This window comes from Nicotiana sylvestris, chromosome 8, assembly GCF_000393655.2.
Source record: "Nicotiana sylvestris chromosome 8, ASM39365v2, whole genome shotgun sequence".
In the NCBI taxonomy this organism is placed as follows: domain Eukaryota; kingdom Viridiplantae; phylum Streptophyta; class Magnoliopsida; order Solanales; family Solanaceae; genus Nicotiana; species Nicotiana sylvestris.
In genome coordinates, this window is record NC_091064.1 from 154,912,477 (window position 1) to 154,984,565 (window position 72,089).

The following is a 72,089-nucleotide window of genomic DNA, read 5'->3' on the forward strand; positions in this document are numbered from 1 at the left end:
AATGATAACGATAGTATCGTTTCTCTTATTGTAGACTAAGGAGTTTTGACAATTGCATAGCTTGAGATTGGGGAAGTATATACAAGGTATGTGAGGCTATCCCTTTCCTTCTTTTGCACGACTCTGATTGTACATAATGTAATGAACGAGCTTCCAAGATACTCTACTCTTAGAAGCTAGCAGTACTTACATTGTTTTCCCTCTTATGGAACGATTGATGTTAATGTTGCTTCTCTTATTCTTATGTTATCAATGTTGTTGGTACTTCCTGATTCTTATAAGGTTCATAGTGAAGAGTTAGTCCTAATAACGTGTACAGAGGATACCGACCTTACGTCACTCCGAAAGGTTTAGAATGTGATTCCATGAGTCGAGCATGCATTATATATATGTATCTATTTTACTCTACCGAGCCACGCTATAGTTGGCCGGGTACGGCACCTATTGTGCAACCACTGATCAGTTGGGTTTTACCGAGCTCCACGTGGCCGGGTACGATTCTACCGAGCCTTATGATGGCCGGGTACGTTTTTTTACCGAGCCTATTATGGCCGGGTACGATATGATGATGATGATGCCCACAGAGGCAAATGTTTTAAAGGTTTATGTATTTATACATATGTATCATGCATTTCATGTCAGTAGCCCTCAGAGGTACTAAGATGTTACAGGTTGTATATTCTCTATCCTTGCTTACATTACTGATCGTATTTATGGTTCCCTGCCTTACATACTCAGTACTTTATTCGTACTGACGTCCTTTTATTTGTGGACACTGCATGTCGTGCTGCAGGCCCTGATAGACAGGCAGGTGCAGCTCCCCCACCACAGTAGGCTGTCCAGTTCAGCGGTGATTGGCGAGATCCCTTCTCCGGACTTGCCTTGGTCTTGGTATGCATTTTTGTTATAGACATTATGGGTATGTCGGGGCCCTGTTCCGGCTATGTTGCAGCACTTATGTTCCTTTAGAGGCTCATAGACAGGTGTCGACTCATGTATAGTTTGGTATGCCTTGTCGGCTAGTTTTTGTTGTATAGTCTTTCATGGTAGCGTGGTAGCTCATACCTTATATATAGTTTCTTGATTGTCTGGTCATCCCATATTATATATGTTCATGCCATCAGTTTTTATTGTTGGTTGTCCATGATCCATGTCTACCATTTATATTGATCTCGTCAGCCGTAAAAGATAATAAAGAAGGTTAGATAAAATGTACGTTGGTGCTCGGCAAGTATGGTCGGGTGCTAGTCATGGCCCTCCAGTTTGGGTCGTGACAGAATACATTTCAAGTTCAGCAATCAGGAGCCCGCCTGGATAGCAGGGAATACATTTCAAGTTTAGCAGTCAGGAGCCCGCCTGGAAAGAAGGGAATACATCTCAAGTCAGCAGTCAGGAGCCCGCCTGGAGAGCAGGGAATACATTTCAAATCAGCAATCAGGAGCCCACCTGGAGAACAAGGGAGTATAACTCAAATTTTAGCTTTCAAGTTCTTATTGATATTTGGTAATGTGGTTCGTTTTACACCTACATACGCGTCCAGATACCCAAACTGGGGAAGAAAATTTTTCTTTGTCTTGTCTATTTTGTTGAAGTCAGGAGCCCGCCTGGAAAGCAGGGAATACATTCAAGTTTAGCAAACAGAAACCCGCCTAGAGAGCAGGGAATACATTTCAAGTTAGAAGTCAGGAGCCCGCCTGGAGAGCAGGGAATACATTCAAGTTTACCAAACAGGAGCCCGCCTGGAGAGCAGGGAATAAATTTCAAGTTAGAAGTCAGGAGCCCGCATGGAGATCAGGGAATATAGTTCAAGTTGAAGTCAGGAGACTGCCTGGAAAGCAGGGAATACATTTCAAGTTAGAAGTCAGGAGCCCGCCTGGAGAGCAGGGAATACATTTCAAGTTCAGCAATCAGGAGCCCGCCTGGAGAGCAGGGAATACATTCAAGTTTAGCAAACAGAAACCCGCCTAGAGAGCAGGGAATACATTTCAAGTTAGAAGTCAGGAGCCCGCCTGGAGAGCAGGGAATACATTCAAGTTTACCAAACAGGAGCCCGCCTGGAGAGCAGGGAATAAATTTCAAGTTAGAAGTCAGGAGCCCGCATGGAGAGCAGGGAATATAGTTCAAGTTGAAGTCAGGAGCCCGCCTGGAGAGCAGGGAATACATTTCAAGTTCAGCAATCAGGAGCCCGCCTGGAGAGCAGGGAATACATTCAAGTTCAGCAATCAAGTGTCCACTCAAAGAAAGGAAAAAACACCTCAAAGTGTAGTTGGCAGTCAGACATCCACCTGGAGAAGCAGAAAACATCACAGATTACAATTCAAAGAGGCAACAAGGGGATTTCACCGGGAGAGTACAAGTCAACAAGGCAACAAGAACCACAAGAGCAAGTCTGAAGTAACAGATAGGATTTTGTAATATATAGATCATAGCATAGTCTAGCTACATTTTATTTTTGGTGTAATAAGGGGATGCAGCAAGCTGTAGCAGCAGCAGTAGCAACAGTGAAATCACAGCTTCATGGTAGTCCCAGCTACCAAACATTCCTGAACTATACTGACCTGATTCCTTTTTAGCCAAGGATATGTAGGCAACCTCGAAAGCATGGCACAGTCAAATCTTTCAAAAATGCTTCCCACGGAGTATTCAAACGGGCAAAAATCGCTCGTATCCGCTCACTTTATCTTTGCACGAAAACTCTTCGTATTTCCGGGCAAAAAGGGGAAGCTGTGAGCACGTGATTTTTGCCCTATATGAATTATTCCCACAAATTCAAAATAAAATAAATTTTTCCGTTGTTTGCAATTTCGTGGATTTTTGTGGCATTTTTCGTTAATTGTTTGCATTTGTCTGTGCATGTTAATTTTGTTTAACTAATGAAAAATACAAAAATACGTGGCATTTGCATTTAAGATTTAATTCTATATTTTAGGATTAATCAGTAAATTAGTTATTTTATAAAAATGGAAAAAATTACAAAAATTGGCTTACTTTTGCATTTTTAGCCTTTTAGCTTTAAATTAGTAATTTTCTCTTTTAATTTAGGAGTAATTAATTTTTGTAAATATTATAGTAGATAATTAGCCTAATTTTAAAGATTAGATCAATTTAGGAGTTAATTTGGGATTTCAATTAATTATAGAAAAAAAAAAAGAGGAATAATAGAATAAAAGAAAAGAGAAGGGAATTTGTTCTTAAAGATCTGTTGGGACAAATCCAATTAAGAACCGCAGGCCCAATTGTTAAGTACCGAAACCCGGCCCAAACCTGCGTCTCAACCCGGTCCGGTCACCCCTTCATCCGAAATGACGTCGTTTTGTTATCCTTTGATCTCGACCGTCGAGGTTAGTTGATCTGACGGTTCAGAAGTGGGGAGGTCTTAATATATATATGTCCAAACACTACCCTACCCCCCCTCATCTCCCCTCTTTCAACTCCCACCTCAGAGACCCCTCGGAAACCCTACCCGCCGCCCCTATTTTCCACCATCATAAACCTGGCGGCGCCACCACCAAACCAGTCCAAGCTAACACCCTGAAACCCTCACACCCCCTTCTTCCCCAATCTCTATTCTATTTCCTTTGAATCACCCTAGATTCCTTCGAATCTTGATTCGAAGGGATGAGCCCTAAAATCCCAAATTGCTTTACCCTCGATTCTGCGGCATGCATCAGCCTACACTCCCGATTTTCACGTTTTGAAATTTGATTCAACGTAAATCGATGCTGTTTATTTGTTCTTGACAAAGAACAAATGGTTAGCATCAATTTCGTTAAATTGAAGGTTCCAGTGTTGGCTTCGAGTTTTACTTGGTGAGTCTTCCTTCGTTTTCTGTCTGTTATTGCTCATTTCATCTCTTGTTCTTCTTCTTTCCTTCTACGTCTGTTTGAGTGACTTATCCTTCGTCTGAAATTGATCAAAGAGTTTCAAACCTAGTCTGTCCCTTAATATTAATTTAGTGTACGTTTTGTCAGTTTTTCAGTTTTTCTTTTTTCAAACTTCTACTTGTTCTTCGTCTTCTTAATTTTATGTTAAGTTATGGCGTTTTCTGTTAATTAGCAGGAATTGGGTTTTATTAATTTGATTAATTTAGTTTAATTCCGGTCAGGGGTTTAGCTTAACAGAAAATCAATTGTTAGCGCATATTTTGGGTTTTTGTGGTTACTTCTCACTCGGATTGATCATTTGGGGTTCTGACCTCTTGGTTTGGGCTTTGGGTGCAAGGTTGACTCATCCATTTGGGTCTGAACCATTGGTTCAAATTGACCCATAGTTGGTTTTTAGGCTGAAAAAGAAAATTTCAGGGGTGAGGGGGGTAGTCTGGGTAATCAGCATAGGGGATATTTTTGTAACAGAACAGGAAGCTTTTAGGAAGCTGGGGAGGGGGGCTGTTTTGAATTTTGATTTTTAACTAAGGGTATCTAAGCTATAATGAAAATTTCAAAAGGTCCTAATTGCAAAACTGATACTTGGAAGCTTCCCTAAATGCCTTGCCTATAAAGGTTCTCTAACTTGGCATTCAAGGTAGAGAAATAGAGATAAAAATCCAAGAAAATACCAAATGGCTGAATTTTACTATTTCATTGATTTCCTTCTCTGATTTTTTTTTTAAATTTCCAACCTGCTAAAGCAATATTTGATTCATTGAGTGTTTGAGATGGATCGAATTTGGTTTTAAGCTTGGTTTGAATTATGCTGAGTTACCACTCGACTGAAACTGTTTTTCTGGACTGATGCACTTCCTTCTTGGTTTTGAGTTTGGTTTTGTTGGAGTCTTGGTTGCTGGATTCTGTTGCTTTGCTGCTTGGCTACTGACTTCCTTTTGTTTTCTTTCATTTCACCTTCCAGGTATTCACCTCACCTTTTAATGTATGAGAATGGATGAACATGAAGTTAGCTTAGTCAAGCCGAGATTTGTAATTGAGTAGTTGGTTAAATGATGTTTCTGCACATTCAAAATTAGTTAATTTGTGTATTTAGCTTAGTTTCCACTATGGGTAGACATTTAATTTTCTTTTTCTCGTTGTTCAATTCCCTTTGAGTGCCTAAAAGTTTTGAGTAGCATTTGATTTAGATGATCTGTATTAAAGGACATGAAAACTGTTTGGACATAGGACATTCTGTTTGTAGTATCTATGGGTACTGAAGAGGCTGATGTGAGCCTCGGGAATTTTATTTTTGTTGCTTGCTTGGCAATTCCCTTGTGGATCTTAATAATCAAAAGGGGATGATGATAGATTAGAGTATCCTGAAGCATATTCATTAGGTGTTTAGTTTTAGCCATAGTTGAATATAATTCTGATTCTCCATATTGTTATATTTTGCATTTCATTTTATGCTGAAACTCCTAGTCTGGGATTAAAAGGAGAAGCATGTTCTTATGTTTCCATTTCAAAAGCAGTTTCTTGTTAGGCGTAAGCTTGAAATGATTGCTTGTGATCTGCATGGCCTTAAATTTGGGGATTGAATGACAAGTAAGTTGCCTACAAACTGCTCTTGACCATCAGATTGTTCTGAATCCGCACATGACTGCAAGTATTTGAGCCAAAATTGGTAAAACTAATGATGAAACGTTAGGTCTGGGCCTCTAGCGTTGGCCTAATCGTGCCCAAACTCCCTTTCCCCTCTCTTGCACTCTTAATTCATGATATGGGAAGCATTATGAGCCCAATATTGCTCATGTGGGCTAGGTTTTGGGCTCTTGACAATTGGGACATCAGGCCCAGCTAGGCTTTGGGACAAAAATGGTGCAAATTTCGCATGGTCGTTTCTTATTGATTAAGTGGTTTAAGTTTAAACTTTAGATCAAAGTAATTATAATCTCATTAAGTTTTTTCCTTAGTTATTTAATTAACTCTTTTTTTAAGCAGACTGGAGGTATGCCATTTTAAATATAAATAGTCCATGACCCTCCAAATATAATTTGAATACCCTTTTAAATTAGAATTGAGGTGCGCCATGCCAAACAAAAATGACAAATGTGTGGCCCTCATTTAATTTTCTTTTAAATCCTTAGAATCTGAGGCGCACCATTTAGCAAATTTTTCATGGCCCTCGCAAAGTTAAAACGCGTAGTTGTTGTAGGCGCGTTATTTTAATAACATTACCTTCCTAAACTCGGGTGTGCATTTTATGTGACCCAAATCAAAATCTTAAAACGTTGACCAAAAATGTGTTTAGGATTGCGGGCGCATTTCATGTGGCGCGATCCAAAGGCACGTTTTAAGCGGCATTCAATCTTCTTTAATAATTAATTAAAAGCGGTTAGAAGTTTTTTTTTAAATGGCATCATAGGTTAAAACGTGTTTCTAAAATCAGATAGTTAAGCCAAATATAACAGTTGAGCGACCGTGCTAGAACCACGGAACTCGGGAATGCCTAACACCTTCTCCCGGGTTAATAGAATTCCTTACTCGGATTTCTGGTTTGCGGACTGTTAAACAGAGTCAGGCTTTTCCTCGATTCGGGATTCAACTGGTGACTTGGGACACCATAAATCTCCCAAGTGGTGACTCTAAATCTTTTAACAATAAATCCTGTTTCGATTGTTCTTTAATTAGAAACACTCCTAATATACATCTTTCCCGGGGTGTAGGTAAAAAAGGAGGTGTGACAACAAGCATGTGTATTCTGTATCGGATCGGATTTGTTTGTTCTTGCGCAGTTGTTACCACGTGTATATCATCGGGCGGAATGGATGTTATTCACGCCTTGATTTATGTTATATGTCTCTCTCTCTTATACTATGACGGGTTGTGAGGGCTACATGATTCTTCACACGCATATTGTGATTCAGTTTAGGCCTCATGGCATTATGGGCGAGATAGCCTTTGTGATATTGATTTGCTTATTGCAGCATAGTTGTGCTTGTCTTTCTCAGTATTGTTTGTTCCTAATGATTTTCCCTACAGTTATATTTTGTGCACTCTATTGTGCTTGATGTTGACTCACATGTGATTAGTGAGCCCGAGTATTATTGCTTGAGGGGTACCTTATGTAGATTGATATGATGGGATCGGGTTGCACGCCATAATGGTACAGTGTTGAAATGTAACTCCTTATTCCTATTTCGTGTATTTTGCTTTCACCTTGTTGGAAATAGTTCATAGTAAAATGCTAAAATTGCCCTGCCTGTTTAGCTTGCTTAGTAGTCTTCTTATTTAGTTTTCTTATTGTTATCTGTCATGTCTGAATTATTACTTATTGGTGTATCGAACTGGTTTGTGCGAGGCTCCATATAATTATTTTTGATACGTGTTGATGGCGCTACTTGTATTGGTTGATATGAGGTTTTTAGACCTGAGGTTTGCACTATTGTATTGGGATGAGGAAAGTTTGGAAGAATAATACTATATTTTGTTGAGAATTTGGACAATGGCCCTGGTCGGATGAGTGAGTTTTTTGGCTTATTGATCAGATGAGTGATTAAGCGGTTATGCTTGTTTCTTTCATCATCGGTAGGGTATGAAGGTTTTGAACGAAGTTTTAATCGATATTAGGTTTGCTACCGACATCAGATTGGTTTTTGGGCAGTAATGGTGGTCATCAGTTCCTACTATGAGTGTCGAAGTGATAAGGTATATCATGTGATTTCATCTTGGGTTATGGTTGTGACTTGATACAGCTTGTTCAAACTTATACAGTGTGTAGATGTGGGATTCGAGTCTTGTAATGAATTCTGGATGATAGAGATTGGTTTCTAAGGTTTAAGGACTGATCGACTCCAACCGTACACCATTATATAATGGCAACGAGTGGTCGATGCAGCTTTTACCCGAAGGGTCGGGATCGATTTCCACAGGGAGTTAATATTGGTTGGGATTTGGGTTTCTATCTAATCTAGTTATGCGTGTTGCTTTTAATTACACTCCTAACCATGCTTAGATTGTTTCTATACTACTTTTAATGCTACTGATTGCTGAAAATAATCTAAGTACAATTTTTTTTGTAAGATTTTTCTCAATTGATAAAAAGCACAAGGGAAGTGACTTACACCTAGGCGAGTATCTAATGGGATCTAAAATTTAGGACAAGCTTGTTATATTTGGGGTCGTGATATAACCTTTACACAAAATTACTCACTCTATACCTCTCGGTAGTTTGAGTGACTTTTCCCTAATTGGTTTTCTCAAGCCCAATTGGGTGTTCAAACAATGCAAGTAAAATTGGCTCAAGTCGGGGATTACTATCTCTAGGTTTAACCCTTTAATTGGCGTTATCAATCTCTTGAATGCACCCCAATTCCTTGTTAGCCTAATTTCCTAGACTTAGTCCTTCTTTCTCATGAAGAGTCTAAGTCATAAAGGCACGAATCAGTGTTTGCAACTACTAATTCTATAATTAAAGCATGAATCAAGCTAAATATGACTAATCCATAAACAATTAAGCCCTAAAGTTGAAGACCCATTAAATACCCACCCTAGGGTTGGGTCACGACCCTAGCTAATGGGTTTAGCTACTCATAATTAAGGTAGAAATCAAAGATGAAGATGAAATATAAGCCATAATAGTTGATTACAAGAATAAAATCTAGGAATAATAGCTAAAATTGTTCTTAAATTACTCTAAATAGAAACGTACGCCTGTTCATGAGCTCCCTAATACAAAAGATAACATAAAAATGTGAAAAAGATCTATTTATACACAGCTAAAATTACTGGACAAAAATACCCCTACGGAGGTTCTGCTGTCAGCAAAATAATGGGCGCTTTAGCACATTGACTTTCGCGGCCGCGCAAAAGCAGACGTGGACCGTGTTTCTTCTCTTTTTGTGCTTGGTCTGGACTTGATTTTGCGGGGAGCATAAAAAGTGCCGCCTCAGCATTAGCATCAACCGTGGCCGTGCAATTTAGACATGGACTGCGCTCCTCAGTTAGGTTCACTTTTCAGGGTCTCTGAACCTTGATCGATACTCTCAGCGGAATTTGCACCGCGGCCGCATCAGGTATTCCGCTGCCGCACTATTTCACTGCGGTCGGCGTCTCTATCTGCATCCAAAACACCTTCTCTGAATCTCAATTCCGCGGACCGTGTAATTGTGGCCGCTTCAGCGGTGGACCTTCCGTGACCATGCTTTTTTCTTCGTTGTCAGCGCTTTTATCTCAGCTTTGAACTTGTGCAAATTTAACTCCTTCATGAGTTGGTTATGGATTTCTTGCCTCATTTTGACCAAACCCAGCAAACAAGCACAATAAGTCAAGTTTCGGGAATACTTTTACACATTTTTTATCCAAAACCTAAGAAAAAGAGAGCATAAGATAGGCTAGAATATGTAGTTATCAACTCCCGCAAACTTAAGCTTTTGCTTGTCCTCAAGAAAACAAAGTAATTCCCACCTTCACAAAATAAAAGAAATAAGAATTTTAGCTATTCTAAGATGACTTCATCAACCATCAATTGGGACTAACGATTACCGTCAACACAAATGTATTATCAACAACACACAACCTTTTTAGCACCATGGCTCTAGTGCGACACAAGAGCATCAAGAGTTAACTTAACTCATCAAGAAAGCTCGCTCTACTACGTAGGTCGTTGTGGAACCCAAAATCTTTCTCCTCCACTCTCCTTAAGAAAAATCTCACTTAAAAATTAAAGCACTCAAAAAAGGATTATAAAGAAGTACACTCGTCTCTCACAAGGGAATGTCACAAGTCCGGCTCTAAGTACCATAAACTTGCTCCTCATATGAATTACCACTAGTGTAAGCTCACTCAACTCAAAATCATAGGGCTTTTGCGGGGATGTAATAAAGGCTTTTGGTTCAAGGTAGGATATATCGGTCTATGAAGGTTTCATCTTCCCTTAAGCACTTCATTTTCTCATTTCGGCTCACACTTTCTTGACTCTTTGAGCCATTTTTTCTTCCTTCGGGGACTAGAGAGATACATTGTCACTCTTTCTTGTTCATGACAATCATTTTTCTCCTTTCTAATCATTCCAAGCCTTTCATCATTGCTTTTATTGAATCCCTTCATTTTTCTATATTGTTCACTTTCTTTTCTTCTTTTTTTTGTTGACTTTTTGCTTTTCTTTCTCTTTATTTTGCCTTCCCTTTTCTTCATTTTGTACTTTATATCACTTTTGCATTCCTTGTCTCTCCCCCCAAACTTATGCTTTTGCCAAGTGTGCTAAGGAAAGATCGGGTGCCAAGAGAGGGTCATTTTAGAACGGATAAAGGCTTGTATCATGGTTATTGAAAGAACAAAGGTTTCGGCTCAATGGGGATGACTAGGGATATCATATTTGGTGGGCTATGGAAGCTTTCAATTTTCAATTTGGATCAAGTAGAGCCTATAATCATTTCTCAAGTCGAGCTACACTTAGAATTTCGCCTAGACAAACATTCAGGGCAAGTTCTAGATTTATTAACACAGAACTTGGACTTGCAAATCAATACCTCACCTCACAAGCTATTGGATTTCTAAAGAGAACAGAGTCGAGGGCCCACAACAACCTTAGTTAAGATTGAACAACACAAATAGCTCCTAAAAACCACTCGATGATTGTTTAGTCAATACAAGAGTCAAAATGTCACAACTAACACCATTCTTTGCAAAGCAATCTATTTCTAACCATAAGGTCAAAGGTAAATGTGTTAGGCACAAGTGAAGTTTTGTGTGAAACGCTTTTATTCATTACTACTACTTACACAAAAACATAAAGAAAATAGACTCAAACCCTTAAGAAGGTTGTCATGTCATCCATCATCAGGAAGAGCCACCCAGTTCACACAAATTCCACATTTGAAAAGAACTGTGGCATTAAGAAAACCAAAGGCTTATTGATCACAAAAACTTGTAAAAGTAAGAAGTTACAAATTGAAAAAAAGAAACTACTAAATGAAATAAGAAGCTATGCTATTAAGGAAAATTTCAAAAAAAGTTATAAAATAAAATACAGAAAGTAAGTCGAATATGTACAATAGAGGATTAAGACGAATATACATAAAAAGGGAATGAATATATACATGGAAAGGTAACTTTATATACATACCAAAAGTACGAAAATAAAGTACGATAAGTAAAAAATAAAGAAAAAAAATAGTATCAAAGTTATTACAGACCAATATCTGAATCATCATCAAAATCAAATTAAGGCCACCCCCCCCCCCAAATAAAAAGTAGCATTGTCCTCAATGTTATCAACAAAAATAGAATAGGGGAAGGGTAGAGAGTAAAGAAAAACTTCCTATGATGCCTCTATTTGCATAGGGTCACTAGCTGGGTCCTGTGGCTGGCCTGAGTCACCTCCCTCTGGGTCCTCCAACTCAATCTCCAGATCCTCAGTCTGGGGGATCACCCCTCTCCTCATGGGCTCTATGTCAGCCTCTTGCTCTGGTGCATGTGCTGCCAGAACTGGATCCTCCAAGAGTAGGTCTAATGGGATGTCTCCAGCTAATCTAATCTTTTCAACCTCCTTCGTTAGCAGCTTTACTGACTCATTTGAGGCCCGAGTCTTCTTCATTTTCTTCATTTGTTTTCTCAAGTCCGTGATTGCTTTTCCCTGTGCTTCCAAAGTGGCCATGATCAACTTCTGGTTCTCCAGGAGCTTCTTCTGATTGTCTAGAAGCTCTTTTAGTGATTCCTCCACTGAAGCAGGCAATTGAGGTTGTGCCGGAGCTGACTGAGCTGCCACTGTGCTGGATAGGACAAACAACTTTGATGTAGCTGCCTACATCCAGTTGTTGATGCTAGAAAGAATCTGGTTAACCCTCAATGCAGTCAAAGGGTATACTGATGAAGAAGGCACCGAATAAGGCATAGAAGTAGATGGTCCGGAGGGAGGATGTGGCATGGCAGTAGAAGGCTCGAAACCAGTGGCCACCGCCCCTGACTCTTCAGACAGTCCAGTGGAAGTGGTGGCTTTTCCCTTGGACTTGGGGTTGTCTGGATCCTGAAGGCTGTACCAGGAGAAAGGCCTCTTTGGTTTCACTTTAGTGTCAAAGTCCCTTCCCTCCACTTCCTGATCCTCTAGGTACATGGTGAGGAAGTTCGGGAAAGGGTATGAGCTCTCATCTTTTCCAACCACTCTGGTGATCACCTTGGCCATAATATTCCCGACATTAATCGGGTACCCCGTCATGATAGCCCCTACAATTAGGGTCTAACTGGATGCACACAAAAGTTTCCCAACCCTTTGCCTCGAAACACAAAGTGTTCCTGTAGATCGGGACCCCAGGTGTCAGCCAAGCTGGAGTAGTCTCCAGAAGAGAAATCATTGATGCAAGCCACGGGTAGGCTAACTCATCCATATCCACCTTCTCCAGATACAAGGACTCATCCTCGTCATTGAGCCCAGCCTAATCATTCAAAGTCTTGCCATCAAACTTAATCTTCTTGTTCCAGACTTTGGTCAAAATTATGACCTTTTTGTGTGAGCGACATTAACGTAAAAGTCTCTGACCAAATGTTCATTGGCATTTGGTAAGTTGTTGGTGAAGAACTGCCACCCCACTCTCTCATTGAATGGCCTCCTGACATTTGGGTTGTGAGGTAGCAGATCCCGCTCAATGAAGACCCTCTCATGTGTAAGTGACCTCTAAGGACACCACTCCCGAAACTTGTGTTAGGCTTTCTCACTCACAAAACATTCTTACTATACCACTGGGTTCCTTGATCTCTCCAACCCTCCTATCTAGGTGTCACCACTCCTTCCGTCGTCAGGGATCTCAGCATCTACATCAATAGGGTCTGCTGGTGAGGCCAAAGGTGTAGCAGGAGGAGAAGCTGATGCTGAAGATTCAATACTTTCCTCTGAGCCATCAGACGACTCAGAAGAAGTAGGAGAAACAGGGGGTGTAGGTTCATCTCTTAATTAGAATTTCCCTTGGAAGTCTGCGGGAATATGGGTTGGTGATAATAGGCTATATAGTTGTTATTTACACCATAATTGTCCATGCTTTGTTGTTGTTTTATAATGTAAGTTGCCAATAAAATGCTTTAATAAATGCTATTTGGTTTCGCAGGGAATATAAGATGTGAGGAAGCAACATGAAGTGTTTAGAGGCAATAACGTGAAGAAAACACCCACTCAAGAAGTACCCAAACACAAAAGAGCAAAAAGAGAAGGAACGCGAAGACAAAAAGGCCCAGCACATGCACCGCGGTTGGAGGCAGTGTTCTCCGCAGTCAGCGCCGCGGTCGACGCCGCGGCCGCGGCGGCATGTTCACAGCCCAGAATTTAAGGGGCCAAAGTGTCAAGTTGGGAAAACTTTTGTAAAACCCTTATAAGATGTAGGAAACTTGCCCGAGAAGAGAGAGCCTATTTTGAGATTATTTTTGCAAGAAGAACAAGTGTGAGAGATCACCCAAAACATCATAGTTCTTATTCTCTTCTAATTTTCTTGCAATTTTTCCATTATGAATATTTTCGTAGTTTATTCTTACGTTGTCATGAGTAGCTAAATACTTTAATCTAAGGTTTTGGTGAAACCCGTTGGGGATGACTTGGTTGTTATATTAATATAGTTTGAATTGGTTGTTAATCTCAATTTGTTCATCTACGTTTTGATTGTGGTTAGTTGAAAGGGCCATCAATTATCCGTTCCTATTTATTATGTATCTTCTTGAGAGAGAATGCATATTTAGGTAGTCGTTTGAACAACATCACTCTTGGAGTATAGACGAGAGTCATAACCGAGGGTTTAGAGATTGGATTAGAGATAACGATATCTCGGATGCAATCTAAAAGAATGGTAATGTGAATCTAGCTAGCGTAGCTTGAGACAGTGCGTCTAGTAAATTATCATAATTGCTTGAGAGAGATTTATGATAGCCGGAGAGTTCTTGATTGATAGAGACAACTAAGGCATCGCTATAAGAAACGTACAACCAAGGAAATCACCAACGGGAGAAACCATTACCTTAGACCTTATTCCAACTGTTTACACATCAAGCATAGTTAATTTTCAGCTGTTAATTATTTTCGGACTTTAGTTGTTAGAAATATCATCAATTGTGAATTACAAAGTTTGGGGAAAATTGATTCTGTGAATTTAGTAAATCAGTCAAAAGTAATTGATATGTTAATTCTCTATGGTTCGACTCTGGGCAGAATTACTCAGATTATATTTGCTACGTCCTTGTGTGTCTTTGTATAAGGCATAGTTTGGCATTATCAAATTTTGGCGCCGTTGCCAGGGAATTAACGGTGTTATCAATTACAATTGAGAGAAGTACAAAAATTTTAAGCGTAGTCAGTTTTCTCTATACCCAATCGTTTCATTGAAATTCTAACATTTGAACTCTTGTGGAAAGCAGGTGTATGCCTAGATGTTCTTCGAGGATTGGAGAACTGCTAGAAGGACTATCAGACCTCGAGAAAACATTCAGGGCATTGAACCGTGCCAACAAAAGACTTCAACAATCTCAACAATCACACCAACTCGAATTTGACATGGGTGACGTAGATAACATCAACGGAAATGTCAGGAATGAGCCAGCTGATTTAAATGTCAGAAGGGTGGGACCTCTTGTGCCCGAAGCTGCACTTTATGACTGGGCACAACCCACAGCTGATAATCTGGCCACTGCCATAGCTGTGCCCACAATTCAAGTGGAGACATTCCAGATCACCAACAACATGTTGCATCTGCTGCAGAATAAAGGACTGTTCTCCGGGTCACACATTGAAGACCCGCAACAACGCTTGAAGAATTTTCTGTCAATTTGTATGACTCAAAGGCAGCCAAATGCAACTCCGGAAGCTATCAAGCTGCTACTGTTTCCATTCTCGGTAATTGGGGAAGCTCGGACTTGGCTAAATTCGCTCCCTATCAACTCTATCACCACCAGGGAGGAATTAGTCAAGCAGTTCCTGAACAAGTTCTGTCCGCCTAACAAGACTGCAAAACAGATTGATGACATATTGCAGTATAGGCAGCAACCCTCTGAGTCCTTGCAAGAAACTTGGGAAAGGTTTAAAGGGATGTTAGTGAAGTGTCCTCACCATGGCATTCCAGACCAGATGCTCGGTCAGAGATTATACATGGGGCTAGCTGACAATTTGAAAGCAAATGTGGATGCGTCAGCTGGAGGTGCATTTTAAGTAAAACATTCACTGAGTGCAAAATCCTTCTCAATAAGATGTCACAAAATTCGGAGTGGATGACTAGAGGTACAACACTAGAACCCATAGTGCATTCAGTTCCTCTTGACCCAAATAATCCGCATGCAGAGAACATGGCCACACTCATGACCCAGATGAGCATATTGACAAAGAAGATTGATGAGATGGGTACAAAAAAGGTGCACATTGTTGATACAACAAATGGGGGACTGTGTACACCTTCTATTAATCAGTCTTATATGTGTTCATGGAGCGGAAAAGGTGAAAATCAAGGGGCAAGGGAAGATATGAATTATGTCAACAACTATGGGGGTCAGAGGCAAGGAGCACAGCAGGGAAGACCGCAGCAAAATCAGCAGTACAGGCCTAATATGCAGCAGCCTAGGGGTATGCACCCTCAAAACCAATTGTTGTCAGTACCATATCAGAAACCACAAGGCTATCCACAGCAAAATCAGCAACAATTAACATACCAACCACCCCCCTCAGTAGCAAGATAACAACATGGTGGAAATCAGGGGTATGCTTCAGCAACTCATTGGGACAAATAATAAAGTGCAGGAAAAATTGGCAGTGCATGATTCAGCAATAAAGAATATTGAAACGCAGTTGGGTCAGCTGTCCATGGCTTTGAACAACCGTCCTCAGGGAACTTTGCCTGTAGACACAAACATAAACCCCAAGGACCAAAACCCGAATCAGCTGATGGCAGTAAGTCTCCAAAATGGGAGAGATTTAGACAGAGAGCAGGAAATTGCACAAGCCATCAAGGACACTACACTAACCACTCCAGTTCAATTAGAGGTAGATAAGCCAATAGAACTTACTGAAGTGGTGGTTGAGCAGAGTCAGGAGGAAAAAGGCAAAGATAAGATGAATGAGCAAGTTGCAGAACAGGTGGCACCTCTTGTGCCAGAAAATTCTAACAGAGAGAAGCCAGCAAGCAATGCACAAAGGGTGATACCTGCACCCTTCCCTCAGAGACTGGTCAAACAAAAGAAGGCAGACCAATATAAGAAGTTCATGGAGATGTTACGTCAAATTCAGTTGAATATTCCTTTGATGGATGCCTTGAGGGAGATGCTCGGCTATGCTAAGATGATGAAAGATCTAATGTCACGGAAGTTTGATTTTCAGGATCTATCCACTATAACTTTAACACAGACCTGCAGCGCAGTGATGGCAAAACCGATGGCTCAAAAGATATCGGACCCAGGTAGCTTCACTATTCCATGCACAATTGGAAGTTATGCATTTGCAAAGGCGTTGTGTGATTTGGGAGCCAGCATAAATCTGATGCCGCAGGCTGTGTACACTAAACTGGGCATTGGTAGAGCTAGGCCAACTTCAATATTGCTACAGCTGGCTGACCGCACAGTGAAAAGGCCCACTGGTATTTTTGATGATGTGTTGGTACAAGTGGGGAAGTTTGTGTTCCCTGCAGACTTTGTTATCTTGGATTGTCAGGTGGATGAGGAGATACCCCTTATTTTAGGGAGACCATTTTTAGCCACGGGGAAAGTACTGATCGATTGTGAAACTGGGGAATTAAAAATGAGATTGAACGATGAAGAATTCATATTCAATGTTTAACAATCTATGAGGAGACCTAGTGAATATGCTAATTGCTCTCTAGTTGAAGCAGTGGATGTAATCCTGCAAGAAGATGATATGACCCTAACTGTAAAAGATCCATTGGAGGCATGTCTGACGAATTTAGAAGAAATGGATGGTGAAGGGTTAGCTGAATGGGTCATGGCACTGGAAGGCCGAGGATTTTGGTCAAGGGAACCTCAGTTCGAGTCCCTTGACCTAGAAAAAAGGGCCACTCCTCCAGCAAAGCCATCAATAGAGAAACCATCCAAGTTGGAACTAAAGCCACTCCCAGATCACCTCAGGTATGTGTTCTTAGGCCCTGATTCGACCTTGCATGTTATGATATCATCCGGTTTGTTAGATGTGCAGGTAGAACGGCTCGTACAGGTACTGCAGGAAAACAAGACTGCCATTGGCTGGACCATGGCAGACATAAAAGGTATCAGCCCAGCCTTCTATATGCATAAGATTCTCCTGGAATAGGGGCACAGACCTTCCAGGGAACACCAGCGAAGGCTGAACCCAAACATGAAAGAGGTTGTAAATAAAGAAGTAATCAAATGGTTAGATGCGGGAATCATCTTCCCTATCTCTGATAGTAATTGGGTCAGCCCTGTCCAATGTATGCCGAAAAAGGGGGGGATGACTGTTGTAAAAAATGAGAACAATGAGTTGATCTCAACTCGTACAGTCACAAGGTGGCGTATCTGCATGGATTACAGGAAATTGAACACAGCCACCCAGAAGGACCATTTCCCCTACCTTTTATTGACCAAATGTTGGACAGGCTGGCTAGGCGATCGCACTTCTGTTTCTTGGATGGATATTCGGGGTACAATCAGATATCAATATCCCCCGAAGATAGAGAGAAAATGTCTTTCACCTGTCCGTATGGCATCTTTGCCTTTCGGAGAATGCCTTTTGGCTTGCAATGCACCCGTGATTTTTCAACGGTGCATGTTAGCCATCTTCACACACATGGTGGAGGATATTATGGAGGTCTTTATGGATGATTTCTCTGTGGTGGGAGATTCATTCGAAGACTGTCTTCACAACTTAAGGAGAGTGCTTAAAAGATGTGTGGAGACAAACTTAGTTCTAAACGGGGAGAAGTGTCATTTTATGGTACAAGAAGGTATAGTCTTGGGGCATCGAGTGTCCAGTAAAGGAATTAAGGTCGACCATGCTAAGGTTGACGTGATTGAGAAGTTACCAACGCCCACTTCAGTCAAGGCGGTGAGAAGTTTTCTTGGACACGCTGGATTCTACCGGCGTTTCATAAAAGATTTTTCCAAAATTGCTAACCCATTATGCAAACTCCTTGAAAAGGATCAGCCCTTTGTGTTTTCTAATGATTGCAGGTTGGCATTTGAGGAACTGAAGAAGAGATTGATCACTGCACCTATCATTGTTGCACCCAACTGGGAGCAACCATTTGACCTCATGTGTGATGCCAGCGACTATGTTATAGGAGCAGTCTTGGGGCAGCGAAAAGATAAGTTGATGCACCCGTTTTACTACGCAAACAGAATGCTAAGCGGTGCACAGCTCAATTACACAGTGACGGAGAAGGAGATGTTGGCGGTGGTGTTTGCGTTTGACAAGTTCCGATCATAACTGATTGGTTCCAAGGTAATTGTATAAACTGACCATGTAGCACTCAAGTACCTAATTGAGAAAAATGAGTCTAAGCCGCACCTGATTCGTTGGGTGCTACTGTTGCAAGAATTCGACCTCAAAATTCGTGACCGTAAGGACACAGAAAATCAAGTCGCTAATCATCTATCGCGACTTGAAGGAGCTAAAAAATCAGTCGAAGAGATCCTGGAAACCTTTCCTAACGAGTAGCTACTCGCAGCCAGTCTTGAGGAAGCGCCATGGTATGTAGATTTTGCAAACTACCTGGCCTGCGGTATTGTTCCCTATGACCTTTCATTTGTCCAAAAGAAAACGTTTTATCGTGATTGCCACATGTATTATTGGGACGAGCCTTAGTTGTTTAGAATCTGTGCTGATAATATGATCCGGAGAAGTGTCCCCGAGATAGAACAATCTTCTATTTTGCAGGCTTGTCATGCATCAGCATATGGAGGACATTTTGGAGGAGCCAGGACAGCTGCGAAAGTGCTAGAGGCCGGGTTCTTTTGGCCAACAGTGTTTAGAGATGCACACCTATGGGTGAAGGACTACGACGAATGTCAGCGAACCGGGAACATTTCCCGTCGCCACGAGATGCCCATGAACCCGATTCAAGAGGTAGAGGTGTTTGATGTTTGGGGGATTGACTTCATGGGCCCCTTCGTCAGCTCATTTGGCAATAAATACATACTTGTTGCTATGGATTACATGTCTGAATAGGTGGAAGCTGCAGCGTTGCCCACTAATGATGCAAGAGTGGTGATAGGTTTTGTGAAAAAGAATATATTCACCCGATTTGGGATACCAAGAGCGATCATCAGTGATGGAGGCACTCACTTCTGTAACAGAGCCTTAGAGAAATTGCTTGCAAAGTATGATGTACGCCATAAGGTGGCTACCCCTTACCATCCACAAACCAGTGGGCAGGTTGAAGTGTCCAACAGGGAGATAAAAAGTGTACTAACCAAGGCGGTGAATGCCACACGAACTGATTGGGCAAAGAAGCTTGATGACGCACTCTGGGCCTATAGAACTGCGTTCAAAACACCAATAGGTATGTCACCATACAAGTTGGTATTTGGGAAGGCCTGTCACCTGCCTGTGGAGCTAGAACATCGAGCTTGGTGGGCACTGAAACAATTGAACATGGATCCCGAAGTAGCTGAACAAAATCGACTAACAGAGTTTCATGAGCTGAAAGAATTTAGATATCAAGCCTTTGAGAGAATGAGGCTCTACAAGGAAAGAATGAAGAAGATGCATGATAAGCACACTGTGGACAGAAATTTCAAACCCGGTGACAAGGTATTATTGTATAATTCAAGGCTGAGATTGTTTCCGGGTAAGTTAAAGTCCCGATGGTCAGGACCATTTAGAGTGGTGCAAATGTTCGCAAGTGGAGCTTTCGAGATTGAGTCGGAAGATGGGACAAACAAGTTCTCAGTAAATGGGCAAAGGTTGAAACATTACCTTGGAATAGCTAAAGAAAAAGGGAATACGGTGGAGATCAATTTGAAAGAACCCCAGTACGCGAATGAGGAGTGAAGGCTCAACCACTTGCATCGTGTTGCGACGTTAAATCAAGCACTGCGTGAGAGGCAACCCATGAATGTGTTGTAAGTGTAGTATCTAACTTCGTGTAAAAAAAAAATTGCCAGCTGCGACCGCGAATCGCGGCGTCGATCGCGGAAATCACTGGACGATTCAGTTTTCACCGCGGCCGCGGCTCGGACCGCGGCGACGTCCGCTGAATTGTAATTTTTTTTATTTTTTATTTTATATTTTTTTTCTTTTCCCACTCTTCTTTTTAATTTTAAAACTCTTCCCTATATCAAAATAAACAATCCCCTCTCCTAAAATCCCCACTTCTCTTTCTCTCTCTCTCTAACCCTCCCCTCCATACTCTCTTCTTCTTCTTCCTCCTTTACAACACCCCTCATGTTCTTCCCCCCAAGGTATGTTTCCGACCCCCTTCTACTTTTCTTCTATTGTTTTTGTTGCATTATGCTAGTTCATGTTGTTCTAATGTAGTATTAGTAATAAGATTTTGTTTTGTTTATTTCTTCTTCTTCTTTTTAGTGTAATTTCATTTTTAGCATATGTCTGGTGAAGGAGATGTGTTTTGAATGTTTGGAATGGTGTCGTTGGTGGGTGATGGTTAACAAAGAGTGTGGAATGTGTGGGTGTAGTAGATAGTTGAATTGAGAAAGTTTTCTTGATTCCCTTGGGGCCATGAATATGAAGATAATGCCTTGCCCAAAATGTGTTTGAGAAATTGTCTCAATGGTGATATAAGGAGATGTTGTGACATGGTTGTGGTGAAGTCTGAGTAACCACCCATAGTCACACATTTTAGGCTCATCCTAATACGTGTTTCTTTGTTTTGACAGGTACTATGAGTTCATCCTGTAAGAGACGAAACATCGGGTCCTTTGCTGGTGGCCCAGGAGGCTCCTCACGAGCTAGGGGCCAAACCAGTGCACCACGGTTTGTTAGCACTCGGTTCGTCTCTGCAGAAGCAGAGGCAAAGTACAATCAGAAACTTGCTAGGAAGTTACTCCATGAGGTCCATATCAACAAGAAGGCTTTGGTGAGGGAATGCCCCAATATGTTTGATGAGCTACGGAGGTGTCAGCTGGACATCTTATTTGAGGCTCCCGAGGAAGCAAATATTCAGCTAGTGAGGGAATTCTATGCAAACCTGCCAGAACACGAGGACAAGGTTGTGACTGTGCGCAACACTCCAGTTAATGCTGCTATAGAGGTCATCCGCAGAGTGTATCGCCTCCCCACATTCACGGGTGATGATCATTACATCATGATTAGTCGCCCGATGGTTGAGTGGGATAGAATTCTGGAGGTCATCTGTATACCGGGCAGACACCCCAAATGGGTAGCATAACCGACGACTCTGCATTCCATGTCTCTTACTTGGGAGGCCAAATGTTGGCTCACTGTCATGACCACTCGGTTGCTACCATCCAGCAATACAACCAATGTAAATGGGCCACGGACCACTATGATCTACTGCTTCATGACTCACCAAGGGTTTGATATCGTCGGAGTCCTCTCTGAAGAAATGTTCATCCGATCGCCTGAACTAAACAAAGGCCACTACTTCCCTTCGCTTGTCACCCGTATATGCTGCCTTGCTAATGTTTCTGAGAACTTTCGAGTTAATGGGAAATTACCTATAAAAACCCCTTTCCGGGCGAGGAAAATTGGGCAAGAGGGACGAGAGCCAGTACGTCGCAATGATGACTCGTCTGATGAGTCTGAGTCTGAGGATGATTCTGATGCTACTGAAGCTGTTGAGATCATAGCCCCTCCTAGAGGGGACGAGGCAGGATCGTCACAGCCACGCCGGAGCACTCGGATGGATGCTTTGGAGCGGGAAATGACTGGACTGCGGACCTCTGTCACTGACTTGGGGTCCCGCATGGATGTTGTGGCTGACCGACAGGTGAAGTCAGAAAAGAAATTCATGGGTTGGTTGAGAGCACTGGGTCGCGCCTGCAACGTTAACCCAGACACAGTTTCAGATCAAGAGTGACCCTTCAGGGAAGTTTCTTTACCTCACTGCTCTTTATATTGTCAAGCCATGGGGACATGTCTTAATTTTAAGTGTGGGGTGGGGGAAACTTCGTTGTATGTTGTACTTGTGAATATTATCTGTTTGTTTTTGTTTTGTGTTAGTTGCTTTAGAAATAGAGTAACAGTTTTTTTAGGAAGTTAAAATAGAAGCGACTTGTCCCGACGATGGATCTCTTTCGGCGGGGTTCTTGAGGGACTAAGTCGAGAAAAAAAATGAAATATAAAGACTCTTCCTAATGACGAATTCTTTAGACAAATTTTCTTGAGGGAAGCTAGTCTATAGAAAACACCAAAAAGATTTTTTATTTCTTAGGTAGTGTAGTAACTCCCCTTTGGTTTTTCTTTGGGCCACGGTTCTTTTCCAAGGGTTTAGCTTGAACCGGGTATAGGTAGATTATTATTTTTTTGTTTTAGGTTAGGATTAATGGGTGACGAGCTTAAAATTGAAGAAGAAAAACCCTTAGCGTTCTTACACCCGAACACGATAGACGCTAGAGTGTAGCGCTTAGCTTCAAGGGTTGAATCTTGTTTAAGTGACTTAAAAATTGTATGTTTGTACCTAACTTGAACACTCAAAAGAGAATGTTTTGATAAACTAATCCGGAGTGAGTCATGTGCCATGTGGGTGTGAGTATCATTGTATTCCATGTTGTACATTTGATGCCTAGAACTTGCCCTGTGTGTTTGTAAAGCAAAATAGTAGCTTCATTCGGTTTTAGAAGTGATATAGGTATTTATTTGTTGAGACATACATATAAAGTGAACCCACCTGAATGCATTACATCTTAGTTAACCTCGTTGAGCCTATAAGCTTGTTTCTTTGGCAACCATAATGTGAATCTTAACCATTTGTTTGAATAGCCTGTTGTTTGAACCAATTTTCCTCCCTCTCGCTAAGCACTAGATTGGTATTGAGATTATGTGAAAACAAAAGTGTGGGGTGGTGGTTTGGTTTTTGAAGTGGAACCATGGAAATAGAGAAAAGGTGCAGAATGTGAAGCGTAAAAAGAAAAGCACCACGAAAAAAAGTTCATATATATTTTGTAGTGATTAATAAGTGGTAGCTTGTACAAATTGCACCTAATGCATGGGGATGTTTAAATAAATGTGGGGGAGTGTTGGCTTACAAAATGATCATTTTTAAATTCAACGTAATTGTACTAAAAGTGCTTAGGGAGGTTAGTCACTATATCCAAATGTATCCTACCCGTCCCTTAGCCTACATTACAACAAAATAAAGTCCTATTGATCTTAGACTGAGTGGGGCTCGATTAGTAGAGTACTACACTAGGGGAAAGTCTATGGTGCATCTTTGTGGCATGTGAATGTTCTTTTTGGAGAGTGAGCGAATTCTGTCTATTTGAGTTCCTAATTGTTATCACTATCATTATATATATGGAACTACTCTCTTGTGTGATGTGAGGGCATGTGATTCACAAAGGAAAGGTGCATCTTGACTATTGTGTAGAGTGGTTTGAGTAAGTGCAAATGTTATAGGGTACGAAAAACTTGATCCTTGAGGTAAAAGATGTTCACTACTAGGTGTAACTCTTGTGAAATGTTCATGGCGTGAGTTGTTGAGGGAAAAGCATAGGAAATGAATTTTTATGGAGTGTGGTGAATTGCTCGAGGACTAGCAATAATTTAAGTGTGGGGTGTTGATAATAGGCCATATAGTTGTTATTTACACCATAATTGCCCATGCTTTGTTGTTGTTTTATAATGTAAGTTGCCAATAAAATGCTTTAATTAATGCTATTTGGTTTCGCAGGGAATATAAGATGTGAGGAAGCAACATGAAGTGTTTAGAGGCAATAACGTGAAGAAAACACCCACTCAAGAAGTACCCAAATACAAAAGAGCAAAAAGAGAAGGAACGCAGAGACAAAAAGGCCCAGCACACGCACCGCAGTTTCCACTGCGGTCCGCACCGCGGTTGGAGGCAGTGTTCTCCGCGGTCAGCATCGCGGCCGCGGCGGCATGTTCACAACCCAGAATTTAAGGGGCCAAAGTGTCAAGTCGGGAAAATTTTTGTAAAACCCTTATAAGATGTAGGAAACTCGCCCGAGAAGAGAGAGCCTATTTTGAGATTATTTTGGCAAGAAAAACAAGTGTGAGAGATCACCCAAAACATCATAGTTCTTATTCTCTTCTAATTTTCTTGCAATTTTTCCATTATGAATATTTTCGTAGTTTATTCTTACGTTGTCATGAGTAGCTAAATACTTTAATCTAAGGTTTTGGTGAAACCCGTTGGGGATGACTTGGTTGTTATATTAATATAGTTTGAATTGGTTGTTAATCTCTATTTGTTCATCTACGTTTTGATTGTGGTTAGTTGAAAGGGCCCTCAATTATCCGTTCCTATTTATTATGTATCTTCTTGAGAGAGAATGCATATTTAGGTAGTCGTTTGAACAACATCACTCTTGGAGTATAGACGAGAGTCATAACCGAGGGTTTAGAGATTGGATTAGAGATAACGATATCTCGGATGCAATCTAAAAGAATGGTAATGTGAATCTAGCTAGCGTAGCTTGAGAGAGTGCGTCTAGTAAATTATCATAATTGCTTGAGAGAGGTTCATGATAGTCGGAGAGTTCTTGATTGATAGAGACAACTAAGGCATCACTATAAGAAACGTACAACCAAGGAAATCACCAACGGGAGAAACCATTACCTTAGACCTTATTCCTACTATTTACACATCAAGCATAGTTAATTTTCAGCTGTTAATTACTTTCGGACTTTAGTTGTTAGAAATATCATCAATTGTGAATTACAAAGTTTGGGGAAAATTGATTCTGTCAATTTAGTAAATCAGTCAAAAGTAATTGATAGGTTAATTCTCTGTGGTTCGACTCTGGGCAGAAGTACTCAGATTATATTTGCTACGTCTGTGTGTGTCTTTGTATAAGGCATAGTTTGGCGTTATCAGTTGGCACTGAGTTTCCTTTCGAAGCTTCCCGGGAAGGGACATATTCACTAACATCAGAATAGGATGCGGCTCTGGTCGTAGCTTTGATGGTTTTCCGCAGCTTCCCTGTAGATTTCTGGACCGTTAGTGGTAATTTGGTCCTTCTTTGTCCTCCTCTTCCCCTGCCTTGGGAGGATTCAACCCTCCCTTTTTATGTATCACCGGCACCTCTAGATAGGACCATTGTCTGCAGAGAATAACCCATGGAACAAAGTTAGAACAATGTATCAATCATATGGTTAAGCATTGCAGTTGAAGCTAAAACATTGCACACGTAAATAAAGCATAGCAGAGCACTTGCATATACTGCCTCTCAGAATCAAGATTTGCTGACCGCGGAAAAAGAGGCGTGGTTGCGTAAAAGCAACCGCGGTCCGCGAAAAAAGCACCGCATCCGGGAAATATATTGAATCAGACTACCTAATCTCTGAATCTGATGTACCACTAAGAGCAAAAAAAGGGGTGTGGTCGCGAAAGCTGCACAGTTATCCATGGAAAAACGAACGTTGTCGCGGACCTTAATTAGCAATTATCTGAACTTAAAGTCTGCAGTCCACGAAAAAGGAAGCGCGACGCATAAAGCAAGCCGTTGACAACGGAATTTCCACCGTTGACCGAGAAAACAAACCATTTTTAACTTAGGATTTTAGATGAACGTTGACCGTGGAATTATGGTTGTGGCCACGGAATTCAAAAAATAAGAACGGGCAACCTAGGGTTTTTACTAGCATACAACTTAGGCAATTTTAGGTGGTAAAATGAATAACCATATCCCTCATTAGGCATGTACAACAAGTACCCATATGAATTTTTAACATCAATGCCTATATTATGGTGATTAATCAAACCCTAAATAAAAAGAAGAAGTTAAAACTAAAAGAAAAGAAAAGAAAAAATATAAAAGCAATGCAATGATTTGAGCATACCAGTTGTTTGATTGTTTATTGGAAACTACTTATGATTAGTGGTGTGCTATTGGGATCAGATTAGAGGAGATGAACAGTGGCCTATTTCTGGTGAGAGTAAAAAGTGTGAAAAGGGTAAAAGGAGGAGGGCCCTCCTATTTATACTAAAACACTGAGGGCCCACACCGACCTACCTAGCGCGGCCGTGGAATTCCACTATGGTCTGCGCTTTTGGCTGTTCTGCTGAGTTGCAAGTTCAACACTACCGCTAAGTGCAGAAAAAGGAGCGCGGTCGCAGAACAAGGTTTGCTGATTGTGAAAAAGCCACCGCGAACGTGGTTGAAACTTTAGAGAGGTTACATTTTGGACTTTTCAAGTCCGCGTCCGCTACCAAATCACGCCCCCGCGAAAAAGCTTCCGCTGACCGCGGAATTTTGAGTGCGGTCAGTGGTCTAATTGCATACATAGCCAAATTTTCCAGTATTCGTCCTGCACTGCATCAAAAATTCTTACACAAATCTTCACAACTAGTTAGTCCAAAACAAATCCTACACTAAGAAGAAAATAAAAAAAACACATGGGTTGCCTCCCAAGAAGCGCCTGATTTAATGTCGCGGCACGACACATGTTACCATCATCATTTGAAGTTGATCAAGGCCACCACGTAGTTGTCATCAAATTTTTCCAGGTAGTGTTTGACTCGGTGCCTATTAACTATGAAAAATTCACCATTTTAATTCTTCAAATCAAGAGCACCAAATGGAGTTACATGTACCACTTCAAAAGGGCCACTCCATTTTGACTTGAACTTTCCCAGAAACAATCGTAACCGAAAGTTGAATAAGAGAACCAAGTCACCCTCTTTGAATTCCTTGCTCCGGGCATACTTGTCATGTAAGTACTTCATCTTGTCCTTATACAAGGACGAGCTGGAATAGGCATGAAACCTATACTTATCAAGTTCATTGAGTTGATCTACCCGGAGATTTGCTGCAACATCCAACTCAAGATTTAACCTCTTCAGCGCCCACATGGCTTTGTGCTCTAACTCAACCAGAAGATCGCATGCCTTCCCAAATATCAACCAGTATGGAAACATACCAATTGGAGTCTTATAAGCAGTCTTGTAAGCCCACAAAGCATCGTCCAGTTTCCTTGATCAGTCAGTCCTATTTGCATTGACAGTTTTTGACAATATGCTCTTTATCTCCCTGTTGGAGACCTCAACTTGTCCACTAGCCTGAGGATGATAAGGGGTTGATACCTTGTGATTGACACCATACTTTTCAAGAAGAGTGTCAAATGCCCTATTGCAGAAATGAGAACCACCATCACTGATGATTGCCCGAGGAGTGCCAAACCGTGTGAAGATATTTTTCTTGAGAAATGCCATAATTCGTTGTTGGGAAAAGCCATGGCCTCAACCCACTTGGAAACATAATCAACGGACACCAGAATGTAAGTGTTGTCACACGAACTCACAAAAGGCCCCACGAAGTCTATGCCCCACACGTCAAAAATGTCAACCTCAAGAATAGTGGTGAGAGGCATTTCATCCTTCTTGGAAATTCCACCAGCTCTCTGGCACTCATCACATCTCTTGACAAGCTCACCAGTATCTTTATACAGAGTCGGCCAATAAAAACCACAGCTAAGAACCTTTGAAGCAGTTCTCGCCCCACTGTGATGACCACCGTAGGGCGAGGAATGGCAAGCATCAAGAATACTCATTTGTTCCTCTTTCGGAGCACATCTCCGGATCACACCATCATTACAAATCTTGAAAAGATAAGGCTCGTCCCAGTAATAATCCAAGTTGTCCAGTTTAAGCTTCTTCCTTTAGTTAGAAGAGAGCTCACTCGAAACAATGCCGATCACAAGAAAATTGGCCACATCGACGGACCAAGGCATACTATTCAAAGAAACTGAGAGGAGTTGTTCATCCGGGAATGCATCATTAATTTCGAGACCATCTTTGGGTCTCCCCTCTTCTTCCAAGAGGGACAAGTGGTCCGCCACTTGATTTTCACTTCATTTACGATCAACAATCTCTAGGTCAAATTCTTGAAGAAACAAAACGCGTCTCATCAATCTAGCTTTAGAGTCATTTTCGGTCATCAAGTAATAGAGTGTCGCGTGATCAATATGAACAATCACTATGGCACCCATGAGATAAGGCCTAAACTTCTCCATTGCAAACACAATTACTAGCAACTCTTTCTCTGTCACTGTATAAATAACCTAGGCATTATTCATAGTTTTGCTCGTATAGTACACCGGATGAAACATCTTGTTCACCATTTGCCCCAAGACCGCTCCTACCGCAACATCACTAGCATCACACATGAGCTCAAATGGCAAGCTCCAATTGGGTGCAGTGATGATGGGAGTGGTAGTCAATTTATACTTGAGAAGCTCAAAAGCTTTCATGCACTTATCATTAAACACAAACTTTGCATCCTTTTCCAACAATTTACATAAGGGATTCACCACTTTGGAGAAGTCCTTGATGAACCTTCGGTAGAACCCCGCATGCCCAAGAAAGCTCCTCACTCCTTTGACGGAAGTAGGAAGACGGAGTTTTGAGATCATTTCAATCTTCGCTTTGTCCACTTTGATACCGTTCTTTGAGATCTTATGGCCGAGGACAATGCCCTCCTCGACCATAAAGTGGCACTTTTCCCAATTAAGCACTAGATTTGTCTCTTCACATCGGGCCAACACTTTGTCAAGATTACCCAAACATTCTTCAAAAGAGTCACCCACAACACTAAAGTCATCCATGAACACATCCAAGAAGTCCTCCACCATGTCCGTAAATATAGCTAGCATGCACCCTGAAATGTAGCCACAAATGGCATTCGTGAAAATGCAAAGGTGTCATACGGACATGTGAAGGTGGTTTTCTCCTGGTCCTCTAGTGTAATCATAATCTGGTTGTAGCCTGAGTACCCATACAAAAAGCAATAGTAGGAACGCCCAGCAAGTTTATCCAGCATTTGGTCAAGAAAGGGCAATGGAAAATAATCTTTGCGGGTCACTTTATTCAACTTCCGGTAGTCCATGCATACCCTCCATTCGGTGACAGTCCTAGTGGGGATCAACTCATTTTGCTCATTTGTGACCACAGTCATACCCCCCTTTTTCGGCACACATTATGCCGGTGAAGTCCATGAACTATCTGAGATGGGGTACACAAACCATGTATCTAGCCGCTTGATAACTTCCTTCTTGACGACCTCTTGCATAGCCTCGTTTAACCTCCTTTGATGTTCCACGGAGGGTTTGGCATCATCCTCAAGTATAATCTTGTTCATGCAAAAAGCAAGGCTTATCCCCCGAATATCAGCTAGAGTCCATCCAATTGCCTTCTTTCTTTGTTAGAGCACCTCAAGGGTGGCATCTACCTGCACGTTAGTAAGGCAAGAAGAAAATATAACAAGCAAAGTTGAACAAGGGACCAAAACTTCATACTTGAGGTGTGGAGGGAAAGCCTTCAACTCCAATATGGGAGGTTCCTCGATTGAGGGATTTGTTGGTAGAGTCTTTCTGTTCTCAAGATCCAAGGAAAGTTTACGGGGCTCATAGGAGTAAGAAACGATTCCTTGCAAGGCATTGACATACTCTACCAAGCGTTCAGCCTCGGTCACATCATGGTTCAACAATACAACTTCCAAAGGATCCTCCACATTGATCATGGCACTCGTGTCATCAACTATCACCTCCATCACCAGATCCGCAAAAGAACAAACCTCAGTACTATTCAACTGCTTCATTGATTTGCCACATGGAAGACAACTTTTTCGTCACCCACCTGGAAGGTGAGCTCCCCTGCTTCCATATCAACCAATGCCTTCCCTATTGTGATGAAAGGCCTTCCCAATATTATCGGCACCTCATAGTTGACTTCACAGTCGAGAATCACAAAATCTGTAGGCAAACTAAACTTGTCAACTCGGACAAGAACATCATCAATAATACCAAGTGGCCTCTTTATTGTTCTATCGTCCATTTGCAATCTCATTGAGGTATCTCTCGGTTGACCAATACCCAAAGTTTTGAATACAGAGTAAGGTATCAAATTTATACTTGCTCCCAAATTACACAAGGTCCGCACTCCCAATGGTATATGGAATGGTAAATATGCTGGGATCTTCAAGCTTTGGAGCCATCGAGTGCATAATGACACTCACTTGATGAGTCATTTTGATGGTCTCACAATCCATATATCTCTTTTTAGTTACCAAGTCTTTCATAAACTTGGCATATCCCGGTATTTGCTCAAGAGCTTTCACCAAGGGCACATTGATCGACAAACTTTTCATCATCTCAATAAACTTCTTGAACTGGTTTTCATTCTTCTACTTCGCAAGTCTTTGAGGGTAAGGTGGAGGAGGCCTTGGCAAGGGATCCTTGGCCTTAGGCATTACCGTTTCCAGTATGTTTATCACATGTTCCCTAGACGGGTTCACGTCATTTTGAGTCTCCTCCTCATTGTCATGAATATCAATTCTCACCTCACCATTCACATTCTCTTCACTCACTTGCTCATCAACTATTGGATCATCGTCACTTTGTATTTCAACATTATCACTCACAACTCCCTTTTGCTTGGGGGTACTTGCTTCACCACCTCTACCGCTCCTTGTGGTTACCGCCATTGCATGGCCGGTATTGTTCCCACCCTTCGGGTTTACTACTGTGTCACTAGGTAGTGCCCCCTTAGGGAGAGTGTTCAAAGCTTGCGAAATCTGGCCAATTTGGACCTCTAGGTTGTGGATAGAAGTATTATGGGATGCCAATTGGGCATTGGAGTCAGCATTCTTTTTCATCATTTTATCAAACATTGACTCAATCCATCCCATCTCATTGTTGGACGAGCTAGGACCTTGGCACGGAAATGGAGGCGGATTGTTTGGTTGTTAAAACATTGAAGGCCTTTGAAAACCCGGCCCCTGATTACCTTGATTTCCATTAATCCAACCCCATTGGTTGTTGTTGCCACCCCAATTGTTGTTGTTACCCCAATTCTGGTGGTTGTTCCGCCAATTATTGGAGTTGTTCTTGTTGTTGTTCCAATTTCCTTGGCCTTGGTTGCCCCAATTCTGATTATTCCCTTGAGATCTCCATTGTTGATTTGGAGCATTACCTCGTTGTCCTTGATAGTTGTTGGCATACAAAACCTCCTCACTTTGCTCACCATACCCATCATCCTGGTTGTAACCACTACTACCTTGCTCATATTGATCTTGATTGCCTTGCATTTGTTGCCCAGGTTGTCTCCTTTTGTTTACCAATAGATCAACCCCTTCCATTGCGTTTACTTGCTTTGGTCCTTGAATCTGCTGAAGTAGTGTTTTGGCTAACTGGTTCATGGTTATTGTTAACTCAGCTATGGCTTGTCCGTGGTCTTAAAGTTCCTTGTGAAAATTTATGACATGAGGGTCCCCCTGAGGAATATTTGCCCGACTTTGCCAGGCTGAGGAAGTGTCAGCCATCTCATCAAGAATCTCACATGCCTCAATATAAGACAGCTTCATAAAATTACCCCTTGCTAGCTAGTTTACCACATATTGATTGGTCGTGTTTATACCCCTATAAAATGTTTGTTGGTCATTTCTTCAGTCATATCATTGCTAGGGAATTCCTTGACCATAGTTCTATATCTTTCCCAGATTTCATGAAGGGGTTAATTTGGTTCCTGTTTAAATGCTAAGATCTCAACCCTTAATGCACCAAGGTCCCGATGAGAAAAACTTGGCTATAAACTTATCGGCCAACTCATCCCACGTAGTGATGGAATGGTTGGGGAGTCTTTCGAGCCAGTCCAAAGTTTTCCTTCTAAGTGAAAAAGGGAACAATCTCAGACTGGATGCATCCACCGACACATTTGTCTGTTTGCTACCCCAGTAGGTATCCACAAAGCCCCTTAGATGTTTATATTCATTCTGATGGTAAGCACCTGTGAAGTACCGTCTTTGCTCCAACAAGGTCAACATGACATTTGTAATTTGAAAATTGCTCGCCCGGATTCGGGGTGGGACAATTGCACTTGCGTACCCTTCATTTGGAAGCACTCGAGGAGCTACTTGCGGAGGAGTTGGGGGAGGGTTTGGAATATTTTCATTGGCCTGGAAGCCTCTTCTTTGAGCTTGAGGTACTAGAGGCACCTCATCTTAAGCATTATCATCTACTTCCTCCCCCGGGAGAACATTTCCTATAGGATCATTATTTGTCATTTTGTACCTGAATCGATTAACTCACACAAGTTAGTAAAACAGAAGGAAAGAAAAACAATACACACAACTAGTCAAATAGATAACCAAGACCATTTAACTCCCCGGAAACGGCATGAAAAAGTGATCGGCTCCAATCCTACACCACTATATAATTGTAAGGAGTGGTCGATGCATCTTTTACCTAAAGGGTCGGGATCAATTTCCACATGGAGTTAATATTGGTTGGGAGTTGGGTTTCTATCTAATCTACCTATGTATGTTGCTTTTAATTGCACTCCTAACCATGCTTGGATTTTTTTCTATACTACTTTTAATGCTACTTATTGCTGAAAATAGTCTAAGTACAATGTTTTTGTAAGGGTTTTTTCAATTGATAAAAAGCACTATGGAAGTGACTTACACCTAGGCGAGTATCTAATGGTATCTAAAATTTAAGACAAGCTTGTTATATTTGGGGTCGTGATATAACCTTTACACAAAATTACTCACTCTATACCTCTCAGTAGTTTGAGTGACTTTGCCCTAATTGGCTTTCTCAAGCCCAATTGGGTGTTCAAACAATGCAAGTAAAATTAGCTCAAGGCGGGTATTACTATCTCTAGGTTAACCCTTTAATTGGGGCTATCAATCTCTTGAATGCACCCCAATTACTTGTTAGCCTAATTTTCCTAGACTTATTCCCTCTTTCTCAAGAAGAGTCTGAGTCATAAAGGCATGAATCAGTATTTGCAACCACTAATTCTACAATTAAAGTATGAATCAAGCTAAATATCACTAACCCATAAACAATTAAGCCCTAAAATTGAAGGCCCATTAAATACACACCCAAGGGTTGGGTCATCACCTTAGCTAATGGTCTTAGCTACTCATAATCAAGGTAGAAATCAAAGATGAAGATGAAATATAAGCCATAAAAGTTGATTACAAGAATAAAATCTAGGAATAATAGTTAAAGCTTCTCTAAAATTACTCTAAATAGCAAAGTACGGTTGTTTACGAGCTCTCTGATACAAAAGATAACCTAAAAATGTGAAAAAGATCTATTTATACACAGCTAAAATTACTGGACAAAAATACCCTTACGGAGGTTCCGCTGTCAGCGAAATAATGGGTGCCTCAACGCATTAACTTTTGTGGCCGCGCAAAAGCAAGCGCGGACCACGTTTCTTCTCTTTTTGTGCTTGGTTTGGACTTGATTTCACGGGGAGCGTAAAAAGTACCGCATCAGCATTAGCATCAACCATGGCCGCGCAATTTAGACGCGGACCGCGCTCCTCATTTAAGTTCACTTTGCAAGGTTTCTGAACCTTGATAGACGCTCTCAGCGGAATTTGCACCGCGTCCGCGTCAGTTATTCCGCTGCCATGCTATTTCACCGTGGTCAGCGATCTCTATCTGCATCCAAAACACCTTCTCTGAATCTCAATTCCACGAACCGCGTAACTGTGGCTGCTTCAACGGTGGACCTTCCGCGACCGCGCTTTTTTCTTCACTGTCAGCATTTTTATCTCAGCTTTGAACTTGTGCAAATTTAACTTCTTCATGAGTTGGTTATGGCTTCTTACCTTATTTTGACCAAACCCTGCAAATAAGCACAATAAGTCAGTTTTCGGGAATACTTTTACACATTTTTTATCCAAAACCTAAGCAAAAGAGAGCATTAGAGAGGCTAGAATCCGTAGTTATCAAGGACGAAGGTTGAAAGAAGGATCTCTAATGATGTTGTGTTGGAGGGCTCATGTGGAACAGGGTGACATGGGATCACCCCCGGAGTTATGCTTAGTAAGGCTACACCGTGAGTTAATAAGCTTTGGAACGACTCCTGGCACGTTCGAGGACGAACGTATGTTTAAAGGGTAGAGGATATAACGACCCGACTGGTCGTTTTGAGTATCTACACTTCGCTCGGTATTTTGAGGGCTCGAGCATCTCCGCATGATGTATTATGACTTGCATAAATCGTCGGTATTGGTTTTCAAGTTATCTGAAATCGATTTGGAAGAATAAACTTCAAGATTTGAGCTCTAAGTTGGAAGAGTTGACCAAGTTTGACTTTTCAATATTTGACCTCGGAATGGAGTTCTGTCAGTTCCATTAGCCTCGTTGAGTGATTTTGGACTTAGAAGCACGTCAGGATTGTAATTTGGAGGTCCATAGTCGAATTACTCTTGAAATGGCAAAAGTTGGATTTTTGGAAAGTTTGACCGGAAGTGAACTTTTTGAAATCGGGGTCGGATTTCAATTTCGGAAGTTGGATTAAATCTGTAATGTTAAATGTGACGTGTGTGCAAAATTTGAGGTCAATTGGACGTGATTTGATAGGTTTAGGCATCGGTTGTATAAGTGGAAATTTCAAAGTTCATTGATTTTGACTTGAGGTGTGATTCATTGTTTTGAGGTTATTATGCATGATTGGAAGCTTCGAGTAGGTTCGTTTCATCATATGGAACTTGTCTACAAAATTTGGTGCCATTTGGAGTTGATTTTATACGGTTCAGACGCTCGGTTGCGATTCTAGAAGTTCTTGAAGTTTAGTTTGATCTTCATGCGTTTGGGTGTCTAATTCATGGTTTTAGAAGTTATTTTGATGATTTGAGAGTGTGAGCGAGTTCGTGTTGTGTTTCTGGACCTGGTGCATGATTGGTTTGGAGCCCCGAGGGCTCGGGTGAATTTCGGATTGGTTTCAGAATAATTTTTCATAATCTTTGATTATTGGTGTCGGTGTCATAGCATTTGCGATGTTTTGGTTGCAAATGCGACTATCGCATTTCCGAGGCATCCTCGCATTTGTGATCCCAGGCTGCTGGGCAGGAATTCGCTTTTGCGAAGAATTCCTCGCATTTGCGATGGTCCCTTTTCGCATTTGCGAAGCCCTTGGTCGCAAATGTGACCTTAGCAGGAAAGCCTCCAGTTTGCATTTGCGATATATTGTTCGCATTTGCGAACCCCCTGTCGCAGATGCGACATCTGCAACCTGTTAAATGCTGAGAATTTCGAGACTTAGCTTCATTTTGTTATATTTTGAACCCTAGCTCTGATGAGAGACGATTTTATGAAGGGATTTTCATACCAAATCATTGGGTAAGTACCTCTAATCAATTTTCAACTATATTTTATGATTTTATATAAGATTTAACATCAAATTCATGAGAAATCTAGGGAAAATTTTGGGGATTTTGTCAAGGTTTTGAAAAATGGAAATTTAGGATTTGAGAGTCGAATATGACTCAGATTTGAAAACAAAATATATATTTGGAGTCATGAGGCTATAGGTAGTGAAGAATTACCCTTGGACCCGGGTTTTGACCGGGCTGGCCCCGAGTTTGACTTTTATTGACTTTTTAGAAATCTAATAAATCACAACTTTATTAATTGAAATTATTTTCTCTTGTATTGTGTGATGTATTCAAGTCGTCTTTGGCTAGATTGAGCTGAGCGGAGGTGAACTGATAAACGAAAAAACTAACTTTGAGTATTGAGTTAGTCGAATTAAGGTAAGTGTCTTGCCTAACTTTGTTGAGCGAATTTTTTCTCCTATTTGACATTGTTTGCTACATGCGGGGGTGATACATATATGAGGTGACGAGTGTATATGTATGTGCCAGAGTTAATCATGTTCGGGGGTGGATTATATTATATTTGTGTTTATAGAATTTTGTGACCTTCCTGCTTCATACCTTACTTGGATCTTAGATACTAAGAACAGAGTATTAAACGTCAGAAATCAAGACTTAGCTTATTATAACTTGATCAAATTTGATGGAACTCTAAGAATACATTGATGTATCTAATTCGGTCATCATTATGCGTAATCCTTAATACATTACTACGGACGATATTCTTGGATACTAGATTCTATATTTGTGTTGTGGATCATTTGTGAGATTTGTGAAAGTATTTGAATAATACGGTTCTTGAGGGTTTATTGAATCATTGTTGGCTTGGAAAGTTGCGATTGGGATTTGTTTGGAATATCCGTTAAAATACTTTCCTTGATGTTATTTATGCTTCCTGCCTTGTTGTCATTGATATACATATGCTTGGTAAGGAAGAGTGTAAAGCACGAAGGGTGATGTTGTACCTTTTTTTATACATTATCATCTAAGAGAGAGTGTAAAGCACAAAGGGTACTGTCGTGCCATATCATTTGAGAGCAAAATCACGAAGGGTGATTCCGTGACATATTATTGAGAGTAAAAGCACGAAGGGTGATGCCGTGCCATATTATGTGAGTGTAAAGCACGAAGGGTGATGTCGTTCCATGTTATGAGAGTGTAAAGCACGAGGGGTGATGTCGTGGCAATTTATTCATATTCTTATGCTTTTATATTATCGTGAGTTCATGGCACGATGGGTGTATCCGTGCATGTGGGACATGCATTAGGTTGTGATATCTGTTTTCCCGTGTACATGTTCATGTCTTTACCTTGAGCTGTTGTTTTCGTAATTACATATCTGATGTGACTTGTTGCCATTGTTCTGTCACTTATCACTGTCTCAATTGCTGTTTTGTTGCTCATATCTTCTACTTACTTAACTTGCAAATATCATGCCTATTTCCTGCTCTTATAATTACACTTATGGCGTATCTATTCTGTTGCACTTTAGTACAAGCCTTCCACCATGCTAGTCATTCATGCATCTACTTGCTAATTTGTAAAGATCATGTGTTCCTTTCTTATTTGTTATGCTTGTACCTAGGCCTCCACCATACTAGTTAGCTGAAGTTGATATTCCGTGTTTTCCTAATTGTTGTCATTACTCATATGTCTTCTGCCTAGTCTATTTCTGTTGCCCACATGTATATCTTCGTTCATTATTGCTACTTGCGTATTTCTACCTTGCAATTACTGTTATTGGTTGATACTGGTATACGTATATTGGGTGAGGATGAGATAAAAGCACGAAGGGCGTTGTCGTGTAATTGACTTGATATCTGAGTACATTCCATATGTTATGAAAATTATGAATTGAGTGTTGTAGTTTATTGGTTTCAATCTAAGAAAAGGACTGGTCGAGGTAATTGAAGATGCCAAATTGTGATCTCTGTTAACACTCGATTATTGTTTTGCATATCCGTTTCGTGTATTCTTCTCTATTATATTGTGGTATAGTTCTATTGTTGATTTACAATGCAAGTTTTATTAGTAAGTACCCTTTTAACTAAAAAAGTCTCGTCACTACTTCGACGAGGTTAGACAAGATACTTACCAGTACATGGGGTCGGTTGTACTGATACTACACTTCTACACATTGCGTGCAGATTTTTGGAGCAAAGCTACTGGTGATGTCGGGTGCTGACTCTGAAGATGTTCGTGCGTTCTGGATATAGCTGCCACTTGTCCTTGGTATCTTAGATTTTTGCTAACTTGTTATGTAAATTTTCAAACAGATCGTGTAATTATTTGTACCAGCTTTGTTAACTCCAAGTCTTAGCAGTTCATGACTTGTACTACCAGTTCTTGGGTTAATTTGTAAGTGTTCAGATAATTCTTTACTAAATTCCTATAATCTCATTTGGATGATATTTTTTGTTAGTTGGTTTACCTAGCGGGTTGAGTTATGTGTCATCACCACTAGTTATTTTCGGGTCGTGACAATTATGGAGCTCATGCGTATAAACTTCCAGCATATTATGTTGGAACTTTAGCACACGAAAAGTTCCAGCATAATATGCGAGATTATGGAGCTCTTGCATATAAACTTCCGGCATATTATGATGGAAATCTAGCACATTATAAAATTCCAGCGTATTATGCCGGAAGCTCATATGTAAAAAAATTCGAACTCCAGTATATTATGTTGGAATATTTTTGGATTTTTAAGAGTACTTTTGTTCATGTTTTATTTTTACATGAAAAGTGACTAAATTTCGATTACTTTTGAAATGATAGCTATTTTTCAATTACTAGTTATAAATATGGCTATTTCTGATTTTTATATATGTCCAAATTCCATCAAAATAGAAAATTACATAACTTCCTTATACTAAAAGTGCTTCACAAGTTCTGATCAATATTATTTAACCTATTTATTTATTTATTTATATTACAGCCGATTCTTTTATGTTACAGCAGATTCACATAATTGAGGAGGAAGTACTTATTTATGATTTTTCATTTTATTTTTTACTTTGATTAATTTCCTCCATCTTTGATTAGTTTCGCTTTGCATTAATGGAGACTCCACAACACCTAAATAAGTCCTTCATATATACTAGAGTTGGATAATTTCTGCAATATTGATCCTACCAATTAGGCATCTAATTGCCTAATTGGTTTTATGTATTGTTGCGGAGCTTTAGATGACTGATAACTGTGAATAGAACAAATACCACCATTAAAATGAAGTAGGCACAGTAAAGCTTACATTCGGAAGCATCAATGCACCTTTGTCCAGTATGTGATATCTTAATGAGGCCGAAAGAGCTTTAATTTTAAGGTCATAAGTGATTTGCAGACTAGGCAGTTCGACCAAGTAGTTTTTTCAAGAAAGATTAGCTGGCTTTTTCTTGCAGTTTTGGGAGGAAATGCTTGTGCTTTAGAAGAAAAAAAATTACTCCCATCCGCTGCTTACAGTAAACCACAAAAGATTATGCGAACATGTTCTTAACCAAAGCCTTCATGTGATTCTGATTTCCACTGGTGCATTGGATAAAAACTGCACAATTATACAGAGCCTATGTGTGAAACAATTGCACTGGTTGATGAAGCAAATCAAAACTATTCAAGAGGAGCATGCAGCTACTTCGTTCTCAGATTAAGCTATTCAGATGCAATCCTTCAATTTGATGTTTGAACAGTCACACTCACATCTAACCAACACTAGCCCTTGGCAATGCAATCTCAACTAATTGGGCGGACTCCTGCCACTTTCCACCAACAGGGACCTGTTCTTTTATGACTTTCTGAAAAACAATATCATCACAGATATGTGTGTTCCCATCCTTCCCTTGTTAAGACAGCAAAGATTACGGAAGCACAGAATCCGCCAAACAACAAATAAACGAATTAACAGGCGAAGATCGTGCTCCGTTCACTTTAAAAAAGCAATGTTCTCTATCCGAATTCATTCCATCAAAACCTTAGTTCAACAGACACTTTTACACAAGCTTACTTTCTAGATCCAAATACGAATTATCACACAGCATAATTGTCCAGCCAAACACTTCTTTCTTTTACTTTTTCCTCATTTCCTTTTACTTTTTAGCCTAAGCTCCAAAAACTAATCCATAATTTGTTGTGCCCTAAAGACCAAAACTAGAGCCCTTATCTTATTCTGCATCAGCCAAAAACAATAGTGTACCAAACTGTTTGGAACTCGGACCATTGACGCTAATCATTCCACGCTGGGGTAGAATTTATCGCATGGGCTGCTGGTTGTAATGGTTCTTCTCTTTCTTCTTTGCTGCAGCAAGCTTGGCACTCCTTGCAGCAGCCTCTATCGCGGCAGCTCTAGCAGCACCATCTGTCTCTTTACTAGATTTCTTTTTCTTTGCTGAAGCTACCCTTTTCAGCTTCTCCTTCACATCTACTGTTGATGCATCTTCTATTTGTTGAGCTCCTCCTCCAGTTTCCTCTGGACCAATAGTGGCATCTGAGCTGTCGGGCTGATCCTCTGAGTCCTTCACCTCCTTTGATGCTTTATCCTTCTTTTTCTTCTTCTTTGCATTTTTAGGCTCTGTAACCACCCCATTTTTCTTTTCCGCATCCTCACCTTGCTGAGATTCTTTCTTCTCGTTGGCAACATCTGTAATTATACAGAAACGTTCAGGAAAATCCACCTTCAGATACCCATAGAGTCAAATTAGTCATCTTAACCACAAGATGACCAACAAGTGCTAACCAAAAGAGTAACGAGTAGACATGGTTAAAGAGTCGATAAAATGTAAGGGAACGGATCAGTCTTAAGGCCGTGAGATCAATTTTATCACCCAACTTCGACTATTAATTTACTAAAACGGTACGAATAGACTGCTGCCATCGTCAGAATAGAGGCAAAAGAATTACCAGGTAACTCATCTGGACCTTTCTCATTTTGTGCAACCCCAAAATCAGCTAAAAGTGCCTCCAATTCAGCAAGCTCTTTTTTCCTTCTCTCTTTCTTTGATAGCTGTCTCTCCACTTCTTTAGGAGCTGACGGAGCTTCTATCTTTTGGTCCACTGGCTCAGCACGTTCTGGAACCTCAGGTTCGTGGTCATGGTCCTCCTCCACATCTTCATATTCATCATCATCAAGAAGTTCTTCTTCGCTTTCTGTTTCCTGCAATTCAACCTTCTCAACTAAACGATCAGTATATGTGGTATACCGACTCAGAGATGTGTTCAAATTTTTATGGCTACCAAATATTGCAATAACTTGTGTGCTTATTTACTTCCTTTTCCATCTCTATTCTCTTTCTATCCCACATGAAAGAGGAAGGGATTTATCGCCAAAAATTGGAGAACAAATCAACACATAAAACATCATAAGAGTAAGGCATCAACAGAACATTAAATCATTAGGCAATATGAACACACTTAAAGAGTGTATTACACGCAGGGAACAAACTATTAACCTGTGAATCTCATGTGCTAACAAAGAACGGAAAATCCTAGTTATTTTTGCAGCCACAAGCGCCAAAAATTCCAATTCTAAAAAGAGACAAATTTCTTGGGACCTAAAATCACATAAGGAAGTCGCCTGAAAAGACCAACAATCAATAAATATGGACTTAACTAAAGCAGAATACAATGGAAACAATCATCTGTATATGCATATCAACTAGCTGGAACTTCGAATTAAGGCCTAGTTGTTATTGTTTCACTTACATTATGTCTGGCTTTTGCAAGGAGTTTCTTAGCTTGGTCAGAAAATAGCATGTTAGTGTAGATATAAATGTGAGATAAAACTTCTATTTTAAAGAACAAGAAGACATATTATTTCCTATTGAAATTGACTGGGTCTGAATAGAGCAAACCAGGTGAAAATAGCATGTTAGTGTAGATATAAATGTGAGATAAAACTTCTATTTTAAAGAACAAGAAGACATATTATTTCCTATTGAAATTGACTGGGTCTGAATAGAGCAAACCGGGTGGGTGTGGGGTGTGAGGGTTTTTTTTTTTTGGAGGGGGGGGGGGGGGGAGTGGGGGAGGGGCTAGCTTGGAGAAAGGGGGTTCAATTGAATCCACTCTGCTAAAATATTATACTGCGAAAATAGGGTAAGTTATTGAATCCCCTAGACATTAAGAAAATTTCTAGTAAAGGGGCAAAGGGGGTTCAAAATTGCTTTGGGTTTCAAATACCAAGTAACATTTCTGAATCCCCTTGTATAAAATCCTGGCTCCGCCACTGGAGCACACCCCAACTAGTTCGAGATTGAAGCACAACAGAGTATTAATACTGTTTTGATAAGTGAACCCTAGTTCATAATTAATTAATTATAGAAGACACAACACTATCTTTGTTTGTTTCATCGACTTCCCAGATATAATCATGAATCATCGAACTTCTAAATAAATAACATACTATTACCAAGGAGATAAAAATAAAATCCATCACACTCATATCCATCCGAACCCAAAGAACATAACACGCATAAAAAAGCAGGCATAGAAGGGCAATTACCTCAACAGGTTCAGGCTTCTTTTCAGACTCATTCGAACCCAAAAAAGACTGAAGAGGGGAAGTAGTAGCATAGTAATCATCATCATCCTCATCATCAACATCAGCCCAGGATTTCACAGTCAACGGCGCTGGAGCCCACAAAACTTCCGGCTCCTGTTCCTTCTTCGATGACGAACCTTTACTACTCTTAGATTCTTTATCAGAAGACTTCTTCTTCTTCCTTAAACTATCAAGCGCCGCAAATACATTCGAGTTACCCCCCATCATTTCTACCTACTTTTTTAAATAACCCCAATTTTCCTAATTTAAATTGGGATTTCGTTCTTCTTCTAAAAAATGATAGAAAAAAGGGCAAAGCAAATAAACCCTAAGGTTTGTACTTGAGCTTTACAAACGGAGAATGATGGATTTGTTAAGATCAAAAAATTTAGGGTTTTGGAGAAGCTATTGATGGAGAAATGGGGTTCATTAGTGGATAACGGGATGAGAGAGGAGAAGAAAGAGAAGTTTATATAGTTGTGGTTTATTACCATTTTATGTTTTTAGTGGAGAGACACTGATTTTATGTATAATATCAATTTTGTACCCTGATAGTTTAACTAATTGTAGTTGTAACCTCTCTACAATGTAACTTATATTCCAGAACTATTTTGTTAGTTTAGTAACAATCTCACAGAAAAATATATGCAATTTATTTTCATTTGTCTAAGTTTTGATCGGCACAATTATCTGTATTTGCATTGATGTAAGAAAGCAAAATTCGATACGTGATAAAATAATTAAGATATGCTTAAGCAGATTCGAATACCATCATCATTTAAAAATTATTAACATCTCGTAAAGTTATTAACATTAATATGTTATGCAAAAACATTTACTTTTTGTATAAAGTAATCCCAAAATTACTTACTTAAAACACTAACTAGGCCTTTTAATTTTTATATTATTCCTTATAAATGTCATAATTCAAATTCTAGCTTTGCGCACCATTCACTTCAAAGACATATAGTATGTTGCAAGCTTGTGAAAAACATGTCATTTTAGCATATTTTAACGAAATTACCGTGTAATTAGAAAAAGAAGGAAATTTGAATTTGATCAAGTGGTGGACTGGTTATAAGAACATTTAGAAACCAGAGTAAACTTATGAAGATCTTTTAGAATAATAAAAGATTTTAAGGACCAACACCAAAAAATGTATTTATCGATTTACTTAAATTTGCGGATTTTACGTATTGCTTACCATATATCACAAATAGAATGTTAAACTCCAACACAAACATGACTGATTGTCTGATTCTGCGGACTAAACTTCATTAATCACAACTAATACACAATTATTAGTTATATCATGAAAAGTTCACTTTGAACTAATATACATGTATATTTTTTAGTGATAGGTCATTAATTTTATAATAATTATTTAATAATCATATCTAGATATTTAAAATCAACATATAACATTCTTGATATAACACAAACAATATCAATAATAATCATATCTAGTCTAGATATTTAAAGTCAATTCATAACATTCTAGATATAGCACAAACAGTATCATATCATTCCGTCACCAAAAATTGATGTTTTATAGAGTAGTTGCTGAACTTTAACGTAACTATTCTTCCACGATTTCGTCTAGCTTTTTTATGTTCATGCTAATGGCAAAAATGCACAGTTTTAGGCACTAGCAACAGTAAGAGCTATTCGTTTCTTCCCTTTCTTTTGTTTTGTTTTTGTAGACACATAATGCCGAACCTAGGAATCTGAATCTTTTTTATCAGAAAATTACGTTATACATAAATATACATCTTTGAATTCTTAGTGAAATTCTGTCTCCAATACCGCAAGAACATGTGCTATTCTTTCTATTTTGAGAAGAGAAGATAAATCAACGGATCTTTCCAATTCTTTAAAAAGCTTGGCGGAGAACAATCATTACATATTATCAAAAAGCACAAATCTATTATTCAAATCTTGTACTACCTCTCGTCTGACTAATTTATTTTTTTATTTGGTTCAAAATAGAAAAAAATTAATTTATTTTTTTCAAAATTACCCTTACGTACGTATCCCTAAAAAAATCACTTACTCCTCACATTTGAGAAGAGAAGTAAGTACTACTATAACTATAACTATGCTGCGGCATTTAATTAAGAATATTTTAGTCACACTAACTATTTTTATTTAAAATTTGTGTGTCCAAAAAAAATTGGTCACTTAAGTTGTAATAAAGCTTCTCAAAATTAGCATGACCAGGAATAGTCTTTTGGTGAAGTTGGCATGCTCTACAGTATCAATATCAAGGACGACAAGGATGAGGTATGAGATGATAATGGAAAATTTCTCTTTCCCTCTTGACAAAATTGGAAAAGGATCACGTTGGTATAATGATGAACATGGACACATCAGCTGCAAATTTTGACTAAACATGGAAATCCTAATTTGGCATTGACCCTCAAATGTTCCAGACTCTCTCATCTCCAGAAGCTTCAGCTACATTTTCTGCACCCAACCTGTTTCACAAGAGAATATATGAATCTATTATTCATATATTCTTCTTCTTAAATCAACATCCTCCACACAAAATTAGTGCATTACTAGCAAATTGTGATCATAATCGAGAAATCGTGGATACGCAAAACCTCATAAAAAGTGTCCTCTTCTAATGCGTACCACAATGGACAAGCTGTTGGAATTTGTGGAAAGTGTTCCTTTTTTTTATCTATTTTATCTCATCTTAAAATAGTCAACTTAGTTGTTAACTACTAGCCGTTAATTAGCGGTTGGAGCAATACCTATATAAATATAATCTTTGGAAAGCTAAAGACACGCTTTCTAATACAACTTTCTGAAGCTTCTTCTTCCTCCTATAAGCTGAGTTTCTTTATTGAATGTTTTGCTAATTCTGTTTCCAGCTTAATAATTGGAATAGCTTGTTGAATCCTCGAGGATACACATAATTTTATTCTTTGCCGTGTGGGCGAAATATCGTTAAAGTAAATATTCTTGACATGCCTCTGGTAAATTTTTTCGACACAAGCAGTACCCCACCCCGTACGTCAAGAGGATCAATGACATTAAAAAGAAAAAAGAAAAAAGTTAAAGTTATCCTTGGCTCCACATCCTTTGTGATGCGTTTGGCTCATACATATATTGCACCTCTCTTCCTTCCTCTCAAGTCCAAAGGAAAGAGCCTTTGCTTGATCACTCTCACCTATTAGGTCCACCCCATTCCCATCTGTTTTGGAATTTCTAGGCTCCCGTTTTGTCATAAATTTTAAAAATATTGTTTGTTTATGAAATATGATCATGTTTTGAGAGGAAAAAATTCAGAAATTTTCAAGTTCCAAGAAACTGATTTGGGATAGTTTTTTGGTGAAAATTTATCTTTCACTCACAAAACTTCAGCTTTTATTCAAATAAAATGTATGTCCAAACACAACTTTAACTTTCTAAATTATTTTTTAACACAACTTCAAAAACTCTAATCAAATCTATGTCCAAACGCTAATCAGATATTATGAAGCTTTATCTCCCTTTTATAAAGCACGGCCGGTGTGAAAGAGCTTATATCCTACTCCTTCCGTTTCAATTTATGTGAACTCATTTGACTGGGCACGAAGTTTAAGAAAAGAGAGAAGACTTTTGAATTTGTGGTATAAAATGAAGCACATATATTTTGTGTGGCTATAAATCATTGCATAAAGGTAAATTGTTTCCAAATAGGGAAAGAGGTCATTCTTTTTGGCACGGACTAAAAAGGAAATAGGTTCACATAAATTGAAACGGAGGGAGTACAACATACTACTCTCTTAGTACTATTTAGAAGGTTCTTGTCTACGTATATGTAGAAGATGTCTCACTTATTTCTATATTCTTTTCTCCTTCCGTGAGCTTACTCGACCTTCTTTCTCAGAGAGACAGCATTCCCCAGCATAGCCTGGAATGCCCTAGTCTAGTTATAATTTCTTGCATTAATGGTGACAAAAATTCTCTTTTAATGGAATCCACTTCCCAAATATTCAATTGATGAATAAATGGAAAGTGGGGGGACTATTTGTATTGGGAAAATTTGTATATAAAGGTGACGTGTCAAGACACGTGGACTGGTCAAATGGCCAAAGAATTACAATTAGCCAAGAGGCACGAGCAGATACGGAAACGAGCAAAGGCAAAGGAAGAAGCACGGGCGGTTATTCGAAGGATTCAGTGCATGTACCTATTTAAGTCATTTATATCCAAGAATCAAAAGGAATGGATCTAACAATAGAAAAGAGTGCAGATACAGTATTTAATAGGCATTAAATGTTGAATACGTTAGAGAATTTGTATTGAATATAATGATTATGTAACGTAGCATTCAATTTCTTTAATTATTCATAATAGTCTTATTATGATTTGGGCAAAACGCATATCTCCAAGATATCTATAAAAGGGAGATATTTGATCAATTGTAAGGATACGAAACACTATTGGAATAAACTTTGGTTTTTTATTTTTCTCCTGATTATATTCTTGCTACCCAAATTACTCTCTTTTACATATTCTTTCGATTATCAGTAACTCGTGTTCTTCTAAATTCTAGTTTTGACTAAAATTCTATTTTTTAGTTAAACAAATTGGTTCCGTTACCGGGAATCTGATAATTTATTTTCTCTTCGCTTAACTTTCCTTGTTTCATCAACTATGTCAAACAACAATGACAACATTCAAGGAAGCCAAGAAAACCAAATAAACCAACAACTTCAGAGAGACCCTCAGGATAATAATGCACTGATTATTTCTCCACAAGGCTCTTCTCGACGATCTCGTGAAGGCACTCCTAAGGGATCTCATACAGATGGACAGGCTCAATTCGAAAATGTTGAAGCTATAGATGAGGCTTTGCAAAAACTTATTACCGCACAGGTCAATAAAGTCGTTCAGGCCTTGGTTAGCTGGTTACCTGCTGCACCACCCACACCTACTCCAAATAACAACACTATGGAGAACCCTCGTTCCGGGCTTGTTAATTCAGGAAGTGGTGGAACACCCAGTGAATTGCAAGATGGAGAACCAGGTAATTTAGTTAATTCAGATTTACAAAATTTAGTACTAACCTTGCAGAAACAGCTCAAGGAGCAAAGTGAGCGCATAGAGCAGATACCCGGGGTGCCGCCCATAATCAAAGGGGTAGATATGGATAGATATTCGCAACAACCCTGGAAGCCAAGTGCTGCTCCACTCCCAATTCCAAAAAAGTGCAAAATGCCTGATATTCCAAAATATGATGGAACAACAGACCCACGAGATCATGTGACTGCATTCACAACGGGTGTAAAAGGCAACGATTTGACTAAGCAGGAGATTGAATCAGTATTAGTCAAAAAATTTGGTGAAACGCTCACCAAAGGAGCGGTAACATGGTATTCTCTTTTACCCGAAAATTCTATAAATTCTTTTGCTGAGCTTGCAGATTCTTTCATCAAAGCACACTTGGGAGCTCAAAAAGTAGAGAAAAGAATGGAGGATATTTTCAAAATCAAGCAAGGGGACTCAGAACTGCTTAGAGAATTCGTGGACAGATTTCAACGTGAAGGAATGACATTGCCACGTGTGCCTGACAACTGTGAGCATGTGATTTTTGCCCTATATGAGAATCACTCCCAAAAAATCCAAAATAAAATAATTTTTCTTTGCGTACAATTTTGAGAATTTTTGTGACATTTTGGATAATTATTTGTATTTGTCTGCGCACGTTTATTTGTAAAATTAATAAAAAATACAAAAAATATGTCGCATTTTGCATTTAGGATTTAATCCTACAATTGTTAGTAATTAAGTTTGTTTTACAAAAACTGAAAAAATTATAAAATAAATGTACGTTGCATGTTTAGCATTTAAACGTCTAAATTGTGCGATTTTTGTCGTTAATTGCTATTTAAATATGCAATAATTATTTTTAGAGTTAATTAGTTTTTTTTTAAGATAGTATAGTTTATAATTTAATTTATAATTTTAGTTTTATTAATTAGGAAGTAAAATAAAAGAGGGCAAAAAAATACCAAAAAAAATCGGAATTGGGCCTCTTCTTCAAACTCAAGCCACAAGCCCAAAAAATACTCAATCTTCCCAAATGACACAGTCCATTTCGAACTGGGTCGACCCAGTCCATAACCCAAAGAGACCCAAACCCCCTTTTCTTTCATTTTTCATAAAACAAAACAAAACAAAACAAAAAAAACAAGAAAACCCTAAAACTAAGCTATCCGCCGCCACCCCCCCTCATTTTCCTTCTTCTTCCTCAAGCTCCCCTCCTTAGCATCAATGGCTGCCCTTCCCCCTCACCCCGTCACACTCACACACACACACACGTCAACACGCACACACACATACACAGTAAAAACGCACACACGCAGCAGCCTTTCATGGCTGCTGCTTCTTCTTCGTTCTTCATCCAAACGACCAAACGACCCTACTGTCATCGCGATGATTGCTGCTCCGTCCAGCTAGTCACACACAGTCCGTCGCGTCATCGACCACCTTCGATGTTTCTTCGTCTCCGAGCAGCCATGAACAAGCTCAAGCTCAAGCTTTCATGGCTGCCTTCCTCCTCCTCGCGTCCAGCCGCCGCTGCTGCTGTTCACGCAGTTGTTTCTGCGTCGTCACTTCATCTTCTTCAACAGCCCAACTCGAGACCCTAGAACCTCACCCTTCTACTACGATCCAGCCAGGACGTCGAACAGCAGCTCCAAACCAAAAGCGTCGTCCAGTTCGAGCCCAGTTGCTGCGTCTTCACGTTCATCGGCGTCATCCAGTTCGAGCCCTACTAACCCTTCTGCTTCTGCTTGTTGCATCTCCATCGCTGCCTCATTTTCGAAAGAAACCAAACGACCAACTCTTTTGGTTGGGGTCGTCAAAACAGTCCGTACATATTTCGTGTCGATCCGGTTAGTAGATTTTGAGTTTTATTTTTGTCCGTATTTCATTTTGATATTTCTCGAATCTAAAATCGGTAGATGTTTGATTTTTGTTTTGTTCATGTTCATTGTTTTGTTAATTTTTCAGTTGTTCATGTGAATTTGTTAGTTTAATATTTGTTAGATTCAAATTGAAATTTAATTAATTATTTCTTCAATTTGTTTCATGTATTTTATGTATTTTTCAGAAATTGTTAATATTGTTAGATTCAAGTTTAAGCTCATAATTGGTTCTTGTTCGATCTTGTTATTTGTCTAAAAAGAATTTAGTTGTAGTCGGGGAGTATGTTGGTTTAATCATGTGAATCCGTCATGTTTTGTTGTTTAAAAATAGATTTAATTCATGTTCATCTTTGTTTGAAGTTCGTTTTTAATTCAGTGATTTAATGTGAAGTTATGTTTTGGTTTTTAATTTTTTTGGAATCATGTATCTTTGTTATAATTTTGTTGGATTTAATTTTAAAAGATCAATTGATTATTTGAAGTTTAGTGATTTGAATAAGTTTATTTGTTTTGTTTAAGCTTAATACAAGTTTAATTCGAATTCGAATAAAATTTGCTTGTTATTGTTGTTGAATCTTTTCATTTATGTTCATACTTTGTTTGATTGTTCTTGAATCCAAAATTAGTATAAGTTTGATTTTTCTTGTTTATTATTCATCATTTATGATTATTTCTTGAGTTTGTCTCATAATCTTGTTTAAGTTTAATATAGGAATTGTTGGTTGTAATGTTGTTAGAGTTGATTTTAAATTCAAATGATTATTGAATTTAGAAATCTGAATATACTTGTTTGTTGTTGTTGTTGAATCTGAAGGTCGGTTTATTTGTTGCTAAAAATATTGTTCAATCAAAATTTTAGTTGTTCTTAGTGGTTCAGAAATCATGTTCATGTGATTTGTTGTTTGAACATTGTTAGAAATTGGTCATATTTGCTATATTTTGGTTGAAATTGATTAAGTGAAGTGTTTATAGTTGATGGGGGTAGCTTGGTAATTTGCAGTACGTCCAGGGGTAGTTTGGTAATTTCAGTAAGGGCAGAGGGGTATTTTTGGAAGTTAATTTCTGAATAATTATTTATTTTGAATGTTCTTTCCATTAAAATTAAGATAATATTAAAGTAATTAAGCATGGGGAACAAAGTGTAATGGGGTGGGGTTTGATATAATTGTTTATGATAAGCATGGGGGACAAAATGTAATGGGGTGGGGTTGATATATTTGTTTAATTTAGTGGGATTAAAATGGGGATGAGTGGGAAGATAATGGGTTTGGTAAGAGAAAATGAGTGTTTTATTAATTAATTAAGGGGTTTGGGGATGTGATATATAGGAGGCTTGATCAGATTTTAAAAAAAGGAAACAGACAGAGAATAGAGAGAGAACAAATTAGAGAGAAAAAAAGAGCTGAACATTTATTCCGAAAAAAACATGAAACTCTCAAGAAAAGAAAAAACATACAAAGAAAATAAAAAAAATAAAAAAAGTTGAAAATTAGAAGAGAGAGTAGTACACACCTGATAAATATCCTGGTATACAGGTGTAGAAATTAAGGGTTGAAGATTAACTAGCCTTTCAAAAATCTGAAAATTTCCCTTGGTTTCTGTCCGTTATTTTCGGCATTCCTGGATTTTATTTTGAATTTTTCAAATCTGTCACTGGGGTTTTCGTTGACTGGTTATTGCTGGTTATTGTTGTTGTTGCTGTGTTACGTATTACGTTGCTGACTTTCTTCTTCTTATATTGCCAATATCATGTACACAACTGTAATTTTGTCATTTTGTAAGCTGAAATGAAGAATGGAGTATTAAATTTTTAATTTAGTTTTAATTTTTTTGTATTGTATTTAGATTATTCATGTATTATTATTCTGTAAATCACTGTCATTTGGCATAACTAGGCATGTTATAGCGATATATTAAATAACGCCTTAACCGAATTATTAGGAAATATATTTAAGTCTGATTACTAATTAAAACTGTTTAATAATCAAAATAGAAGAAATAACGTAAAAATGGCGTTATTGAATCAGTTTGGCAAAAATTGACTAAGTTCCTTATTCATAAGGTTTTTTTGTCAACGTTAAGTTAATCGGAATCATGTAGTTAATTTCAGTTAAAACATGAATTAGTTTGCGAATCAAGTATTAGGACATAATGTGAATTAAAACAAGGTTAGTTAAGGTTAAATTATTTAATTTTTAGAGATACGGTTTAGTAATCAAGATTATCTCTAATTTTTAGTATTTGTAAATAATTAATTTCAATAGCTCAAGTCATCTAACAATATAATTTTTATTACTTTCTGTTAATATTTGTTTTTCTCTTCTATTTAATATGTTATTTTTAAGAATGTAGAGATTGATTTTATATTTATAGACAAGCTTAGTAATAATAAAAATGTAGTCATTAGGGGTTTTCTTAAAATAAGGAAGGATTTCGCTAAAAATAAATAGATGTAAACAATACAAAATTTGCAGGATTCTCCAATCTCATTTATTTATTTAATTATTTTTTAAAAAAATATACTTAGAATTTGGGATGGACTGTTTAGTGAATTTCACTTCCTTCCCCAAAGATAATAACGCGCTAGACTCTTTAGGCGCGATTTAATTAATTTTACCTTCTTAAACTCGGATGCGCATTTCATGCGACCCAAATCTAAATCCTAAAACATTGAATAAAAATGTGTTCCGGATTGCGGGTGCATTTCATGTGACGTAATCCAAAGACATGTTTTAAACGATGTTCACATTTTAAAATATATATATAATAATAAAAGCGGTAAAAAGTTAAAATTTGCACATAAGTTCATATTTGTATAAAATCAGATAATCAAGCCGAATATAACAGTTGAGCGACCGTGCTAGAACCACGGAATTCGGGAATGCCTAACACCTTCTCCCGGGTTAACAGAATTCCTTATCCGGATTTCTGGTACGCAGACTGTAATATGGAGTCATTCTTTTCCTCGATTCGGGATTAAAATTGGTGATTTGGGACACCCTAAATCTCCCAAGTGGCGACTCTAAAATAAATAAACAAATCCCGTTTCGATTGTCCTTTAATTGGAAAAACTCTCTTGTACCCTCGCGGGGACGGAAAAAGGAGGTGTGACAACAACTGAGCAGCTATAGCTTTCACAAGTAATTTGAATGAAAAAAGCTCGGAAGCTACGAGGAGGCTCAAGGAAAGCCTTCGAGAATTCCCAGCTACAACGTGGAATGAAGTTTATAACAGGTATAGCACGAAGCTGAGGATTGAGGAAGATACTGTTCCACGATTTCAAAAAGAAGAAAAGGTAAGTTCGAGACCTGCGGAGACCGAAAAAAAGATCCGGTAAAAACATGTACGAGCCTTACATGGGACCTGTGGGAAAGGACTCACAGTTAAAGCAGGATAATCAAAGGTACGATCACAGATCGAGAAACAGAGAATCAGGTTCTTCATCAAGATTCAGGAACGAGCGAAATAACTATGAGTCACGAGATGATGATAGAAATTTAAAAGCGAGATTCGGTGGTTACAACTTCAACGTCAGCACCTCCGAGCTCGTAGCTATTTTGAGAAGCATGTAAGATAAGGTTTGATGGCCAAAGGAAATGAGATCGAATCCAAACAGGCGCAACCCTGACCATTGGTGCGAGTTTCATAATGACCACGGACATAAAACAGCAGATTGCAGATTTTTACAAAGTGAAGTTGATCATTTATTAAAACAAGGGTATCTTACTGAGTTGTTCAGTGAGAAAGGCAAGCAAGCTTACATGAAGAACAGGCAGGAGCCTCCAAAACCATCTTCTCCCAAAAGAATTGTCAACGTTATAAGTGGGGGTGAAGACGTCAATGGTATATCATATACTGTAGCTAACTTCCAAAGTAACAATTACCCAAGAGAAACAGGTGCGACATGTTTTAGAGGAAGACAACATTGCATTCAATGGAGCAGATGCAGATGACGTATTAACCCCTCATAACGATGCACTGGTAATATCTTTAATTGTACATGATACTAATGTGAAACGGAGTATGTAATGAAAGAAATACACGAAGGACAATGCGGGAATCATGCAGGAGGAAGGTCATTGGTAAGAACCTTAATTAGGGCAGGTTATTACTGGCCTAAGATGGAAGAAGAAGCAGAAAGTTTCGTGACCAAATGTGATAAATGTCAAAGGTACAGTAACAATATGCATAGACCTGCGAAGTTATTAGATCCGGTCATTGCGCCATGGCCATTTATAAAATGGGAAATGGATATCGTGGGTCCATTACCACAAGCAAAAGGACAGGTAAAGTTTCTGCTCATACTCACTGATTATTTTACTAAATGGATGGAGGCAGGAGCATTTAAACAGGTGCGAGAAAAGGAAGTCAAAGATTTTATTTGGCGTAATATCATATGCCGATTCGGTGTACCAAAGGAGATCGTGTGTGATAATGGCCCTCAATTTATTGGAGCTCAAATCACGGAATTCTTTCAAAGTTGGCAAATTAAAAGGATTACGTCAACACCTTATCATCCGGTGGGTAATGGGCAAGCAGAATCAACGAACAAGGTTATTATCAATAATTTAAAGAAATGATTAGAGGAATCAAAAGGTAACTGGCCTGAAGTGTTACCTGGAGTTTTATGGGCATATCGCACAACTGCAAAAACAAGTACAGGAGAAACACCGTTTTTATTGGTTTATGGAGCTGAGGCATTAATTCCAGTTGAGATCGGGGAACCAAGTACACAGTTCACACAGGCGACACAAAAATCTAATGACGAGGAGATGCGGGTCAATCTATATTTACTCGAGGGGAGGAGAAAAGCTGTATTAATAAGAATGGCAGCACAAAAGCAAGTCATAGAACGATATTACAACCGAAAAGCACGCCTCAGATTCTTCAAAGTGGGGGACTTCGTGCTTAAAAAGATTTTTCAATCTACAAAGGCAGCTAACGCGGGTAAATTAAGTCCAACATGGGAAGGACACTATAGAGTTCGTGATATTGCAGGAAAGGGAGCATATGAGCTGGAGACAATGGATGGCAAGATACTACCTTCACATTGGAATGTTGTTCATTTGAAGAGATACTATTTCTAAGGAATACTCACGGTCAGGTATCACCATTTTAAATTTAATTTTTGAATTGTTAAAATTTTACTAACGATTTTATATGATAGGCAAAAAGCTAACCCGTACTAAATGATGAGTCACGGCCTGTAAGGCACACAGAATAACCTAAAATTCCTGGCCTAGGGTTACAATTATTCTGATAGAAATTCAAACGGGTTAAGCAGTCTTCATCTATAATAGCACCTCCGAGTCCCGTACGTTTTTCCTTTTTAGGAAAAGGACCAAATGAGAGAAACTATTAAGTGCTCGAGGCTTCATACTTCAACACTCAAACACTTGGGGGACTACATAATATACACAGACATGTGTGTAAATAAGGCAAAGAAGATTAAGGAAAAATCAAGCCTAAAAGAGTCAAGTGCAGAGTAAAAGTCACAAAGTCACGAGATAGAGCCACGAGCTAAGGCCAAAGAAAAACCTCACTATAGTTAGGGTAAAGGCTATGTACTAAAACGGGTTATAAGGAAAAACCCTGTGTCTATTATTCTTCTTTTGAAAAAATCTGTTACAAGAAAAACAGTTACGAGAAAGTTATAGATGTAATTCAAATACATGTAAAGTATTATTCAAAACTTGTCAAAGTTATTTCAAAGAAACATGTGTGCTCCTATTTCTTTTATCGTATGACAACACCATTATGAAGTTAAGACGTCTTCTTTATTAAGTGTCGAAATATAAAAGGGCCCTCTTTTATAAAACTCATGTTTAAATTAATTAGTAATGAGGTTAACAGAAGCATTTTCGAAAAACAAAAATGCAAATTATTCTGTAAGTCCTTAAAAATAAAGGCAAGAATAAAGCAAACAGAAGTTTAAGATAATAACATAAAAAACTTCTTAATATGTAAAAAATCTAAGACTAAGTTCGAACTTAGACATAAAACTATGAAATTGTTTACATAGATTGCCCCATAAAAGACTTGGGGACTTGCGTTTCCAAAATCAACCCTCAAATGAAGCTAAGGGTTTGATTATAATTTTTCAAAATAAAAACACAAACAAAATCATTCAAATGATTAAAACTGTTCACTGAGAAGTTTGTGGAACTGAAGCAGGAACATCAATAGCAGCGGGCTCAATTTGGGCAGGTGCATCAACAGATGCGGTTTCAACTTGGCTTGCAGCAACACGCTCGATTGGGCTTGAAAGAGTTGGGATACTCGTATCAGCTTCAACATTCACGGGAGCTTCAACCACAGTAGAAGGGAAGTCCTGAGTTTGCTGAGTTTTTTCAATGGTTTCATTGATCTTAGCTAACTCTGACTCCAGGTTGAAGTTTTCTTGGCCAACTTCAATTAGGGTATCACGACGTGAATTCAAAAATGCCCAACTTACCTCAACAGCAGATTTTTCTTCAAGGGTCTCATAATCCTCACCATATAATAGGCATTAAATGCTGAATACGTTAGAGAATTTGTATTGAATATAATGATTATGTAACGTAACATTCAATATCTTTAATTATTCATAATAGCCTTATTATGATTTGGGCAAAACGCATATCTCCAAGATATCTATAAAAGGGAGATGTTTGATCAATTGTAAGGACACGAAACACTATTGGAATAAACTTTGGTTTTTTGTTTTTCTCCTGATTATATTCTTGCTACCCAAATTACTCTCTTTTACATATTCTTTCGATTATTAGTAACACGTGTTCTTCTAAATTCTAGCTTTAACTAAAATTTCATTTTTTGGTTAAACAAAAATATTCCCTGTTGAACAACATAAACAAGTTTTCCTGACTTCATAAAGCACTCATTACCTCCAATTACACCACCAATTATTCTTAAAGATTATCATTCACATTGCTACAGGCACATCTACTTCCTCACCTATCATTCACACAGCTGAGTACACATTTCATGCATCTTTAGATGAGATTTCTACACTTGAAAGCTTTATACTGATATATTTGGTTGTTTGGACTTCATGGCTTTTGCTATTTTTGGTACTATACAAGAAAACATATAGTGAGACGTACAAAAAGATTCGAAAACATTAAGGGCGAAATAGTAAATGTATTAGCTCGCATACATATATATATAGTTTATATTTGACCAACAAAATTTGAAGTTAGAAATTCAGGTTACTATTATATTCACCTTCTCGATTTACCCTGGCCTTTTTCGTGATGATCTTCTAACCAATGCTCCCTCACCATCGCATCGACATTCGACGGCGATAACATTGAGTTCCTCCAGGAAAAAGATAACCATCAATGTTCTCGAGCATATGATCAACCAAGTCAGGATCTCTAATGCGCATGCATCCACACCTGTGCCTTCAAGATAGGCTCCGAAATCGGGATACGTACTAGCCCATGCAAATTTTGCCTTTTTTGCAGTATGTATATATTAAGCTAGCTAGTACGGAGTATGTCTTTTCTCTTTCTATTCATGTTGGCCTACACTGTTGCATCTTTTCTTCCTCATCATCACTTTTTTCTTCTATCTTCTTGCTTTATTGCTTTATCACCGATTTCATTTTCTGATTCTTCACCCCCGCGTCCTTCCTCTATTTTCACCTGTGGAATTTCATCTTCTTGTGTGGAAGACTTCATATTATTGCTCGCTTCATGTCCCCGTAGAAACTTGAGTGGTCCACTGACGTCAGACTAGGAGAGGCTATCCCTCGAAACAATAGGTTGAGAAGCCGAGTTCACCAGCATCCAGAAAAACAGAAGATGCATATACCTGATCAGGAGGAACTTGACGAGAAGCAGTTCACTGGTCAGACCTAGTCCCGTACGGACTTGCATGCACATGCATCAAGATCTGGACACGTATATCTAGTGACATTCTTTAAGTGACTTAGAATAGACCTCATGCTCGGAAACCTCACTTTCACAAACCAATCAGTTTTCTCATTCAGCTGGAAAATATAAAACCAGTTATTTCTATGTTCTTTAATTGCCTTACTGAAAATTTGTACTATAGCATATCAAGTTATTTTCTCATATTGCTAGTCTAATTAACTTGATTTGTACTGGTATAAAACGAGGTAGATCTGGAAGTATATGTTAGACTCGCATTTTAATGATGAAAAATAACACATCCTTGATTATTGTAGGGACACTCCAGGAGCAAAGGAAAGGAAGATTGTCAAATATGCGCAAAGGAAGACAGGAAAGGAAGGAGTAACAAAAAGTGAGAGAAAGGTTTTTTTAGATCGGACAACCCGTTTGAAAGGAAGATATTAAAGGAATGACCAAAAGCAGAGGAAATCGAGATTGCTTAGAATTCGCTTGATATATCTAACTGAAGATTCACCTATCAAAGGAAGATGCCTAACTCCCGAAATCAAAGGATCTATATACTTCACGCTGTTCGAATGAAGAAAGGATCTGCTCAACGATGGGAAGCTCTATCAAGACCACAAGCCAAGGCAAAATTAACGGAAGCTCAACACTTATTCTTGGAAAAAATCATTTTACAATTCATTCCAAAGATCAATTCCCTTGAGTCTGTAGTCTCTCAAGATCTGCCATAATCAAGAATGAAAGCAGCGCCCTCAAAGTACATATACAGTGAGACGATCAAGAGAAGAGATATACTTTGATCAAACCAACTTTGTGCTCTTTGTTCTACTCTAACAAGCATTGTAATCTAAGTGTGATTTACTGTGTAAGAGAAAAAAATATTGGTGAAGCATTATATCAAATTAAGTGTACTTAGAACCAAAACGACATTTGGTGTTCGTGATAACATCAACATACGTGTACCCAGTTTTCAAGGAGCTTTGAAGAGATAACCCTCTTGCAAACTAAGGGGACTGGAGTAGGATTCACATTGAATCCTCACCAATATAAAAATATCTGGTGTCATTTAAATTCTGCACTTTACATTCAGCATTTAGTTTTTGCCTTGTATCTATCTCTAGTTGACTAATTGGTAAACTAGTCAACTACTTACCTATAAAAAGAAAAATCAACAATTCACCCCCCTCCCCCATTCTACTTTCAATTGGTATCAAGGCAGGTCTCGCATTTTGATTTTGCTTAACAACTAGTGAGAAAAGATCATGTCAAAGCAAGTAATTGTCGGAGCTCTATTTCAAGAAGGGAGTTCACAAGTAAGGCCTCCATACTTCAATGAAAAACGCTTTTCACAATGGAAGGTTCACATAGAAATCTATACGAAATCCTATGATGTCAAAGTTTGGCGTGTAATAAAAAAGGGAGACTATCCAATTCCAGCAGCAAAGTCTGACAAGAAGGCAAATGGACAAACATCTACTGAACCCATCGATCTGGAGAAGAATACGAGAAGATCTAAAGCTGTGATACTACTAAAGAAATGCAGGATAAGTTGGAAGTCACATATCAAGGGACAAACAAAGTTAAGGAAAAAAGGATAAATCTGCTGACCCATGACTATGAACTTTTTTAAATGAAAGAAGGTGAATCCATTGAGGAAATATTTGCTAGATTCAGCAAAATTATTGGAGATCTAAAGGCCTTTGAAAGACCATATTCAAGTGGTGAGCAAGTTCGAAAAATTCTAAGAAGTCTACCTACTACTTGGCAAATAAAAGTAGTAGCTCTTGAATCTCAAGATCTAGACAAACTATCATATGATGAACTACGAGGAGATCTTATTGCCTTTGAGAAAACACATCTCAAAAAATGAGGACAGAAAGAAAAGAAGAAAATTGTTACTTTCAAAACCTCGATTGAAGGATCTGAAGATGAAAATAAAAATGAAGCTGAGTAACTTGAATAAGAAATAGCTATAGTTTCCAAAAAGATACAGAGAATACCAAAAAGTAGAGAATGTCCTCCAGAAGAACATCAAGACAATACAACGAACAAGAAAAGAACGATGGGGAAATGCTATGAAAGTGAAAAATATGATCACATACAAGTTGAATGCCCAGATCTTAAAAGAAAAGCCTCGACCTGAACACAATGGTAGTATAACACCACATTTCACTCTTCAATATAATGTATTCCCTGTGAGACACTATATGGGCAACCTCCACCTTTGCATCTTCTATATATGGCTGGTGATTCTGACTCAGTGGAATTTGATAGGAGCCTGCTCACAAGGGAATTTGAGTTACAATTGTTGAAGTACCATTTACAAAGGACTCAGCAGAGGATGACTGAGCAAGCTAACAAACATAGATCAGACAGGAAATTTCAATAACGGGATTGGGTATAATTAAAAATTCAGTCTTACATGCAAATAACCATGTTTGGGTCACACTTTACCAAGCTATCAGCAAAGTATTGTGGGCCTTACCAAGTGTTGCAAAAGGTAGAGCACGTAGCATACAAGCTCTCACTTCATCCAAAGTTATTGTTGCAGCCTACCTTTCACGTGTCTCAGCTCAAGCGATGTTACGAGTTACTAGATACCATCTCTCATCCACCAGTGCTAGAACTACCAAGTCCTTACTACCCTCAGCACACAAAATTTTGGATAGACCTATGATTCAAAAGGGGAACAAGGCAATTGCTCTAAAGATTCGATGGGACAAGTTATCATCAGATCTCGCAACTTGGGAAGGCTATCAAGCTCTAAAGATTTGTTTTCCCACATTCCTTCCTTGAGGACAAGGAAGGTCTTAATCGGGGAGAACTTATACGAGAAGAAAAGAAGATAGGGTTGCACGTAGCCATTAAAGTGGTTGAGTTAGGTTGGGGTCAAGTTTAATAGCTGTACAGTTAAGTCCCTCTCACGTTTATGTTATAGGTTTTTATAATTACATATTAGCCCGTAAGTTGTCACTGTTCTGGCACTATTGGTCCTGTCAGAGTTAGTTATAATGTCTTGTCTTGTAGTGAGTAGTGAAATATGATATATTCTCTTGTAATCAGCTGATTGAGTATGAATTGGAAACCTATTTTAATTTTTGCCCTAATTTCTTATTCCTTAGTCATTATCTCTTTTTTCCTATTTTATTTTTATCGCTTTTAGCAACACTCATCCTCCTCCTCAAAGACGGTGGAAGAGAAAATTCCTAGGTTCTTTGTTCCCAGTCTCAAGCATTGCTGTATTTTTTATTAAGTTAAATAGGGTATTTAGGTTTAGTAATTCTTAATTTAATCTGTAGGTTTTTTTTAACTAAATAGGATATTTCGGCTAATAAGAAGGGTATTTAGGTAAATTGGATTATTCCTTGAATTTAGACTCTCACTAAATGCTTCCAGGCACATATAACGAGGCTAGAAAATATCACTTCTTTTCCGACATTATCTAAACAGTTCCGATGGTTATTTCAGAGTTTTATTATTAATCAATCATCAGTGATTAATTCTAAAACTTATTTTGTTTCATTATGGGGAAAATAAGATTTATTTTGCTGCAGGATCCAAATCTTATGATGTCACTCGACTCAAGTCAAGGGCAGAAACATGGTTCGAATGGGTGGAAAGGAGCCATTATTTGATGCGCAGAACAACCTTCAGTTTGAAAATCATGGAGTGGCTTTGCTTCGTTCTTCGGGAGGCTTGAAGAGATGTTGGCACATATGTAAGGAAATGGAAATTAAAGGAGCAGTTCTCTATCTTGTTCAGTTCCAGGAGGAGCAACAAGTTTGGAAGATTTATTAGCATTGTATCAGTCCAAAGTGACAAAAGATCGGTAACTATTATTCCTGAAGCAACATTTAATGCGGGATGGAATGATATTGCATTAAAGAATAGGAGATTCATCAATGCAGACAGAGGATCCTTTATAACGAGTGGTCCCAGGAAAATAGATCCCAAAATAAGTCTAATGAAGCACACATTACAAAAGGCTCTGTCACACCTCCTTTTTCCGCCTCCGCGAGGGTACAAAGAATTTTTTTCAATTAAAGGACAATCGAAACGGGATTTGTTTGTTTATTTCAGAGTCGCCACTTGGAAGATTTAGGGTGTCCCAAGTCACCAATTTTAATCCCGAATCGAGGAAAAGAATGATTCCATATTACAGTCTGCGTACTAGAAATCCGGATAAGGAATTCTGTTAACCCGGGAGAAGGTGTTAGGCATTCCCGAGTTCCGTGGTTGTAGCACGGTCGCTCAACTGTTATATTCGGCTTGATTATCTAATTTTATACAAATATGAACTTATGTGCAAATTTTATCTTTTACCGCTTTCATAATTGTTATTATTATTTTTACAAGAATGTGAACATTGTTTAAAACATGTCTTTGGATTACGTCACATGAAATGCATCCGCAATCCGGAACACATTTTTATTCAATGTTTTGGGATTTGGATTTGGGTCGCATGAAATACGCACCCGAGTTTAAGAAGATAACATTATTAAGTACGCGCCTAAAGCGACTAGCGTATCATTATTTTGGGTAGGGCCGTGAAATTTGCTAAAACGGCTCCTCCCGAATTCTAAGCAATTAAATGTACATTTATTGAGGGCCCCGCAATCTATACATTTTATTAAGCGAGGCTCATCTCATTTATTTTAAATGGACAAATCTTAAAGCGACTACATTTTTCTATAAAAATTAGTCTTTAAAATAAAGAAAGAAAATCCTAATTAATTACTAGCTTTTTTTATTATTTTAAGAAAACATGACATGCTAATTGCTAGATTAATACAAATATCGATGAAAAAGGAATTTTACTCAAATTTTCGAAATTATAAATAAAATAAAAATTCGACAACTAATATCCAAAAGAATCAAATACAACTCAGCATTGTTATAAAAAATTATTGAGATTAATTATTCACAACCATTTGAAACTAGATTTAACCATAATTACTAAAGCTTATTAGAAAGTTTATTAGGCTTAAACGTTCTTCTAATCTTGCTTGAACTCAAATCATGCCTTGATGCCTAATTTACGAAATTTAATTTAAATTCATGCCTTAGCTAAATTTAGCTACTTATTCGTGATTAACCTACTGTTGATAATCTTGAAACCTTCATAACTAGTGAATTAACCTGTTTTGCCAAACCGATTCATTAAAGACTAACTTATGTTATTTTTTTCTTATTCCAATTATTATTCAGTAATACATGAAATAGCTTAAATACAATCAACAAAAGGAACAAAGAAAAACGAAATTAAAACTTCAAAATTTCATTCTTCATATGTATTCATGCTTCCACATTATTAGCTTGCAATAGCTAGTATTACAGTCGTGTACCTGGTATTGGAAACAAAAGAAGATGAAGATGAGAATCAGCAGCAGTAATAACAATACAGCACAGCAACAATAGTCCAGCAACAGTAACAACCCAGGAACCGAGTTTGCAAACCGGTGGAGTAGTAATCCCAAAACAAAAACTTCAAGCTTCGATGAAACAACAACAATTAATGTTGATTTCAAACAATGAAAAAAAGTAGAAGATTTCTTTTAGTTTTTTTTTATTTGAAAGTTTAAATATTTTTCGAAATTTTTCTTTCTCTCTTAAATATTCAGCTTTTTTTTTTCTCTCTCTCTTATTCTCTCTGTCCGTTCTTTTTCTTATTCTCCTCTTTTATTCTCTTCAAGACCTCTTATTTATTTCCCATCCTAAACCCTTTAATCCATTAATAAAACCACACTTTTTCCTACCAAACCCATTATCTTCCCACTCATCCTCCACTACATTAAACAAATATATCAACCCCACCCCATTACATCTTGTCCCCACATGTCTAACATAAACAAATACAATATTCCCCTCCACTACATTATGTCTTGTCCTCCATTTATATTAAACAATTATATCACCCACACCCCATTACATTTTGTCCCCCATACTTAACATAAAGAATTACAAAGTTTAATTACTAAACTACCCCTCCGACCTTATTGCAATTACCATTTTACCCCTTAACGTACTACAATTTACCAAACTACCCTCATCAGCTATAACAAATCAATTAATCAAACTCAACCAAAATATAGCCAATATGACCAATTTCTACACAAATTCAAACAACAAATCATATGAACACGGATGAACAACACAACTCCAAATTAATGGAAATAAATTAACCATACCGGGAACCAATCCTGGTTAACTTAGACCAAAAATGGATGAGCAAGGAAACAACAATATTAACAACACAACACATGATTCAAACTAAATCAACAAATCAAAAACATAAACTCACATTAAATCACTGGATTAAAAATGAACTTCAAACAAAGATGAACATGAATTAAATCTATTTTTAAACAACAAAACATGACGGATTCACATGATTAAACCAACATACTCCCCGACTACAACTAAATTCTTTTGAAAAAGAACCAATTATGAGCTTAAACTTGAATCTAACAATATTAACAATTTCTGAAAAATACATAAAATACATGAAACAAATTGAAGAAATAATTAATTAAATTTCAATTTGAATCTAACAAATATTAAACTAACAATTTCACATGAACAACTGAAAAATTAACAAAACAATGAACATGAACAAAACAAAAATCAAACATCTACCGATTTTAGATTCGAGAAATATCAAAACGAAATACGGAAAAAAAATAAAACTCAAAATCTACTAACCGGATCGAAACGACGAACAACGACTAACCAACGACGAACTCGAACTATGTATGGACTGTTTTGACGACCCCCAACCAAAACTCGAACAAACGACGACGAAGACGAATTTAAGAAGCAACCGAAGAAACGTCGAAGCAGTAGCAGCAGTCGACGCAGCAGAAGCGATGCTCGAGCTGGACGGGGCAGTAAAAAAAAGTTGAAGCAGTAGCAACAGCAGCCATGGACGAGAGAGCTGGACGCGGAGCAAATGCTCGACAGCGGCGTCGATGAAAGATGGAAGAAGCAGCTGGTCGACGCAACATCAATGGAGGAAAAGAAGCAGCAGCATCATGGGCTGAAGCAGCTATGGTCGTCGACTGTTGCTGCGTTCAGCAGCTATGGTCGTCGAGGAGGAAGACGGCGATGAAGAAAGCTGAAGCAGACGACGCAGCTGTGAAGCAGCTCGTCGAGGGTCGTTTGTTTTTTTTTCTTGGTCGAGGGTTTTCCGGCGGAGAAGAAGACGAAGCAGCGGCGGAGGAGCTGGTCGTGAGGCGGAGGCTGGTGGACTGGAGGGTGGTCGATGTTGGGCAGCCATGGTTGGAAGGTTTGGAGCTTTGGGGAAGATGAAGAGAAAGAAGGGGGAGGGGGGCGGATAGCTTAGCATTTTTAGGGTTTTCTTTTTGTTTGTTTTGTAAAAATATAAGATAATAGGGGTGTTGGGTCTTTGGGTTATGGACCGGGTCGACCCGGTTTAAAATGGACCAGGTCATGGGAAGGTTGGGCAATTTTTGGGTCTGTGGCTTGAATTTGAAGAAGAGGCCCAATTCCGATTTTTCTTTGTATTTTTGCTTTCTTTTCTTCTTTTATTTTTCTAAAACTAAATTATAAAAATACTTAAATTATTATTAAGAACTAAACTAAGTTATAAAAGCGCAAATTAACTCCCAATAACAATTAACGCACAATTAAGTAATAATTAAGCATAAAATTGTATATTTGGACATTAAATGCTAAAAATGCAAAATATGCCTATTTTTGTAATTTTTTAATTTTTGTAAAACAAACTTAATTACTAACAATTGTAGAATTAAATCATACATGCAAAATGCGACATATTTTTGTATTTTATTAATTTAACAAATAAACATGCACAGACAAATGCAAATAATTATTCAAAAAATATCACAAAATTGCACACCAAGGAAAATCATTTTATTTTTGAATTTTTTGGGAGTAATTCTTTCATAGGGCAAAAATCACGTGCTTACAGGCTCCAACAACAGAATATTGATCTCAGGTGGTGCTGTAAATGCTGATGAGGGTCTATTGGGTAGATGTGTGGTTGATAGCTTCGAAGAAGGCATGACAGAGAAACCAACTATTTCTGATATTCGGAGGTGGTCGGTGAGCTCTTGAAAAATACTTTTGGAATTAATGTATAGGAGATGTGGGGATCAAGGTTTTTATTCTAGTTTCCTAACAAACACATGGCAGAACTAAGGCTGTACTGTGGGCCGGTATGGGCCCGGGACTGGCCCAGGACCATGGTCTAAACGGGCCTAATGGGCCCGTTCAAGTGGGCCTGGGCTTAAGTGGTGCAAAGGCTCATGACGGGCCGGTTCAACCGGGCCCAACGGGCCAAACGACTATTTTTAAAATTTTAAAAAAAAAATTAAAATGCCCAACGACTAGATTTTAAAATCTGACTGTTGGGCTTCAAAATTGGTCCGTTATGCACTTTAAAATATAGTCATTTGGCCCCCAAACTTTGCTTTAACCCCAAACTTTTTATAATTATATTTTTTCCCAATTCTCAACTATAAATACCCCCTCATTCTTTCATTTTTACTCACAAATTCATCAATCTCTCTCTAATTTTCTTCTATAATTGCTTACTTTATTATTGCAATTTTGTGAAAAATTGTGAAGTTGGTGAATTGAAGTATTCAAGTCTTCAAGTCTTCAACGATATTCAATTTTCAAGAAGTTGTTCATCAATTCGGTAAACTCGTTCCAACTCTTAAGTTTTAATATTATAGCTTTGTTAGTTTTATTTAGTATAATTATAATTAATATGGCATTTTCTTTGAAAAATATTTTTGGTGGTAAGGGTAATGGAAAATCTAAAATTGTTGAATCTAGTAGCCAAGCTACTACTCTTCCCCCGGCTTCCCGACCCATACATGTTACCCGTCCTCCTCCACCTATTATTCTTGATAGTGGTAACCCTTGTTTTCAATTTTTCGATAGTCAATTTTGCCATGATGTTGCACCGGGTCAACAATTAAATGAAGAAGTTATGAATGCTCTTTATCCTAATGAAACTATCTTTGAAAATGATGAGGAAAATGATGATTTAGATGAAACGCAACCGGATTTAGATGATACACCTACTAGTCCTGTTAATAACCCAACGGATGCCCCGTCTGACCCTCCTGTAGTAACCCCTACTTTTAATAGACAACCTTCTAAACGGCCCGAAACATCTCTTGTTTGGCAATTTTTTACTCAACTAAGAGAACAAAATAAGGCTAAGTGTAAAACTTGTGGGTCTCAACTAGTTCATAAATTTACTGGAGACCGTAGCGGTACGGGTAGTTTGACTAGACACATATTGAAACACCCTAGAAATAAAGCTAGATTTTTATAAATGAAAGTTGCGCAAGATGGGACAAGTGTAGATACTACAGTTAACTCTAGTACAGGTTCAAATCTAGTTCAACCGGGAATTAACACTGTTGTCGGTGGCATTTTATATTATGATCCAAATAAAGATCGTGAAGAATTGGCAAAAATGGTTACTGTCATGTGCTTACCCTATAGTTTTCCTTCTAACCCTCATTTTGTGCATTTATTAGAAGAGTTTTTAATCCTACTTATAAAGGATGGCCTCGCGCAACCGTAAAGAGCGATATTTATAAATATAAATATGAATATGAACAATATTTGCGCTATTTATTTACTCATATAGATTGTCGCATTGCTATTACTACTGATATTGGTAGAAGTGGTAATGACTATGATTATCTAACTGTTACAAGTCATTGGATAGATGAGGAGTGGATAATGCAAAAGTGCATTATTGCTTATAGAATAATTAATTCACGCCACACAGATAAGTTTATTGCTAACACAGTTGCAGATATTTGTAGATATTTTTGCATTAGAGATAAAATTATGTCTGTTTCAATGGATAATGCTTCTAGTAACACTAATGTTATAGGCTTGCTTACAACTACACCAAATCCTGCATTTAGTAATATTTTTCATGTTAGATGTATTTGTCATATTTACCATTTAATCGTCGGTGCTAGTATGAAAGTTTTAAATGTAGAAATTGAAAAGGTTAAAATGGCTCTTAATTGGCTTTTTTATTCAAACCGTAAAAGTAGACTTAGAGACTATTTTAAAAAATGTGATTGAATTTGGCCTTAGAGAAAGAAAGGTTCCTAAACTTTGTCTGACTGGATGGAATTACGTGTATGAAAGTTTAGTTGTTGCATATGAATATAGGAACCCAATAAGCGCAACGTATAATGCTCGTGTAGGTGATTGTGATGATGATGATGATGAGCACCTTACAAATCAAGATTGGAGTAATGTTAAAATGCTTGTAGACTTTTTAGAACAATTTAATATTGCTACAAATGAATTATCTGGCAAATATTATCCTACTATTTCTAACTGTTTAGTTTATATTGCAACACTTGTAGATTTATTTACTCAATTTTCAGAGGGTGGAGTAATTTATTAAGAAGCTATTAATTCTCTGAAAGCTAAGTTTAAAAAATATTTTTTCCCTATCCCCCCTATTTTTGGTGTTGCTGCATTGTTAAATCCTACAATGAAACTAGAAGGTCCTCACTTTTGGTATTCAAAAATTTATAACGCTTTATCACTTTCAGCTGAGGAATTTGCTACACTTGGAGATGCAAAAACCTCAATTAAAATAAATGCTCAAACTATTTATAATGCTTATCAACTTGCCTTAGATCAAGCTAGACCAAATGTTCCAACTCCTACTTCGTCTAGTTGGCAAGCATCTAAAAGAACTGCAGGCCTAAAAGCCTTTAGTTCTTGGATGGAGTTCAGGGGTTCTCAAGGTGATAATTTTGGTGATAGTTCACAACTAAATGAGCTTCAAGTTTATTCGCAGGGACTTGAATTAGAGAATCCCGACGGCTCCTTCGATGTTTTGGAATGGTGGAAGGATAAACAAAAACACTATCCGGTTCTTTCAAGGATGGCTCGAGATATTTTAAGTGTTCAAGCTTCAACAGTGGCATCGGAGAGCGCATTCAGTCAAGCGAGACTTCAAATCGGTGATCATAGAGCGTCTATGAGGGAGAGCTTGGAAAAATCAATACTCTTCAGAGATTGGATCCGTTCGGAAAGAAGAAATTTTGTACTTGCAGAATCACAACCGGAGATAGATGAAGCTTATGAAGAAATGCTAGCGGAACTTTCGCAGGATGCTGCTTCGCCCGGAAGCGGTGATGAACAAGCTTCTTTTCCACCACCACCAACGAAAATTCCTCCAGACCTTGAAGGATTTATGAGATTTGTTAGAGATAATACATGAACTAACATGTAACTTGTATTTTGGCACATCTTCCTTAGTTTTTTTTCCTTTTAATGGTGGTATTAGTACCTGTCACACCTCCTTTTTACATACCCGCGAGGGTACAAGGGAGTTTTTTCCAATTAAAGGACAATCGAAACGGGATTCGTTTATTTATTTCAGAGTCGCCACTTGGGAGATTTAGGGTGTCCCAAGTCACCAATTTTAATCCCGAATCGAGGAAAAGAATGACTCCATATTACAGTCTGCGTACCAGAAATCCGGATAAGGAATTCTGTTAACCCGGGAGAAGGTGTTAGGCATTCCCGAGTTCCGTGGTTCTAGCACGGTCGCTCAACTATTATATTCGGCTTGATTATCTGATTTTATACAAATATGAACTTATGTGCAAAATTTTATCTTTTTACCGCTTTCTTACTTATTGTTATTATTTTACGAGAATTGCAACGTCGTGGAAACATATCTTCCGATTTGGGATACTGTGGCATCTAATACCTGGAACTCCATGGTGAACAGGACAGGACCGATGGTCAATTCAAGTACAACATCCCCTACAGTAGCTGTTCCATTTCCGTCAAATCCTCGGACACAAATGCTATTCTTGTGGATTCTTCCATGGTCGATCTTTAACTGGTTCAGGGTGGATAATGGAAAAATATTGGCACTTGACCCGTTATCCACTAATACCCGAGTAACTACCGCATTTTCACATTTGACAGTCAGATAGAGAGCTTTATTATGCTCCGTACCTTCCACTGGCAGATCATCATCTGAGAACGTTACCCTGTTCACTTCGAAAATCTTGTTGGCAATGGTTTCCAGGTGGTTTACAGAAATCTCGTTGGGTACATGAGCTTCATTCAGTATTTTCATCAGGGCCCGGTGATGTTCCTCAGAATGGATCAGTAATAATAGCAGCGAGATTTGTGCTGGTGTTTTCCTCAGCTGCTCGACCACGGAGTAGTCCTGCACTTTCATCTTCCTCAAGAACTCCTCAACCTCTTCTTCGGACACAGGTTTCTTGGTTGTAGCGGGGTTGGTTCTTCTTAGCTCCACCGGAGCAAAACACCGACCTGATCGAGTCAGTCCTTGCGCTTCACAACTAACTTCCTCCACTTGTTTTCCTTTGGTACATCACCACTGCCCTCTCGTATTTCCAAGGCACAGCCTTACTATCAACCATCGGCAACTGAACTGCGGGCTTTATTGTGACCAGTTCCCTGTATACCCCTTTTAACACAACTGCAGGTGTGGGCGGAGTCCCTGATATTACCAACTTGTTTGGCTCGGGTTTGCTTGTTATGGCGGACGGTCTCTTCCCCAATATCACTACTGGCTTGACGCCTTCTCCCTGGGACTGTACCCCTGTTCCTCCACTGGTCGGTCCTTCTTTCGGAGCGGCCTGGATCATCATCACTGTTTGTGAGGGTTTTCTCAATTCTCCTCCCTCATACACCAACTCAATCATGTGAGTCTCGTGGTGCGCTGGCAATGGGTTCTGGTTGATGTTAGGAGCTTCCGGTGTCTGGACCTCGATCTTATTGGTATCAATAAGATCCTGTATGGCATGCCTCAATTTCCAACACTTTTCGGTATCATGCCCCAGCATCCCTGAGCAGTACTCACAACTTATTGATCGGTCCAAATTCTGGGGTGGGGGATTTGGTTCTCGAGTCTGGACAGGACTAACCAAACCCAACTGCCTCAATTTGTGGAACAAAACGGTGTAGGTTTCTCCCAACTCTGTGAAAGTTCTGTGCTTCCGCAGCTTGTCATTCCTAGCATCTGGATTTCCCCGAAAGCCTGCCCCTGGAGGGTTTCTATATGCCCTTGGTGGAGGATAGGTGTTTTGGGGTGGTGCATATGTGTTCTGGGGAGTCGGCGCGCGCCATTGCGGGCAAACCGGAGGCTGAGTGTATGTCTGGGCTTGGTGTATGGAGAAATGTGGTTCTCGGTGTGGATAGTAGTGTTGTAGTAGGCTGTATGGGTAGTTTGGCCCGTGGGGCCTAGGTTGATTGTAGTGGGGTTTGCCAGACCTGGCCCAACTGCTTGCCTCAATCGTGGCAATTTCTTCTTTCTTTCTTCTTCCCAACGCACCTCCCATGCCGCTCTGAATAGCCTGGGTCGTAGCCTTGAGTGCCGAGTAATTTAGGATTTTGTCAGACCTCAGACCTTCTTCTATCATGACCCCTATCTTCACTACCTCGTTGAAGGATTTTCCGACTGTTGTCACCAAGTGACCAAAGTAGGTTGGATCCAGTGTTTGCAAGAAGTAGTCCACCATTTCTCCCTCTCTCATGGGAGGATCCACTCTAGCTGCTTGCTCTCTCCAGCGGAACCCGTACTCGCGAAAACTTTCCCCGGGCTTCTTCCCGGTCCTCAATAATGTGAGACGGTCAGGGACTATCTCGAGATTGTATTGGAAATGACCTGCGAAAGCCTGCGCCAGGTCATCCCAAGTGTACCATCTGCTGGAATCCTGCCTGGTATACCATTCTAGCGCAGATCCGCTCAGACTTTGGCCGAAATAAGCTATCAGCAGCTCATCTTTGCCGCCTGCCCCTCTCATTTTGCTACAGAATCCCCGCAAATGCGCCATGGGATCACCGTGCCCTTCATATAAATCAAACTTAGGCATCTTGAACCCAGCCGGGAGTTGGACGTCCGGGAAAGGGCATAGATCTTTGTAAGCCACGCTGACTTGGTTGCCCAATCCGTGCAGGTTTCTGAAGGACTGCTCCAGGCTTTTGAACTTCCTCAATACCTCATCCTGTTCAGGGGCTTTAACCGGCTTTTCAATCTCTGCCGGTACCTCCAAGTGCGGGTTGTAGGCCTGTGGTTCGGGGGCATGGAATGTAGGCTCAGGGGGATAGTATTGCGTATCGGGAGCCTGAAACAATGGCTCGCTGGTTGATCTTTGCAGGGTGGCTGATGTGGGTCCCATAAAAGTGGGAACATTTGGTGTTGGGAGAGGTTGATGGGGTGGTGGAGCTTGGGAATCATGTGGGCTTCTTTCCTGATGATAACGGGGATTCGGGAGGCTTGTTGAAGGGCCGGAGTGAGGGTATTCCGGCATGTGCCCCAGTGGCTCAGGGCTCTTTTGTGCTTTGGCTAGAGCTAGCTGCATTGCATTCATCTCTAGTCCCATCCTTTCAATCTTTTCCATTGCTTCTTTTAACAACTGGCTCATCGGCCTTTCTTCCTCGTTACTATTCTCTGAAGTAGTCATGCTTGTTGCTACTGGTCCTTTGGATCTGGTTTGGTAAGAGTGTGTTGCCAGAATTCTTTAACAACTAACTTGTCTGGAAACAGACAACAACAAACTTTGTTAGCGTTAGATTTTAACAGATTTGATCACAACACATAGAGGATGCAATGTTCCTAGGCAGTTAACCGTTTCTACATGCTTTGCTTCAAACAACATGCGTCATCCCGGCTTACTCATTTGTCCCTTTTTTAAAGTACTTTGGGAAACCCTGTATTTTATTTTATTTCTCCTTTTTTTCTTTCTTAAAAGCGGTCGAATCTTATGGGGATTGCCTACGTATCACGTCCCCGCGCGAATCAGACCAGGCGTAGTTCTGCCATAAGGTAAAGACACACAAAATTCTTTTTGGAATCATTAAGTTCATCATCAAAATTTGCTATTACAAATTACTTCCAATAAAGAATAGCAACAGTACAGACTCCACAGTTTTTAACTTGATTTGGCTAAAAGAAAAGAAAACAACACATGGGAAAGCACAAAGCCTGAACAGGACTCGACCGAAGATTAATTTCCCAACTTAGGGGCCCACGAGGCATCATTCGGCCATTTCGCGGCTCTAGGTGTGAGGTCTCTCTGCAAGTTTTTCAATTCATTCATGATCCGATGGACGCAGCCCATGATGGAAACAAGGAGGGTTTTCCGAGGCATTTGCTCACATGCTAGGCATCTCATGTAGATGTAGTGCCCAATCTCGTCGATCCTTCCTCGAATGTTGTCCCTTTCAACGAACAATTGCCTTATTTGTCGGTTTTTTAATCCTAGTGCTTGCGCATTGTCGGCAAGCTGATCCTGGAACATCTCCATTTGTCTTTCCATGCAGGCCATTGCATCGTAACAACGTCTTCTGTCAGCCTGGGCATCTCGTGCTTGTTTGCTGATCCGATCATGCAGAGTGGAGTTCGTTTTCCTTAATATCCCAATGCTCATTTCATAATCCCTTATGACTTGTTGCTGGTGCTGCATCCGGGCCATGGTACTTTTTGCCCACTTGGTTCATAATCTTGCTGTGCTAGCCTTGGCTCTTTCCAAGTCTTCCTGGCTTTCCGCAACCTGATTTTTTAACCCTGCTATCAATCTTTTATCCGCCCT

At 39.0% G+C, this 72,089-nt stretch overlaps 2 protein-coding genes and 1 long non-coding RNA gene across 4 annotated transcripts; 1 reads left to right on the forward strand and 2 right to left on the reverse strand.

The window, feature by feature from the left end:
• The first annotated feature begins 15,570 nt into the window (after positions 1 to 15,570).
• LOC138875882 (uncharacterized) lies at positions 15,571 to 16,659 on the forward strand. Its single transcript, XM_070154757.1, has one exon. The coding sequence runs from the start codon at positions 15,571 to 15,573 to the stop codon at positions 16,657 to 16,659; it is 1,089 nt and encodes a 362-aa protein (XP_070010858.1).
• Positions 16,660 to 39,025: 22,366 nt separating this feature from the next.
• On the reverse strand, positions 39,026 to 42,141 carry LOC104228274 (uncharacterized). Of its 2 annotated transcripts, none has more exons than XM_009780720.2 (3): positions 41,625 to 42,141; positions 40,025 to 40,277; positions 39,026 to 39,764 (listed from the first exon to the last, which is right to left on the reverse strand). In XM_009780720.2, the coding sequence occupies exons 1-3, from the start codon at positions 41,889 to 41,891 to the stop codon at positions 39,376 to 39,378; spliced, it is 909 nt and encodes a 302-aa protein (XP_009779022.1). In that variant the 5' UTR covers positions 41,892 to 42,141; the 3' UTR covers positions 39,026 to 39,375. The 2 variants fall into 2 exon arrangements, with proteins under 2 accessions (XP_009779022.1, XP_009779021.1); XM_009780719.2 differs by having other exon boundaries at positions 40,025 to 40,289; positions 41,625 to 42,139.
• Positions 42,142 to 58,404: 16,263 nt separating this feature from the next.
• Positions 58,405 to 59,560, reverse strand: LOC104239393 (uncharacterized). Its single transcript, XR_714114.2, has 2 exons — positions 58,955 to 59,560; positions 58,405 to 58,747 (listed from the first exon to the last, which is right to left on the reverse strand). It is a non-coding gene; the product is annotated as an uncharacterized lncRNA (long non-coding RNA).
• Positions 59,561 to 72,089: the final 12,529 nt, after the last annotated feature.

Coding starts and splice junctions, on each gene's coding strand:
- LOC138875882 (XM_070154757.1), top strand. CDS start 15,571: ATGGTGGAAATCAGGGGTATGCTTCAGCAACTCATTGGGACAAATAAT.
- LOC104228274 (XM_009780719.2), bottom strand. CDS start 41,891: ATGATGGGGGGTAACTCGAATGTATTTGCGGCGCTTGATAGTTTAAGG. Junction 40,290..41,624: donor AGAAGCCTGAACCTGTTGAG/GTAATTGCCCTT, acceptor TTAGTTGAGAAG/GTTGAATTGCAGGAAACAGA. Junction 39,765..40,024: donor AGGTCCAGATGAGTTACCTG/GTAATTCTTTTG, acceptor GTATAATTACAG/ATGTTGCCAACGAGAAGAAA.